At 43.6% G+C, this 60,948-nt stretch overlaps 1 protein-coding gene across 1 annotated transcript; it reads right to left on the bottom strand.

Moving 5' to 3' along the window:
- Positions 1 to 1,065: 1,065 nt before the first annotated feature.
- Positions 1,066 to 46,067, bottom strand: ELAPOR2 (endosome-lysosome associated apoptosis and autophagy regulator family member 2). Its single transcript, XM_084205499.1, has 21 exons — positions 45,977 to 46,067; positions 31,714 to 31,909; positions 30,901 to 31,048; positions 28,246 to 28,332; positions 25,843 to 25,948; positions 25,061 to 25,213; positions 23,706 to 23,794; positions 20,325 to 20,505; positions 19,450 to 19,578; positions 18,424 to 18,514; positions 17,401 to 17,503; positions 16,501 to 16,638; positions 15,551 to 15,814; positions 14,200 to 14,373; positions 12,565 to 12,754; positions 9,051 to 9,147; positions 7,825 to 7,926; positions 5,527 to 5,653; positions 4,585 to 4,763; positions 3,760 to 3,925; positions 1,066 to 1,171 (listed from the first exon to the last, which is right to left on the bottom strand). Exons 2-21 carry the CDS (start codon positions 31,875 to 31,877, stop codon positions 1,112 to 1,114), a joined length of 2,748 nt encoding a protein of 915 aa, XP_084061625.1. The 5' UTR covers positions 31,878 to 31,909; positions 45,977 to 46,067; the 3' UTR covers positions 1,066 to 1,111.
- Positions 46,068 to 60,948: the final 14,881 nt, after the last annotated feature.

The raw sequence follows: 60,948 nt of genomic DNA, 5'->3' as shown, positions 1-60,948 counted from the left end.
CATGCATCCATCCCTCCATTCCTCCATCCATCCATGCATGCATGCATCCACCCATCCATCCATCCATCCATCCATCCATCCATCCATCCATCCATCCATCCATCCATCCATCCATCCATCCATCCATCCCCCTTCCTCACATGGGCCCAGGACTAAAGGAGGCTGGGTATTTCTAACAAGCCTCCCAGCTGACAGAGCTGATCCCTAATTCCCAAAAGTAAAGATTTTTGCTGCACCTCCAGAATTCAGGTTTTGCTGGTTCCCAGCCCTGGGAAAAGTGACATTTACACAGCCCAAGGGAGAACACTGAATCTGCCAAAGATCTCTCTTGAAAGGAAAGCTTCCACAGAGAGGGACAAGTGCAACTTGCACTGTAGGTACCACTTTACACCTCTATAAAGAGTTTGAAGCTGCTACTGCATGGGCCCAGACTTACAATTCACACAACAGCTGTTACCAAGTTTAAATTTAATTTAATTTTAATTTTACTCCAACCCTGATGGCCATGACTTAGGCACCAGAATGGGTTCAATTTGCAGGTGCAACACAATTCCTCTTGCATTAAAGGTCAACACAGACAATCCAGACCTTCAAAGCATGAAAATCAAAAGTATTTTCCGAAGTTCAAAACTCACCCAAGGCTCATTCCGAGTACCATTCACAATTTTGATTTCAAGAAAGACTCACAGTTGTGCCAGTAAACAACAACACACAACCTTTGCAGGAGGTTGCAGGCCTCTCTGAAAAGAATTTCTTAGGAATATGCACAGGAATGAGAAGGAAATGAAAGGTACCTATAAATCATATGGCATGCCTGAGTGTTGCCCAGGTGAATGCAAAAAATTCATGTTATTTGCAGTATGTATATCTCTTCCTGAGTTGAATTTCATTCCCAGTATGGAATCCAAGAATCTGCTTTCTTTTTTTGGCAAGGTACTCAATCACATGGTAAGGCAATCCAATTTTCTGGTTTGCTTCCTGTCTTCTTTCCTCCTAAAGGCCAAGCATTTGTCACCAAGGTCACCACTATAATGTGTGCCAGAATATGCTTAAAATATAGTCCTGTAAAAATAGAAATTAGGTTTGTTCCTTTGAAGGCAGCATTAATTCTTCATATATTCTGGGATCTTGAAGATTTCAGCTGAACAGATTCAAAATTATCTTCCTTTTCCTGCAATGGAAAGACAGGTTCCCATCAACTGGATTTCCTCAAAATCGCCAGCAGTCAGCACAATCCCTTCTTCTCTCAATATCCTTCACCAAAAACTTCACTTTATTTTTACAACAGTAATTAAGTTCACAGTTTGACCCTTTAATATTTAATAGCATTACTAATTCTGTAAAAATTTGCAAAACCAATAAAATTATGCTATAGCTATTGTTCATGGTACTTATTTTAGAGGGTACAGGGAAAGTCTTCATTTCATATTCACAGAATAGGACAGGTAGTCTGAGCTGGGGAATTGCAAGGTAATCATCTCTATGGTTATTATCACTTATTAATGTGCTTCCTACAATACATAAAATGCTTGAAGCACAGCATGTGAGTGTGAACAACACTGCCTTGCTCCTGGATTCCAATCTCAATGACTCCTCTAGGAGACACACAAGATAAAACATCTTAAAAATCAGGGCTAGAGAGTTGAGTTTTCTCTCTGTTTTCATTTGCTGGGCAACAGCCTTGGCCATTTGGCCAGCAGGCATCAGGGTGAGAGAGAAATGTGGACAGAACACCCAAACAGTATGCAAACTGTCTTGAAATACCTTCATATTCTGATTTTTAAAGCCTTCTCACACAGATCAGGACAGTCTGGGGCAGACTTGAGAAGAAGGGGAGAAATTGTCCAATGCTAGTCTAGTGGAAAATATCTGTTCTGGTATTGTTGTGCTGGAGAGCACAGACACAACTAGAACAGCCCCCAGTCTGAAACAGCTTTGTAATTATTTGGCTTATATCTTCTCATTAAAAATAAGTCATCCCTTTCTATACTAGAGGCCTAGCCCCAATCCCTTGGTACTCAAACACACTGATATCTCTGGGACATGCTGGCAGAAATGCCACAGCCTGAAGCTTGAACATTCAGCTAGGACACTGCAGATTCTCCTTCTCTCTCATTTTACATTTCTCCTTTTTCTCCCCTGTTTTCCTCCATATATTTTTTCTGTATTTTACATGCATATGTAGCAGGACATGAATTTCTTAATCTTTTGCATAAATGAAAAGCAATGCCTATAACATTTGTTTTTGAGAAATATATATTAAATTTGAGTTATCTGCAGGCGTACAGGACACAGAGTTGAGAAAGCGAATGAGGAACTGAAGCTGAATTTGCCAGCTATTGTTATCTAGCAGTAAAAAAGGGAACAAGCTTAGGAATATCTGACAAGCTTGTTGAAAAAGAAGAGAACACTCAGGAGGCCTGCTACAGTGGATATAGGAATATTAAAAGCTCCAAGTAGGCATTCAAGCTGTCTGAATACTGAAGTACTAAAGCTTAATTCTATTTTTGCAACATCACCAGAAAATTTTATGTGATTTGATTTTATTTACATCTTCAATTTTCTCAATATTGAATTAAGAATTAATATTGAATTTCTGCCCCTTTCCACAAGGAAAAATATTGATTTTGCAGGACAAATAGTCAGGCTGGGGTCAAGGGAAAGTTCTGCACATTATCTGTGCAATGGTAACTTCTCCGAGGAGGGATATCTGAGGAGCAGGTAGTGTAGCAAGAGGACACCAGTCAAACAAAAAAAAGTAAAAGAATGAAGAGAAGAGAATAATAAGGAAAAAGAAAGGCAGCACATAAGTTTTAATTATATTACATTCAATCACAGAAAGAAACAAAAAGGGATATGAGGAAAAAAATTTCAAAATTCAATATTCTGAGATATTATTTCAACACTAAACAGGAGTAAAATGTTTTAAAATTAATTTTTATTATGATCTTTTAAGATACTTTCTAAGAAATTCAAACTTCAACAAAACTGTTTGAAAGGGAAAATATCATTTGCCTTTATCCTGATCATAATAGATGCCCCCACTGGAAGCCCTTAAAGTCAACACTACCCTTTCCATAGCACGGATTTCAAGGCATTTGGAGCAAAGACCAAAGAGCTTTTGGGATCAACCATGATGAGCCCTCTGTGGCTCCTCTCAGAAATGTTCAAGGGACACCAAAGACTTTGGTGCTGTCAATGCAGACATGCAACAATCCACATCACATCTACTGCAGAAAAAATTGCTTTTTTGGTGTTGCTTTCCATTGAAATGGAGGTGGCTGCTGTGCTGGGCATGGGAGGAAGATGATTTCTCTTCACCTGAATCCTACCCAAAATTATGGTTCTCCAGTCAGCCATGAAGGCAGCCCAGGTGAGCTGCAAGCAGCTGGCTGGTGGCAGGGCTGCCAGTGTTAATTTTTTGTATCTCTAATAGCTGTGTTTGCCTCAGCAATGGATGTGCCTGGGAGGATTCCAGGCAAAAAGGTTCTCTCTGCCATTACCTGTTTTTTTCTGGTGTCACCCATGCAATGAAAAATGCTACTGAAATTTCTCTGTGCAGGAAGGAGCATTTACCCAAAAACCCTACAACAATTTCTTAATTTTCTCCAGACTGTGGATTTCAGCAGATCACTATGGACTGGATGAGGTGTGCGTGGGAGGCTGCACTGTGTGAAATTAGCATCAAAGACTCATCACGTCCAGTAATAAAAAACTGTAATAATTATTTTTGTATTAATATTGGTAATTACTACTCACCTTTGTTGCCAAGGATTTGAGCTTCCCCAGCAGTGACTGCTTATTTGAATACACAATTTCTTCTTCATTATCTTCTCCTTCCATTATAGCACAGCTGTCAGCAGCTGGCAGTTCACACTCTTTTGAGTTCGTTGTCATCACTAATTTGGAATATTTATACTCCAGCCTGAAGATATAAAGCCACACAGGAATAGATTTTTTTTCTCAAATATCCCATACTCATTTAGATTGTCTGCAGTCCTCCCACATAGTTACTTCTGAGGTAAATTAGATACTTTTCAATCATTAAAAATATGTACCCAAAATAGTATTAACAATGCACTGAGCTCTTGCTTTCCAATTAGTCCTCTATCCTTATAAAAGAACCACATTTTCCCACAAGACCAAGGGGAGGTCAAGAGGGCTTTCTGCATGAAGAAGTGCTGGTTGGGGCAACAACCAAAACAGAACTGAGCAATATCGTCAAAAAACCATTTTTTTACCAAGCTGAAAGGGACTAATTAGACTAAAGATACTCTTTTGGCCTTCAGATCATGAGAAAGCCATCTTTCTTCAGAAACTAAAGTCAACTTCAAACTCTCAAGGGTTAAAAAGACAGTTCCCTTTTGGGAATTATGCCATTGCAAATTACTGTGGATGTTCTATACTTTCCTCACTGAAATTTTTTATAGCCACCATTGACAGAAGAAATATCAACTTGGTGTGTGAATGGATTGATCCCACAAGGTAATTCTCATCAAGAGTGTCATAAAGTCAGATGCAGGAAAAGTCACTCCATCAAGCTTTTAGCTAACTTTTATATAGAACAAAATCTGCAGTTCTTACTTCTGGTTCTTCTTCCAAAAGTAGCAAGTCAAGGCTATGAGCAGAACAGCTGTGAAAGCACCAACACCAGCTCCAACTTTAAGCCAAAAATCCACTGTTTCACAAGTGCTGGTCCTTTTTTCTGGCAAGGGAACTCCTTTGATGCAATGCTTTGGCTCATTCCATACATACAAGGTTTCCTTTGAAACAGAAAACACCAAAAAGTGAGCTGCTTGTAGGAAAAGAGAGAACTGCTTAGACTTACAGAAAACAAGCTGTTCTGAGGTAGAAAGGTCAGATAACTTTTTCGTGAAAGCAAACCAAAACACATCCTTCAGGCTTTCAGACTTCAGGTTTCAGTTATATTGTCTAATCAGTCCTCTCCTTGCTTGTGCCTGCAGGTTCAGGATGGCAAAAGGAATTCCTCCTCTGTGTAGGTCTCCATGTGACACAATATGGGCTGGACAGCTATTGGGAATAAGTTGTGCCTGCACAGGAGCTGTTGATCAACAGGAGAGTTTGAACCTGTGGAAGGACTTCCTAATATTTGACTGGAGAAGGCAGCAGCAAAAACACTGCAAGCAAGTAGGATGAATTTATGAACTGACATTTGGAAACCTTTCCTAGCCTGCCCCTGATGTTTATGGCTATGAAACCACTGAAGCCTTTTGGGCACTCCATCCCAATAAACTGAAATAACTGTCCTGAAGGTCTGAATGCATTGAGAGCTCACCCCTTATTCACACAGCTGGTCAGCACACACCAGCTCTCTTGCAGGAACCACGCTGCCATTGACACAAACATTCCTGGGTCTCAACACAGCTCCTCCCTCAGCTTGCAACCCAGCCAGCTCAGAGCCTGGGCTGAGATCTTCCAACCCACTCACACATCAATTTGCACACCAAATCCCAACAGAGTCCAAGTTATACCCAAATGAGCCCATTTGAGACATGGGTCCTGTACCTGAAATCCTTTTTTGCAGGCTCCCTCAATCTCATGGTAGTCTTGCTCTGTGCAGAGAGGACAAGCTTCTGCACTTTCCCATAGGAAGTAGAAAGTGCATCCATCACAGGTGCCTGCAGGGCAGGAGCTACGAGGAGAGCAGAGCTCAGTTATCAGGAAAGAAACACTCTGGGGTTTGCATCCTCATCCACCTTCTGCTGCTGAAGATTGGGAATGGGAAGTGTGAGAAATGGGTAAACATCCATCAAGTTAGCAGATGGAAGAATCTGGGGGGAGAATTCTTCCTGGTTTGTAAAGTGCCCTCTCAAGTGAAAACAGGTGTTGAGCTTTCAGAGATCTAAAAGGAGTGGGGAGGGGAGAGGAGAGGTGTTACTACAGCAGCATACACCTCCACCACTGTTCTCCTGTGCAGGGTGGCTGTTCCACCTGACTGCTGCTTTCTGGTTCCTGCCATTGTTCTAATGATGTCTGGGTGATTTAGTCCATATGGAATGGACTTGCCCTGTCATGGTTAATTACTAGAAGGATGTTCATCGGTTAATGAAGAGATAACAGCTTCTCTTGCTCCAAGAAAAACTAATGGCCTATTTTATATTCAGCCTGCAGAAGGAAGTTGTACTGGCAGTGGCAGGACAGTCACAGAGATTTTTTTACTGACAATCACTTCAGGTCTAACAGCAGCAATGGCCAAAAGCCATGCAAGAAGCTTGGTCATGTAAATATGAAATATATTAATGCAGAAAAAAATAGACTTATAGTTGTGTTGTTCTATATCATCTGGAAACCTGATATCCTGATCCAAAGCAATGAAAAATGCCCAGCCCTAAAAGCCCATTCTGGCTTATCCAGATTTGAATACCTGACAACAGGTACATTCCTCTGTGAATTATGGAGCATTTTTCCAACCTACATGGCAAGAGCACTGACAGACCTTTCTCCTCAACTGCTTCCATCTTACACTGTAGATTCATGTGATACTAAACACCATGCCTGGAGGATCAAGGAGTTCCATTATTTGACATATTTCTGATACCTCACAGCGTGAAAGCAGCTGACTGCTGAGCTAATCAAAGGAGGGTAGGAAAGGAGAAGTCTACATGAACTGAGATAAGGTACATGTGTCAGCTGTGTGCCATTTCTGCCCTGCTCACACTTTCAAAAGCAAGGTAGGCTGTTCCTCCCTCACTACTGGTGCTTTATCACAGTTCACATCATGTTTATCCTGTGGCACTGGAAGAACAACTGAAGAATTTTCATGCAGAAGCTGATAGTGGCTTCCTGCCCAGCATAATTTGTAGTAGGACAGGTCCCTCAGAAACTGGGGTAAGCATCTCCAAAGGTGTTCAAAGACCCATCATTCATCCATCACCTGTGAAGTAGACTCTACTCTGCCTTCTTTCAGGCAAGCACAGTTTGTGTGTCCCAAGAGAGACAGGGATCAAAGGATCCCACACTTGTCACACTGCTCACTTTTGGGAAGGGGACTCAGCTTTTGGGAAGGAGGATGAGTGAGAGCCACCAGCAGATTTGTAGTAACACCCAGACAGACTAAAAAGCCCCTTGATAACCAAAGAGGAGAGTTATCAGAGCTGAAGGAAGCTTCTGAAAAATCACAGTGTGCTGCTAAAGGGTAATAGAATTGAGTATTTTACTGGGTTTTTTTTTCCTCTGCAGTTTTTCAATCATGCTTATGCCTTAAGTTATGTTTATGCAGGCATAAACAGGATTTTGGAAGAAAGAAGCTTTTTAAAGTCCCTCAAATCAGACTGAAGGGAAAAAACGTCAGGCAAATTAAACACAACTGGTACAAGGCAGCCAGGATACAGAGATGAAACACATAAATAAATATATCCCAAACATAAAACAGACAGTCAGAGCTCACACAGCATTGCAATAGCAGATTTCAAAGTTCCTAGGATAGTTAGCCTTTTCCAAAAAAATAATTTTCACTAGCCACTGAAGTAGATCAAGGAAGAAAAACTACCTCTCAAAGCCTCAACTAGGCAGTTTAATCAGGAGGCTGAAGATCAAAATAAGGAACTGAAATAAAGGAGAAGTGAAAACAAGCAAACATCACTGCATTTTCTTTTGCATTTAAGCTCAGAACAACCTGCCACACAGCCTAAACACAGATCAGCTGGTCTGCTGGAAGCTGAGGACATCTAGGAAAAACAAGTGACTGATGAGGGAGAGAGCTCTCCTCATTGCTATTTAATATAAAATTACTAATGAGTTTTGTAAGGATTAGCTGATGAGCAAAGGCTTTTTGGTACTAGCAGGACACAAAGACTGAAATACCTGGGCACAGAAAGCTCTCCTTGGTCTGGTTTCCTGGGGTTGCATCTCATGGTCACAACAGTTGCACGGCCATTTTCACAGGAGGTTGTCACTGTTGAAGACCTAATGTCAAACAAGAGGAGAAAAGCAACATATTTCCACTCCATTGAATGGATATTACTGTTTCATAGGTCTGTAAACACTCGTGCAGCTGCAGTACTAACAAAATACCCTTTACCACGATGCTTTTGACTTTGCCAGGTGAAAAAAACAAACAAACAAACAAAAAAAAAGAGCAACAGAATCAGGGTAAGCCTCACCAATTCATTTAAATCTCAAAGTGCTCTGATATGCTACTCAGGCAACTGCCCTGGTTTTCTAAATCTGCTGCATCAAGGAGTGAACTTTGCCACGAGACAGAACAGAATGACTGAAAAGGAGAATCACAGGAGCTGTGGTTGGTGTTACTCTGCTGGAGAGGCTCTGATGGCTCACTCCCAGCCAAGCAGCCTGAGAACCAAACTGTCCTGGATTAGCACAGGGCAAAGGGCATTGAAAAGATCTTATTCCAGCATGACAGACCTGGTAAGCCAAGTTCATAATATGCTCAAAGTAGGGTCTCTGGTGTGGGGCTCAGTTTGCAGAAGCAGACACATAATTTAAGTATTCACACAGGCCTAAAGTGCTGATATCCAAAATCCTATATTCAGTTAAGTCCCAGCTTAGAAACACAGCTGACACGAAGACCAGCATGTAGACATCTGAACTGAGCTGATCTTTGAGCTACTTCCTACCCAAACTGAGGCATTCTTTCTATGGAGAAGAGCGAAGAATGGGAAAAGCATGCTAGTAACTGTGCATGCTAAAACAATTCTTTTTAATCTCGATTAGCCCTTTTTTTGTGGCATCAAAGTAAACACAAATGAAAGTGAAAGAAAATGTGCAAGCAGAAGTGGACATTTCGAAGTCCTATATGAGAAAATATGGAAAGTAACAGGACATTGAAAGTGGCATCTGGATGAATAAAAGCCCTGGGATCACTTCCTATGGATCAAGACTAATTTAGATTTGAGTAAAGAGTGTTTGCTGATTTCATAAGATGATCTTCAACATGTCAATCAATATCAGGCAGATAAGGATTAAAGTGACAAAGATTAAAGGTGGGTTATAGATGCCCCTCACAGTTTTACTTTCCTCTAAACAAATGAAGACATCTGACAATGCAATAAGCAGCATTTTTTACCTACTTGTAAAAGAAATGCACATCTGGTACTTTGCTTGGAGAGGGAGGAAACATATCTGCCTTGATGCTGATATTTTCCAGCACTGTTTCAACAGTAGCTCCTAAAATTTAAGAAATAAAAAAAAACTATTAATGGATTTTTGAGGGGTCCATGTGTTATATTTTCTCAGTCTGAAAGCTGTGGATCTCACTTCATAGCATATAATGGAATTACTGTACATTACACACACTTTTTTCTAACTAAACTTTGCAGATATATATGTTCCTCATATAATCTGATTTCCTCATGTAGACATAGCAAAATAAAAAAAGTAATAAAACACCTGTGTAAATAGTTATTACTCTTTTATTTTAATTTAAAGCAATCACTGGATATTAAAGAAACATTAAATATTTTAGGCTGGCAAAGAACTGCTGAAGATACCTGATGCAAACCCTCAGAGCATATGCCTTGAGTGTACAACCCTCACACATCAAAATCATGTAATGACCTGAGCAATGTGCAGTGCTTTGAGAGATGAAATAACAAGATTCAGAAGGATTATGAAATCATAGGCAAGCCTGGATAGCACAGTTTGGAACAAATGACAGGCTGGTGTATGAACTACATGGATTTTGGGCAAAAGCTGAAAAGGACGAAAAGAAAATGCAAGTGACCAAAGTTCTTAGAGATCCTTCCAACCTCATAAAACAAAGAAGACTGAAAATATTGGTGCTCCACTGCGACATTTCAGAAGAGGGATTTGTACAAAATTGACTGCATCCTTCCCAGGAGTTAATAATTGACAGAACAAGAAGTGGTAGTGGTCAGAAAGTGGTGAAAAGACTGAAGAAAAGAAGATTTCCACTTGCTCTTGAAACAGTTGATAGAATCACAGACTCATAGAATGGTTTAGATTGGCAGTGTCCTTAAAGATCCTCTTGTTCCAAACCCCTGCCCTGGGCAGGGACACCTTTCACAGACCAGGTTGCTCAAAACCCTGTCCAACCTTTTCTTGAATGCTTCCAGGGATGGGGCAGCCCCAGCTTCTCTGAGACACCTGTGCCATTGTCTCACCACCCTCACAGGGAAGATTTCTTCCCAATATCTAATCTGAACCTACTCTCTTTAAGTTGGAAGCCACTCCCCCTTGTTCTGTCACTGCATGCTCTTGTATAAAATCCCTCTCCAGCTTTCTTGCAGCCCCTTTAAGTACTCTAAGATGCTCTAAAATCTCCTTGAAGCCCTCTCTTCTCCAGGCTGAACTATTCCAGTTCTCTCAGCCTGCACCCAGGAGGGGTGATCAGCCCTCTGACCATGCTTTGGCCTCCTCTGGACTCACTTCAGCAGGTCCACATCCTTGCTGTGCTAGGAAAGGCAAACTTCAACAATTTAAAATTTTGCAACTGAGATAAAAAAAGGTGCCAGAAGAGCTTGACATAATTTCTTTTTATTAGGAAAAAGTCAGGACTATCTGCCTGTTTTTCAAGACAATAACTGCCCTCATTCCTCTGGTGTCCAGAGACAATATTGGCATTTACTGGCATGAATGTTTGTGAACTAGAAACCCATACCTGAGTGACCTTTAACAGAGCTTTTGATGACAGTGAATTGTCAAAAGGCTCATGGAGAGGGGATGTGGTGACCTGAATTACAATGTGTCTCTCACAATGAGACACAATAATGGCAATGGAAAATGGGTTTCAGTTCATGGACAGATGCACAATGAGAGAAAGTCAACAAGAATTTATGGAGAATCTCTTGTTGAACAAATCTGATCTCATTCCTTGACTGCTGATGAACCTGGCTGCTAAAGAAAGTTCTGTAAATGTATCAAGTATTTCACTAATTACCACATGAGGTTATAATTAAAAAGTTAGCAGCGTACTATCAATTAAGAGCACACTCTGCATTAAAAAAAATTAGCTAAGTCATTATAAAATGATCTGGCCATGGGAAATTGTCATCAAATGTGGGATGACTCCAGGCTTCTCTAGGCACCAATACTGAAGTGTGAAAATGCAAGATTAACATCAGGGATCTGCAAGTAACTGTATAATCCATGCTGGTAAAGCATGTAGGTGAGACAAAGATTAAGATGATTAAAAATAAAATACAGAGCAACTTGGTTGCTTGGTTCACTTAGTAAGATGGTCCCAAACAAACTCAATATAAGATTGATAGATATAGATATAGATATCGATGATATAGATAGATATTGATATAGACAGATATTAATATAGATACAGGTATATAATACAAGTGCAGCAAGAATTGAAGGCCAGTCTTAATAAAGAGAGAGTTTCCTTTGGAAACTGTTACTTTGAAAAAACATCCAGAGTGGACATGAGATCCAAGAAGCCATCATGACATTACTTAAGTTTAGAGAAAGAAGGATGCAGACATTCCAAATACAAAAGTGATTTTTATTGCCATTATAGCAAATCAAACACTGGAATACTATTCCATTCTTTGCTTTGAAAAAAATACAAAAAGTTACAGAAGGTGTAGAAAGAGCCTTAAAAGTTATTTAGGTGCCCAAAATAAATACATGATAGCAAGACAATTAGAAGAACTTGGTCTACTTAATTTATCAGAAGGGTATGATGATTCCACGACACAAAATATTTCTTCAAGAAGGAAAACATTGGTGTGATCTGGAGAAAGACTAACAAAAAGAAAGAGCTGAAAACTGAAGTCAGAGATATTCAAATAGGATACAAGCCTGCTTTAAAAACAGAGAAATAATGTTTGACCAGTGGAAAAAAATACCAGTGACTGTGGCAAAGTTGTTATTTCTGGCAGTCTTAAAAGCCCAGGTTGAATGTTCTTCCAAAGATGTGCTTTTGTCACACATAAGTTTCTGGGCTCAGTGCCAGGGAGAAAGCACAAACACTCAGTGCCTGTAATGGATAGGTGAGCAGACCAAATGACTTCATTGTCTCATCTGGCCTCAGATTCTGGGAACTTGTGATCTGGACCAGTGTAAAACTTAATGATGTGCACAGCCACGTGCTGCCCTAAGCCTCCTGATTCCTTGTCTAATTATGTTCCCACATCAGTTTCTTCTTCCAAAATTGCCCGAGTGGGATCTTGGCACAGGCAGAAACACCTGGACTAATGTGACTTTCACACTCGTTGGTCTTGCCCTGAGTGAGGTGGGTAGAGAACATAAAAGAAAACCAGTGCTGTTTAATTACACTCTACAGATTTTTGTGCTGAAATGCTGTGCACCGTGAGACCCACCTGACCAAGCACAAGGAAGAGTGAAAACCACAGAAACTGAAAACTAAAAATGTGCACAGCCTTTACTTTTCTCCACCAGCCATCAGTTGAACTGAAACATCAGCAAAACACAAAGGCATCCGTGCAGAGCTGCTTCACAGCTCAGGAACCCTCTCAGACTGATCCTGGGCTGCCCCTTCACCCTTCCCTCAAAGCAATGCAGCTGCTGAGCCAGGAAGGATTTACTCTGCAGCCCTAAATACATGAGAGTACATTCACAACAACAACAACAAGGAGTAGAAAAATTGTGTACCTAAGAACCTGTCAGCAAGGCTGTTGGACTGCAGAGCCAGGGCTGTTCGGAAGCCCTTGCTGTCTGATGGGATGATGGTGGACTGACAGACAAAAGCTCCCACAAAATTGGAAAAATCTTCTGATTCTGCAACCATGTCCTTCAGAGTAACATCTGTGATATTGTCAGTGCAAATTGCCATCTTCTTCCCCTGTGGACAATCAGGAAAAAAGGGAGAAGCTGTTGGTTGTTGATAAGATGTGGAAAAGTTTGGGAAGAGAGAGATTGCAAACTTGCTGATTGCAAACTGGATGAGATTCATTACTTTACCTTACAACAAGTTGATGTCTCTATGTGTCTGTCATAAGAGGGACAAACCACAACAAACTGTGCCATTGTCAAAGCTCCCATTAAAGCCTTGTACAGACTCAGAAACACAATGTCACCTCTGGCAGGTGCCTTATCAGAAATCTGTACTGTGGAGCACTCTTCTTTGTTTATCTTGACAGCACAGTGTTTACTTGCAGAGCATAGTAAAATGGCTGGCAAAGGAAAACCCTATTTCCCTTGCCTTGAAATAATATACTGTAGAATACCTCTTTATTTGGGATTTAATCCAGATAAAACATTTTCAAAGCACAAATACATGAAATCCCCAAACAGATATACAGCCTTCAAGACTGCCTTAATGTTGTATGTCAAGATCAGTGCTAGAATCAGAGCAACAACAATGAAAGACAAATTACCAGACTCAGTTTTCCTAACAAAATGTCAGGCAGTCACCACATAAGCATATGTTGTACTGTAGTACCATTGTAGTAGTTTGGGAAAGTGAAGACCAGATCCACAGAGGAGAAAAAATATCTACATTTGTGGATCTAGCTGTCAGCAGCTCTAATCCAGGTGCAATTAAGCATACATAGAAGCCTAAAAGTATGCATAATGCTGTAAAGAAATGTCACCACTCATTTGTCTTAACTCATGCAAATCCTTTGATACATGGCAAAAAGACTAGAACTTTACAGGGCTGAGCATTATTGTTAGCTACACATGTTGGCTTTCATGGGACAATGCACAACACTGGTACTGCTCTGAAAGTCAATTTATGTGTGTGACAACATGCTCTGCTTCAGTCCAAGCTCCAGACAGAGCCTGTTTAGCTCACAAACTAAAACCACATTTTTCTGCCACTGTCCAAGGCTGCAAAGTCAGCACTGGTCATCTTGGCCTCTGGCAGGGTGACCAGGGGCTCTGCATACAACACCTCCAGTGAAGCAATGAGGGACACATATGGAAAGCAGATGCCAGCTGAAAGACTCAAACTCTTCATTTGAGCTCCTTGGGGGCAGCACACAAAGGTCAGGGTCGTGATGCAAGTGACTTAAAGGCACAGCAAAGAAAAAGCAGGGATGTGACAGGAATTTTCTTCTGAGCTTTATTTATGGCCTATAACATAGCATCTCTGCTCTGGAAAATCACTTGGCTGCTCAAAAGTCCTCTTGCACTGTAAAGCAAGGTCCGAAGGGAAGCGTTTGCACAGTATTGGCAACAACTCAGTTGAGAGGGAGTCTTTGTCCTGTCTCAGTGGCACCCCAGAGCATTAGCACAAGCAACAAATTGGTTCATCCTCCCAACCTCAAGCCCAGCTGAGCTCACCTCATTCCCACACAGGCTGATGTTAAAGAAGTGGAAGAACTTGGTCCCTCGGGAAGTGAAGCTAGGTCCACTCATCAACGAGCCCACCTGGCTGAGGTTGCTAAAATTGTAATTCAGGCTCTGGTTATCCTTGACATAGGACACCAGGCAATCACTGAAACAGGCAGAGTGGTCCTGCAAGGCAGAGGCATCATTAAAGAGCAGTTATGGAACAGCAGCAAAACATTCACCTCAGAGTTAAAGCATGGGTGCAGACTGGACTGCTTTCCTTGGGAAGGATGAAGGGGAACTCTGTCCTAGTTCTGTAACTGAGCTTTCCCTAGGGATAATTCCCATTTCCATTTCAGTCCCTTGCAATCACATATCAGGACTAAAATGTTCCCTAAGCCTGGTTTTTCTGTTGTCTGCTGCATTAGCCAAGAGAATGCAATTTCTTGCTTTCTTTTGTTCTGGGTGCTTTTAGGATCCCAATGTTCCAGCTTAAATCCCTGTAAGCAGACCAAAACACATCCTTGGTTACACTTGCATTTTGCAGAGGAAACACAAGAAACAGCTCAAGAAACAGGGCAGGATATGAACACAGCAGAAGACAGGCAGAATGCAAACAAACTGGAGCTGTTCTTCCAGTACCTGTGCAGCTCCTTGAACATGATAAATGTTTACTTATGCTTACAGTTTCATATAAGAGGAACTTGGTACGGGTTTGTAAAGGCCCAGAAACATCATGCAGCTGAGGAAGTCGCTGAATTTAAAAGAGCAGGCATTGGGATAACTTTGGTGGAAGTAACATAGATACTTGACCTGCTAGTACATTGTCCACAGTACAGCTTCTTGAAATTAACCTTTTTTTGAGCTGAAGTTTTCACTTTTATCTGATTCTTTACAAACAGAAATTAGACTAGTGACTGTCGTGACTCACTCTAGTGACTGTTTTAGTTTTTCTAAGCCTTCTGATGTTTACATACTTGTAACAAACTTTCTCACACACTCCATATAAGTAACTTATTGTTTTGCATTCTTTTATGGAGGAGGAGAAATTTGATGGACTGTTGGTTTGTCCAGCGTCATTGGAGAGGTGGCAATTTCACCCTCCAATCCACTGTCACTTTTGGAAATCTATAAATGCTGGAGTCAGAAATTAAAAGTTCTCTTTTTACCATCAGAGAGCTGCGTCGTGCTATTTCATGTCCTATAGCCACAAGTGACATCTTTGGTGGCAATATTGGTCATAGCCATGCTCCAGTGCTCACCAGGCACATGCCTGTAGGAAAGCACTGGAAGCAGCCACCTGAGAGCTTCCAGCCCAACAAACCCTGTGTGCCCATCTCCCAGAAACGCTTGGGCTGGGTACCTTGGTGCTCCTGCTGCCGGGCCCGCATGGGATGCAGGCTTCCACGCCGTACACCTGGTGGATGGACAGGAAGGTGTTGGCAGGACACTCCATGCACTGGCTGGTCTCCTTCTCGATGAAGTGTCCCGGAGGGCAGGGCACGCAGGACGAGGCCGACTGCGCGGAGCCCAGGGCACAGGCTCGGCAGGCAGAGGCCACTCCATCCACCGCGTTGGTCACGGTGATGGAGTAGATCTTGGCCATGTCGTTGATGAACTGCCTGCTCTGGAACGAGAGCCAAGGAAACCACCCCGGGCGTCGCCACGTTTCTCCTCATAGAGAAAAGCAAGGCACAATTCTTCCCGAGAATATTTCTGGGTTTCACATTCTCTGAACGTCAGAGAAGGAAAGACAATTCTTATCATTTGCTGTGCCTGTGTTTGTGCAAAAGTAGAATGCAATATGGAGATTGTTTACCCAGAGTGATGGTGTTTTGTTTCCTTGGCCTGTCAGGGCCAAGTGTGTGTGTGTCGGGACTGTCAGCTGGAAGTCACGAGATTCTGTGCAGTTCTGTGCAGAGTTAAGTGCTTAGCAGATTAAATGTAATGTAATATAGTGTAATATAGTACAGAATAATATAGTATAATAAATTCATTAATTAGCCTTCTGATAAGATGGAGTCCTCCTCATCATTCCTCCCTGCCAAGGGGATCCCTGCAAATACCACACCTGGTGCCATCACACTGGGGACACCACCCACACCTCTGTGCACCAATTCAGGGATCAGCTTATCCGTGGCTCTGTCCTTCCTCATGGATTGTTTATGCACAGCTGCCTGCCAGGGGCTGCTTTGTGGTGAGAGCCATTTGTCCCTTATTGAAACCCGTGAGCTTCAACAGAGGGCTAGAGCTCTGGCAGAGAGTCTCCAAAGAATGGTGCTTGGTAAAGCCCCACACATAAACAGTACTTACATCTTGGCCTTCATTTATTCTCTGAAAGGCCCAGGTGAATGTGAAGGAAGCATTTTTGGAGATGATGTGAGTGTAGGATTGTCTTTCTTTACTTTTTTCCCATGATTCCACCACATTGGTATTTTTTCGATTAACATCCTACAAAATAGGCATAATTAAAAAAAAAAAAAAGGAACAACAAAAAAGTGCGGTCATACTACACTAAGCACCAGTGTTTTATGATCTAGAGATTAGCATATAAAAAGGACTCCACAACTGCATTTAATATTTAATAAAGCAAACATACATATTTTGTTTTGCACAACTGACAAATTTTCAGACTGTCCTAAACTTCCACCTAATTTCTGCTCAATTCTCTTTAAATTAAGAGCAGGTTCCTTTAAAGAGCTACTAAATACCAAAAAGAACCAGCTTCCCCTTTCAGTGGAAGGGGCAACGGAGACTGCAGATCCATTTGCCTTCCTCAGCTAATGAACATTCAAACAAACATCTGTCTGCTGCTCTACTGATCCTCCAGGTCACTGACAGGATCAAGTCTAACTGTCCTCTTCCCATTCCTCTGTCCCAGATCTTGACTTGTCACTCTGTTACTAGATGCTAACTCAACAGCACAAGAGACACTGACAATTTCATCAGTCAATTTAATAGGGGCTCTTTAGTGTCCAGTGATTACCTTTAGAATAAGCAGATAGCCAGGAATGGTTCACAACTCACATGCTGGATGAGTTTCACTAGGTCATTCATTAAATCCTTCCTGCAAGGGCACGGCAGATACTAAACTAATGCCATGCTTAATCCTAATAAACCAAGTGCAACTAATCACACCTATGCAGGGGCATTAAAGTGACTTGTGGAATACCAGGCTCAGTCCCCAGTCATGGAGAAAGAGGTCTCACTTACTGCCATGAAGTACAGCACACAATCTGCTGAACAGATGGTCTCAAAAACAAAAGTAATCCGCCCGAGTTCTGACCCAGTTGCTCCCGTCACTGATGTTGGAGGTCTGTTTAACAGAGAAGGAGCAAAATATTTATACAGTGCTCTCCAGACAGGCAGCAGTCAATCCTTCAAATTCCTTTTTGTTCAGTGAAGCCATCAAAGTCCTGTCACAGAAAACTTGTCCTTGCAGAATGGTGGGAGCCTCTGCACTGAGTACCGGGTGCAGCAGGGTCATTTTTTAAGTGTCTAAGATCTTAATTGTACACTTCCCTCCTTATGATGAACACCCAAATTTGACCATACTGGTAGAGAGCCTTATTATTAAAACACATTACATACTTCAAGTGATTTACACCGATGTAATTGCATCTACCTCAGCTGGAAAACAGCAGAGGGAGGGTGAGGTTCATCTTCCACACCTTACTGGTCTCAACACTCAGCACCTGGTCTGAGCTAGGAGTCTACGCTCACCCTTCTGACAGTGACACAAGCACCTCAAGCAGGTATTTCAGCCTGTCTGAGTGTGCAGGAGTGGTGGCATTCCCATTCTCCTGCAGTGCCTGCATCTCCCCACTGGCTCCAAGGGAAGCACAGACTGTGGAAGCTGCCTGGAGCCACAGGGTTTCACTTTGGGTTTCACTAAAATACTTTTAGGCCAGGCTCCAGTATCTACCCCATGGCAGGTTTAGCTGGTTACTATGGAATAATTTAGAAACAGAGGGATAGCAATATCTTTTCTCAGCTTCCAGACAGCCAGCTGGCTGCCTCTTGGACTGAAGCAAATACTGCTAAAAACCAAGATCCCACAGGCTTGCCTGTCTCAATGGACAAACTGGGAATAAAATTCAAGATTCCTCTTGTCTCTTATTCATTGCATTATTCCACTTCAGAAAGGAAGACTCAGATCATCCCTGGGATAGTGTGAAAGACGTATAAGAGACAGAAATAACTGAGAAATAGATGAAAAAATATCCTATTCCTTACTTAAATCCTGGGATGTGCAGGCTCAATATAAGATAGTCATTGTCAGAGCCTCCTGCCCCACTCTGGATGTGATCACCAGCCACCTCCCAACCTTCACAAGACAGAAAAAGAAAAAAATTCAATAAGTGGGTGGCAAAAGAAAGCTATGTTAGCATAATTTTTAAACAATTCAGCATGTCAGTGTATTTTAAAGATGCCTGATATAAACTACAGAACAATATCATGATGATTTGAACGAAGAATTTTAGCAACTGTATGAACCACTGATTTCACAGGCAATTTTCACCTTTCAAATCAGCAGAGCAATTGATATTCCCTGATCTGCGCTGCGCAGCTCAAGGGGGATAATCCATCTGATATCTTTCAGCTTTAAAACAGATGAATCAGTGAATCTGTGTGTTAAATGTTAAGCACATACTTCAGTTCCCCTCTGCTCAACACGCAGAATTCAAAGCTTGAGTTGCATCAGTCTGACAGGGTGGATCAGGCTGAGGAAAATCTGTCAGAGAAGGCTGGAGAAGTCCCAAACAGGATCATTTCCACCAGTGAGGTGTGACTGCTCTCTGCTGCAATTTTAGCACATGTGCAGAGAGAAAGCTCTGAGCACTAAAGGAATAAAATTACAGCCTGTAATTAAGTTTTCCAAAAGAATTATGCGTGACCTCGATGGGCACAAAGCAGAAAATGAGATAAACTAGGGAGAAGACAAAACAATGCTTTTTTCAATGGGGATATGAATGCTTCTGTAGATGCATTAAACCCAGTGTGGGATAGGTCTTTGCTGAGGGAATTTCACATAGGCTGCAACTCCTGCCCTCCTCTGGTATACAAGAGATTTTTCTATTCCTTTGTGATACTGTGACATTGCTTCCCACAGGAAATTTCAAGCCTGGTGCAACTAAAGGAAAGGGGGGAAACTGCTGTGAGTCACGCAGCCAAGAGCACACTCATTTTGATGGGTGTTCCATTACAGCAGGGATCCATGCAGGAGGCATGGGATCACACAACACAGGGAGTTTGGCTCACCATTCATCCCATCACACTTCGAGTTGCCAACATTAAAGCAAGATGTCTTCATGTTTCCTGGCAGGATGTTCCACCACTTGTACTCAAAGCCAAGAGCTGGTTCAGTCCCAGCAGGGCAGGCTTTGCACTCTGAGGGTGAGAGGGCAGAAAGGGATATCACACAGCCAAGGCACACGTCAAACAATGTTTTGAAGAACATAGAGAATGCTTTTTTACCCCTCTGGTGCAAGTAATAAGCAAAGAAAATAATTTATTTCTTTGTAGTTAAACAGCTAAAGACTTATCAGGACCAGGAGACTGGAAGTGAGACAAGCATTTTGTAAATTGTAGATCATAACATCGTGTTAAGTAATCTGCAACTGGTCCCCCAAGTCACACTTACTTTTTAATACATTCAGCTGAAAGTTTGATAAACAAGAGTTCCCCCCAAAATGCTGTAGAGGACCATTGGGCCAATGCATCTCAGAATCAACAAGCCAGAGTTTAGGCTAGACAGTGCTGGCAGGGTATTCATCTGATGGGCTTAAATTGAGGTTTTCACAGGAAAGAATTTGGCATGGATAGGAGAATGGTTGAGGAGGAATTGCTGACTGGAAAAGTTCTGATTCTCCTCTCAGAATCCCTTAAAATAACTCTCAGTAAGTTTATATCAGCCAAGAAATGCATCCAGAACACAGCAGGTGAACTTGGAGCAGCGATCCCTGATAAGAAAGGATTCAGGAGAGAAAACAGATATCCACATCTTGCTCTCCAATGTTATTTAACAAGTCTTTAAAACAAAATGAACACTGGCTTATGATCATGTGTCACTAAACTAAGTCACAAGCAGATGACCGCTTTTGGAGACACACAAATTTTTTTTTGCAGACTCTTACCCTGTGTCCCATCCGAAAATGTGCCTGGTGGGCAGGGAGCACAGGAAGATGAAGCGTTGTTGTAAAAGCCAGGATTGCAGGGTGGACAGTCCTGCCTCTCTCCAGAAGGAGGTAGGGTCAAAGCATCAGGGAGATCCTCTCTGCAGATCTTGGGTTCAATCCACTTGTACATGATCTGGGTCTGGAAGGAGGAGACACTGAGCTCACACGATGTACCATGAAGTTTTAGGACTAGATGCACCAGTGAAGGTTTCCCCTTGTAAACTAAATTAGGGTTTAGTTTGAGGCCAAAACCAGACCTTGCACACACAGGACAACAAAGGGAAGTGCAGGTAAGGGCAACAGACTGGGTTCACAGGAGATTCCAAGACATGAGGCTTTAAGGACAAAATAAAAATGTAAAGCTTAGACCAATTACTATTTAATTAGTAAATTTCCTATTTAATTAGTAAATTTAATTCCTTTTAATTCCCCATTCAAGGGATTCTGAGGAACATCAGATAAATAATTCTAACTGGATATGCAGTCTCTGCATTTTAACCACAGTAACACAAAATATAACTTCTGCCATATAAAAGCCCTTTATTTGGATTAGCAGAGAGAACCATAAGTTCTGCATTTTTAATTCATACTGGCGGCCTGTTTTTTGAAAAGTCCCAACTTTCTCTCCTGCCATTTTTCACCTATTGAGAAAATGTCAAAACCATGCAGGAGCTCTCCCCAGGCCCCTCCAATATCTTGTCATCACATAAGGAGCAGTTTATGGACACCAGCTTGAGTCAGTCCATGGTGTTACCATGGTGTGACCTCTTCATCATCACCCTCCTTTGAGGACACAAGTTTCTGTCTTCAGGAGAAGCACCGGGTGAGATGCATCACCCACAAAGCTGTGCTTCAAATTTCATCAGACCTTGTGTCTCTCTCTGAAAGGGTTTACATAGCAAGGTGAAACTTAGCTGGGTTCCACAGCTGAGAAACCCAACTGGCAAGAGTTTAACCTGTCCACACTTCCCACTCTGGGCACTTCCACCCTTTGGTCCCAGCAATCAGGGACCTTTGAGCCTGGAGGCTCAGGTAAGGGGGATTTCACCTTATGAGTGTGATCCAGACCCCCTGTCACCCTGGGTGTTGAGCTGCTTGCACTCAGGGTTAGCTCTGAGAGCACCTGAAGTATGGATCCCTCTTGAAACTGTTCCACAAAATAAGCTGGAAGAAGCCCCAGTTCAGGCTCGGGCCCTGGCTCCTGGGAGCTCCAGTGATGCTGAGGCTCTCACTCTCCATCCCTGCCTGTGCTTTGCTGCCAGATCATGTTCCCTGACTGACCCATGGACACAGTGTCCCAGCTGGACTCTGGTTGTGTCTTTTCTCCATGGACCTGTCTGGCCACCTTGGCTGAATCTGGTCCCTGGCACAGGGTGTGCTTTGCCTGCTCTGCTCAAGCACTGAGGGACTGCTCCTGCTGCCAGAGTGGCACCTCTTCCTATGGATCAGCCTGTCCTTGCTGATCCTGAACACTTGGAGGATTTTCTGGAGCATCACCCCAGAAATGTTTCAGCAGCATTGGGGTGCACAGTGCTTAAAACAAAAAGGCTCAGGAGATGGCAAAGCACCTGTGTGGCTGCCCAGAGCCCAGACACACTGCCTGCCAAGGGAATCCTCCTGCATCTGAGCAGGGATAGGAGGGTCAGAGGGTGCCTGTGGCCATGTGCTGAGGGGTTGCTCAGACTGGGGGCTGAAGTATTCAACTTGAGATTTTTAAATCAGCAGGTAGATGAAAAGTCAAGAGTGAAGTGTGTAAATCTCCAGAGGCTCCTTCTACACATGGAATGGGACAGCAGAAGGGAGACAACAATCTATTGTTCAATGAAAACCTGGCTAATTTTAGCAAGCAGGGATCAATAGGCTGGTCCTTCACAGCCACTGTTCTCCTGTAGATGGCCTGCAGAGTCAGGCCCTCTCACTGAGCTGCATCACATGGAGAGATGTGGAGTACAGCAAAGCTGAACCAATTTCCAGACATGCAGAGCAGTGAAACCAAACCTGAAAACTCAGCCAGTATCTGTGTGCCTGTGACACCTGATGCTGTCATTGCAACTGGACAGGGAAGCCTGCAGAAAAACCCACTTTGCATTCCAATGATATCCATCAGTAAAGGGAAAGGCCAGTGGAAAAGGGTCAAATAATGGGAACTTGTTCAGTGTCAGGGAGACTTGGACCACACAGAGGAGCGACAGAACAATCCACAGGAGGCTGCAATTAAAGCTGCAGCTGGGGGTGTAGCCATGAACACTGCTGCTGTTTTCTTGAGTCATTAGAGACAGTTAACAGAGCAGAAATCAGTGAGCCAAGACCAGGTTGCAGAGCTTGACAGCTCTGGGACTAAACTCACTGAGGCTTCATTATCAAAACATACGAGCTCTCAGCTGCATTTTAGAACTCACTGATCAGGAGACTCCAAAATAGTCAATCCTGCCAGCAAATATTAGGCCAGCAACATACAGGTGTTAGGGAATTTGACTATTTGCAATTGCATCTGAGAGATGGGACCCAAGAGAGATGGGAAAGGAAAGGCATGAAACAGGCCTGACCATGTGTCCACACCTCCGTGGGCTTCCTATAGCAGTAAACAGCAGTTTCTTCTCCAAATTCCTCCAAAAATTCCACTTGACTGCTAGGACAAAGCCAGGCTGCTCCTCCAGGAGGCCCCTCTATGAGAGACCAAGCGACTCTAAGGCCTCTGGGTAAAACAATTTCCTGAGAGTCCAGGTGATTTGAGGCATTCCATGGGACAAGCACATTACCAGCAGCTGAGCTGATGCACATGAACACTCCAGACTATCTATATACCATTATTTTACCTATCCTTTGATGCTAAAACCAAGGGACATGACACACTTCATACCTATGCAGCCAAACACTCCACCTGAAACAGAGATGGTCATATCCAATGCTCCTGGGCCATGGTACCATCTGAATTATGCCTGGGTGCTGCAGGGACAGTCATCACAAGCTTAAAGTATGCTAGAAAGATTATTTACAACTAAAGAGATGGGTTTCTGCTGGGACAGCACTTCACTCTGTGTTCCAGCAGAGTATGGAAGCATTCAGTGACCCCATCAGACCCCTCTCAAGTGCAAGGAGCTTATCATCTCACCAAAACACATCCCTTAGGCACACCCAGACCTGTCAGATCCTTACAGAGGGATAAAGGCTGCAGAGAGGGCAGGCAAAGGACAAACCCAAAGCCACAGATTCGATACTGAAAGCAAAATTGGGAAAGTAATTGGGAGATGGATTCCTAAAAAGAACTACCTTGCTTTCAAATGCAGAGATAGCAATAAGGTCAGTGAGATTTAAAATAGTATCTTGCCTTCTACTTACCTTTCCCTCCTTATCACATGGGGTATGGATCTGGAAAAAGTCTTTGCTTGTGCATGGAGGTCGCTCTATGCATGCACTGGATCCCTCCTCTAAAAGAAAAGGTGAGAAAAAGGATATTAAACTATCAAATGGTCCCTGGAAACGAACGTAACAAGCTTGAAATCTGGAGGTTAAAATGAATCAGCAGAAAATTATAAAACAAAAATGAAAAATCAAGCTTTTAATGGTGTCTGCATGAACCTTCCCCTGAAATTAAGCAGGGGAACAGGGGAAATACCAGCTGTGCTTATACTGTCACACTGAAATTCACGGATTCAGTGTATGCAGGGACAGTTATTAGGAAGTAGTTCTTTACTCTGAGGATGGTGAGACACTGGAGCAGGTCACCCAGAAAAGTTGTGAATATCCCATCTCTGGAAACAGTTAAGGCCTGGTTGGATAGGGCTTTGAGCATACTGGTCTATTGGAAAATTCCCTGCCCATGGCACAGGGGTTGGAATGAGATTATTTCTAAGGTTCTTTCCAACCCAAACCACTCTACGATTCCATCAAACCCTCCCCACCTCAACACAAAAATTTATACAGCTTACCAAGCATGGAAATATTTTCTCACTTGATAAGGAACAAAACCACTCTAATCCTGTAGGAACTTCCTTACAACACTGGCCCAATTTTTTCTCTTGCCAGATAATTTTGCAATATTTCCATTCCCACTGTGAGCAGAGGCACAGGTCCCCAGACAATTGCAACCATTGGTGATAGCAGGTGCTATGGTCAGTAACTGATTCTTCAAGAACTTTCTAAAACTACTACAAGGAAGAAATATGAGGACCTTTTGACTATGAAGAATAGATTAGGACCATGTCATTTGAAGATCACCACCTAAGCACAGCTGGAAACGCAGAGGACTTTGGGACTAGGTTTTGCAACTAGATCACCCCATTTTTCAACCCAAAGGAGGCAGGGGCAAGGCAGGAGAGGGTGCTTGGAAAGGACACTCCTCAAAACATGTTAAGGCTGAAGGCAGTGATGAAGCAAATTCCTGTCATTACCAATTCATAACACAAATTACCACGAGAGGGCACAGCACGACTGCTCCATCCTTCAGAAGAAATATCCCCTTCCTGCTCATAAAGGTCTGCAGCCCTTCATGTTAACACTGATGACACTAACAACGTTTGGCTGTGGCCCATATGTATCTATGTGCCCTCTGCATATTTTGGGAAGTCAATCATTTCCCCTTAATCAGCTGGAGACTGTCACTGCTGGATACAACCATGCTCTCATCTGAAAGAGCCCACGACTGCACGTACTCAGGCCCTCCTGGTTTTGCTTGTCCCACTTGGTTTATGTACCTGCATAATACATTTCTTCTTTACACTTGGTGCACTCTTTAGCCCCTTTCTCAGAGTAAGTGTCCCGTGGGCACACCTGGCAGCCAGATGCACCTGGTTTGTCACTGAAGGTACCAGGCTTGCACGCGAAGCATTCAGATGTGTATGCAACTCCTGCAACAAAAATTCTGGGTAAAGCACTGAAAGAGACCCATCTGTAACTGCTGCCTACCTGGGCTTATGGCTGAGAGCAAACCAGCTGTATAAAACAGCATAAAAATCACACTCAGTTTCACCACTCACTTAATACACTTTGGCTTTGCTGACCCATAATTTAGGTCTTTAATTTTGATACCTCAATTAAAGTCTGACCCATCTAAGAACCTTATATGACACTCCCAGTTTTGTTACACTTAGCCCAGGACCAAAAGAGCAATTCCAGTAAAAACAGATCATTTGAATATTAATTCAACTTTCACTGTTATGATATATATCCAGTTATCACTGCTGAGAGACTTACCAATAACCACAGTCTTTCTATCCTACTATAAAGAAAACCTGGTTATTCCTTTTTCTCTCTATTTGCTAATCCAGTCTTCTCCAGTAGATGGCAACGTTTTCCAGATAAACTAATTTTTCAGCCTTTCCTCACTGTGAAGTTTTCCTGTTTTGTTTCTATTCTTCAGAGGAGAGAGGGGGCAAGGGGCTAAAAAAACCACTTCAGTGCTGTAGGCACAGCAGTAGAAATAGCACTTGGCAAACATTGTGACAAAAGAGTGAGATAAAACTCAAATTCTACTTACCTTCAATGGTGATGTTCTTCACTAAAACTGGTTTTACAACTTTGGAGCCCATGAGAATCCCTGTTGTTCTCCAGTACAATATATTGCTACCTGATTTCAGAGTTACCTGCAACAACACATGTGAGTTAGTAAACATCCCCTTGCCAAGACATTGTTTTATTTCCTACTTCCATTCAAATTTCTTGCATCCTAGCAGCTTTTCCTGTGCTGTTCAGTGGGTCAAGAGGTAATGGTAAAACAATAGACAGATGCTGTGCAGACATATCTGAGGAGTGCCAAAATGTGCTTTATGAAAATGTTTCCCAACACCCCAGTTGGAAAAACACCAAGAGCTGTTTCTGACCTTGTTGTAAGAAGAATTTGGAAAAAGCTGTTCCTGTCTTTATCCAATTACCTCTGGCACTCAAGAGCTTTTATCTCCAGCCTTATGTTCAGATATAGCCAATCAGTTTGTTTTTAAAGCCTTGAGATACACTTTCATAAAGAAACTTGACATGACCCAGAGTTCAAAAATCCAGTTCACAAGAGAGTTTTGTTCATAGGTTTTAAAAATCAAGTTCTGTCTGCCTGTAACAGTATTATGACCAGCAAGCCAGGCACAAACCATGGCTATCTCCAGCAGCAGTCTCATCCCTCCTGCTCACTTCTGACTGCAAACAGCAAATGAGATGCAGAAAACAACCTGGTTTCTGACTTTTCTGACTGCCCTGACCCACTTGTGTTCACAGCATGGTGCAGCAAGTGACTGCACAACCCCTCTGGAAGGGTGGTGGGTTGGTGGCATCGTGGCTGAGGTAAGGGGCAGTAGGAAGGCAGGAAAACTCCTTCAGCAGCAGTTTTGGTGCCTTCTGCCTTCAACTGACTTGTGTAACTACAGTATCACTCTCATCAGCAAAAGCAGCAGGTTCACCAAGCTCCTGCCTGGCCTGGTATTCCATATCTACTAGCCCAGTACAAGATGGTGAGTGCCAATAGCAGGACAATGGCCTGGAAGTGCTATATTTTCACACAAGAAGAGGCATAAACTCTACCAGCATAAGGGTCCAGGATAATGTGATTTACAGGAGGCCTGGCAGGACCACAGTTTTTGGTTGAAAAAGAGTTGAAAAATTTAGCAAAGTAGAAGTACAGCATATTGTATCTCCCACACCCAGACATCTGCTACCCACAGGGGCAGAGGAGAGCTGAGCTATCCCATGCAACAGGGGAACTGGGACCATCCTGAAAGAAGAATCAGGTTGTGTGAGCTGAGGTACCCAACACCAGCCCCAGTGCAGCAGGACCCACCTGCTGAGAGCAGAGACTGCAGCAACTGGAAAATTGTGCTCACAGAAGATACCTTGAGAGGATTTACAGGAAAAGCCCTTCAGGACAGACAGAATCATCATCTCACCTAGCTCATATGTCTACATTTCAGCCAGCCATCCCAACAACTTTCACAGACAGTGAGAACACTCGCACACCCCAGATGAGGCGCTCAGATGGCACCATCTCCCACGCAGGCTGCCTACATCCCTCAGCTCACCCAGGTCAGTGCCCTGGCCTTGGCTCTTCCTCTCAGCTCATCCCTCCTCAGCCAGCTTTCCAGCCTCCCACTGTAACCTGCACTGGTCTTGCACCTGACCTAACAGGCACTCCAGCCAGAGCTGGCTCAGGAATACAGTTTCTCCTCCAGGAGGAAAAGCACACCGTGGAAAGCAGAGATGGCCACAAAAGCTTTTTTCTTCTAGCACAATGTCCCCTGTGCTGGGCCTTTGCTGGGATGGCTCTGGGGACAAGGATGTGATGGTGCAGTGGAAGCCAGGCCCCAGCTGATGAGCTGGTCTGCACATGATCCTGTGAAGGTGATGCTCAGCCAGCTGGGTCACAGCCCAGCCAAAGGGCTCCTCCCTCAGCGTGGACAGGCTCATGTCCCTGCTGCAGGAGCCAGCTGGTTTTTCCCACAAGCCCCCATGGAGCAGAAGTTGGGTGCAGTCCAACTCTTCTGCACACACTTGGGGATGGAATGCCCATCCTGCTCGTCTCCACATACACGCCCCACTCCCAGTGCTCTGCCAAGGCACAGAGAATAATCTTGTGTTCTCATGAGCAAACAACTGTTGTACAAGATTTCAATTACAATCATGCAGAGTGATTGTGGCATGCAGATTTGCATAAATCTATTCAACCTCATCAAACACTTAATTCAAAGCCCAGGGAAATCAATACAAAGTCTTGCATCTATATAATTTCCTTTGGGATCAGCTCCTTAGGGATCTCCATGACTTTTCCCCTCAGTGCTAGGAAAGCTCTGCTTCTCCAAATGCATTCACAGGAGCTGGCCCATGTTTGGTGTCTGGACAGAGGAAATTACAGATTTATAAATGGAAAAAAACTTCATGAAGGAATTTTTCACACACTTACAGAATGAGAGCCCCATTCCCCGTTGTCTGTGAGCTTCACCCACTTGTCTGCTGTGGACTCCATTTCTTTGCACTGGTCATTTTGTATCTGTTAATAAAAACACAAGATCAGTGACTACAATCAGGTGCATCTCTCTGGCAGCATAATGACTTCTGGGAATGATAAGATTCAGCTCTGTTCCTCTTGTCTACATATTTAGACAGCTGCCTTACTTGTGGCAAGATAAACCCCGAACTTTCAACATCTGCAACAGCTTAACAGTGCCTCCACCAGCCCACTCTGACACAGATGGTAAAAAAAGAGCAGGACCAGACGATTTCAGACTTGTCCTCACACTATGTGATCAGACAAGGATGCTGAGCATCTTGTCTTTCTGCTTCCTTCTTCTCCTGAGCCTACCAAGACTTAATTCTCTAAAATCCAGAGGTTTCCAAGTCATAGGGGAAGCAGGAGAGGATGGGCCAAAGCTGGAAGACAAAGTGTTTTCTCTACAGCCAATATGTGCTTTCCCTTTGGCTGGCTGCCACCTGACCTAGGGATGAGATTTGTAAAGCTATCAAGGCAGAGGCAACACGCCATGCAGAGTCTGTCCTGGCACAAGTGGGAGGCTGGCTGTTCCCTGCCTGGGTCCAGGGCAGCTCAGAAGCCTTTCCTTACAGCAGGGTTTGGTGCACTTCTTTCTTCTTACACCTGTCTTCTCAGATGAAAAAGTATCAAGTCTCTTTGAGGCACGAGATCACATACTCAGCTTTTCTTGCAGCAGGGAGAAAGGCCACTTCAACACTTCCAGACACTTGACCTGGAGCCAAGGATCCTCCTTAAAGTTGCTCCAAATCAAATCTGAAAGAAGCTGTGCAACTCCACATCCTCCAAAGCATCTCTACACTCAGTTCCCACCTGGACCAACTGCACTGAGGAAATGAGGTGTGAAGAAGCACCTGTGTAGAAGGGAGATTTCCCCCCCCACCACCACCACCTAATCATCTTGTGCAACCTGAGCTACAGCACCCTTTTTTCTTGATTCCCACTTGCAAAGAGGAGCTAAGAATATACAGCCTCTTCTCATCAGGTGTGAAGGGCTTCAATATGTAAATAGAACCAAGGAAGGGCAGCTAAAACACCTCACCCTTTCCCAGTAACCTGCCACTGCCACTGAAATTCCACTGTCCAGAGCTACAGTGCCATTGTTAAATATATTTAAGTGCAAAGGCATGCTGGAGGAAAAAAAATGACTTTTACAGAATTAAATATGGTTTCCCTGAAATACTGAGGCTGACTAGGAATTTACGGGCATTTCTATAAAGGGCTGCAGCACTCATTGCTTCTTGAAGAGGGGATGATAAGTTCAGAGAAGGCGAATGAGTGGGACATGGATAAAAACAATAATCAAGAAGCCATTTTCAAAGCCAGTGCTCACAGAAACAATATATTTGCAGATCTGCCAATCAGTCAAGCAACTGGAGCTGGGATTCATAATCCTGGCACACTCACCTGACAGCAGAAAGCATAGTTGCTGCTTTCTTCCCATGAAGAAGGCAGGGTAGTCTAATACAAAACAGAAATGGCTAAATAACATTGCCTGCACGGTTTGTTATCCAAGTGCAATAGCAATCTATCACACTGATGTGGCAGCATGAAGGTGTCTCCAACAGGTAATTTTTGTCTTCCTTTCCCAGCCTGCCAAGGATTAGATACTTTGCACTTTTTCCCAAACTTCAGTAAATATTAGCCGACACCAGCTAAGAGTTCTCACTCCTGTGAGGTGCCATGAGCTGTGTCTTTCTGATGAAAAACAGCTGGTCAGACAGATAGAAGGACAGTAACAGAGGAGACTGAAAATTTCCAGTCATCTGCCTCTCTGAGTCACCCTCCCATCACATTTTTTTCTGTCCCAAATGGCAGGTACAACATGCCAAGGACAGTGGAACCTTCCAAAGCACCTCAGTAATGTGAGGCATTTACACCCCACTGCAAATCCTGGTGCTGGGAACCCTCCAGCTCACTGGACAGCAGCCAGTCCATCCAGTTGGGCAGAGAAGGGTTGCCTTCCCCATCCTGGTCACTGCTGACCAGACAGTTTCAGCAATTTGAGCACACCATGGTGCAAGCCCAGCCAGGCTGTTCCCATGTCAGAGCTAATGACCCCCAGCCCTTCCATTTCACAGCATGGACACATCCTCAGAAACTAATTCCTACTGAAAGTCACCTGAATTTCTCCTGCTCTTCTTTTCATCTTAATTACTAAATTACTAGGACACAAACTGACCTAAAATGAAAGGTTTCCACATAGTTCTACTTTGGAAGAAGTCTTTTAAATGTCAAGTCCCTTCAAAGATATCTCCAGTCAGACACCCCAAAATAGGAGCATCTATAACCAACACCTGTCCTGCAAAAGGCTGGACTAAATGGGGCCGTCGTGACCCCTAATGGCAAAATCCCAGCCCATGGCAGACAGGATCAGTTCAGAGTGAGTTTTGAAGATTAAATAAATGCCACAAGACAGTACAAGTGACAGAAAGAGAAGCAGAATTTTTTTTATACTGCTCAGCAATAACAAGTTATGGGCATGCAGGGAACTTAAAAGGGGGAAAGCTGCTAATGATCTGGGGTGAATTCTTACAAATAAGGTTGGATTCACCATTTAAAAGGCCTTACAAAAAATTCAAAGAAGATGTTGTTATCAATATACTGGTACTCAAAGAAGACAGAGCCGGATTTCTTCAGGTGCACAGCGTAGATGAGAGAAACTGTACAGTCATCCCTGTTTGACTCAATGTAATTCCCTCGAGGTGTCCATGAAGAGCTGGTGAGCATAAACAAAAGAAGCCTCAATTGAGATCACAGATACTGAGGAGACTTTTTGTACACTACTACACAACAACATGTTACATAATAAAGACCCCAGAATCCCACAACAGCTAACTGCAGTGAATTTTTAAATTTATTACAGGATCTCCATTTATTTTTCAGATATAGTAAATATAATAATTTTATTTTATATCTATTTTTATATGTTACATGAATAATATAAAACATAATACTGTTCACTGAAACTGTGATTGGGAAAAGATATGGTATGAAAAATTTAGGACTCAGCCTATATAAGAAAGGTTTATTATCCACAGGTTCAATATACCTTCAATTACACTCAGAAACAGCCTTCTGCAAGCACCACAGGTCTCTAAATAGGCTATAAAATGACCTTTTAGCCATATTCATTACACCATGACTCAAATAAGAGCAGCTCCAGGCTGATCTTAAACTCACTGGCTGCTGATGAGCCCAAGGAGACCATGCTGAGCAAAGAGACGGGGCTACACATTTCACCTCCCAGCCTCTCTTGTCTGCCATTAGCAGGGCTGGCTACCCTCTGCAGCGCTTAGATGAGTCATTAGGCAGCTTTTTGCTGCTGAGCTGTCTCAGGTTTACCCCCAGCTGCCCAAGCCAGGTGCAAGCAGAACTTCTCACTTGTTGCAGCTGTCAGCTTTGCTCTCGGAGGAGCCGAGCGCCGTGTCCATGAAAGTCGCCACGTTGGAGAATCCTGCTGGCAGCTCATCCCACTCATCAAACTTGATCCCACTGCCCAGTGAGTAGGTCCCCTCTGCACACTTGCTGCACACCTGGTTCTTCATCTCCAGGTACTCACCAGAGGCACAGGAGAAAGCTGGGGAGACAATAATTTACAACATAGGAATGGATTTGTCAATCCCTAATAATTTCCTTGGTTTGTTTTTTTTTTTTGGCCACTTAATTAATTAAGATTGAACTGCCACTAAAGGGAACCAAACAGAATGTCCCAGTCCCAAGAGCATAACAGCAGAACTACCAATATCAGTTGAAAAACTGAGATGTTCACCTGGGTTTTCACTGGCGTGGCAGCCCTGAAACCAAACCCCAGTGACAGCTCCTGATTTGCAGCTCGCCTCCATCAGCAAAAGAAGATTTTTAGAAACAAAATCTCCATCAATAGATTGTGCCCAAAAGTAATTTGTGAAAATGAGGATTTATAATAGAGTTCTAATCCTTGCTCACCCAACTGTTACACTTTGAACTCAATTAAAACCACCAGTATTTGAGAGCCAGAACAGACTTTTCTCACTCACCTAAGCTAAGAAGGGCACACAGCAGCAGGCTGACAGTCACATAACACTAAAGACCTTGGCTGAGAGTACCAGACCTAATCCAAAGGCCTCTCTGTGTTTCTCCTCACATGAACTACCTACAAACCTCAAACATCTTGCCTGATAGACCATGTGGTCTTCGAAAAGGTCACCCACAGGTTAGTGACTAGAAGATGAGGATCTTTGATTAGGGTGACATTAACATGCTGAGAAAATAACCACTGGTTGTCAGCACAGCAAAGACATTATTCAAAATCTGCATAATTAAGGGAAGTACAATTAGGAGGTATATTCACAAAGGGCTTTTTTTTCCTGATGCCTCTAAAATTATTTCCTCCAAACAGCTGTATGCTGCTTTCCCCCCTGATCATATCTCTGCCTGCTAAGGGAAGATTATTCCTACTATGGAACGGATACCTGGACAGTAGCTGAAGTCCTCTATGCCCACAGAGCCCCATGCCTATGTCAGGAATCATAATTCCTGCCTGGACACTCATTTCAATGGCAGACCATCCCACTTTCCCTCAGTACCATGCTGCAGCCTGTCCTCCTTGAGACTGAACATCCTGAATGGAAAACAGATGAGCACTTTCTGCAGCCCATAGTACTTCCTACGATGTTTGCAGATTTTTTAATTATGCCAGTCAAGCCAAAGCAGGATCCAGAGCAAGGCACACAACTCACATCCCAAGAAATTATGGGATTTCTTCTGTTTCACACATGCCACGTTGCACAGTGACAGATCTTTCGTACCCTCTCTTTGACAGACATAAACTCATTAGCCTGGGAAACTGCAGGATGAGACCAGACTGGCAGCCAAAGTGGTGAAACTGGCCCAAAACAATGACGTCGGCTGAAGTCCCAGAAAATGTGGTTCCACAGATGTGCCAGTGTTTATCTAAACTGCAGAAAAACTTGCTTCATTGTAAGCACTTTGACTAACTCATGGCTGCATAACATGAATCTCCATCTGAATCCAACTAACAATTCTGGCTCCCATTTCTGTCCCAGTACCAGCAGGATTTCTTTCTGTAATTGTCCTTGATGCGCGCCACTGGGAAGCAGATTAAAGTCTATTTTGATGGAATGATCTGCCAAAGGGTCATTTTTCCTTCTTGGTCCTATCAGCATACTCTGAATTTGAACCAGTGGCCTTCAAACCAAACAGATTCCTAACCCTGTTGCTCACTGGTGATGGACCAAGAAGGAAAGTGGGCAGGATCCAGGCAGAGATGGGTGTGGGGTGGGAATAAACAAGGAAATCCTGCCATGATGGATTTCTGTGAAAGACTGACAGACAGACAAAAAATCCACCCTCAGTGAGGGCAAGGGGTTCACTCTAAGCAGAGGGTAGAGCTAACACCCCACCTGACTGACTGTGTGACCTCAGCTCAAGCCATAGGATCTCCCTGCACCTGGGGCGGGGAACAGCTTTCTTCAGAGATTTGGGCAAAAGCAGTGAACACATCCCTGTGTGTCTGAGCTGTGACTACACTTCCTACAGCTTTTCACCTTTAATATATAAAAATGTCCTGACTCACTGCGTTAGCGTTATTAATAAATCTTGCTTTATTTTTTCTTTCTCAAGAGTGCAGAGAGAAGCCATCAGCAAGGGAAGTAGAAAAGTAAGCACTCTCATGACATCTTTGAATTCTTTAACAGTTTCAACTTTTTTTTTTTTTTAAAGAAAGCTAAATAGCAAGAAATTGAGAGTGCTGCTTAACCATTCCAGAATCATGAAATTCAACTAAGAAGTCAAGAACCGTGAGCAAATCACTGCCATAATGAAGATGCTGAGGGCAGCAGAGCCTCCTCTTCCATCACAGTGAGGATGAGCAGAGGTTTTTACTTTGGCTATTTTTTACTTTAGCTATATTTTAACCCCTTGCAAACTGATCATTTGAGAGAAATAAAAGAGTTCAAGAGATCAGGCCAGCTGCCGTGCAGGACACATCATCCATCTCTCACCCTTCAGGAAATAGGTGAGCCTTCCTCTTATTTAGGTGGGGAATTACCTTCTTTCCTTACAAGAATTGTATCTAAAAGGCAGCAGCATTTCCCATCAAAACACATGCCCCTGCAAGCAAACTGGCTCTCAGCATGCCAGCTGCTTGCCAGGTTCAATTTGGGGCTGAATGTGGCTAATGGCAACATGAGCCACTTTCAGCACTGGAACAGATGCAACATTTGGTCTCCTTCCAGCTGGAGAAGGGTGGGGAGGAAATGCAGTGTGTGGTGAGCATGAAGATGGTCTCCTCTCCTAGAGTCCCACAATTTGGTCTTCCCTCAAGGGGGAGATCAAAATCCAGGGCAAGCTTTCTTTAGTCTAAATTGCATCAGTACAAGAGCTCATCCCAGCTGGAGACAGGGAGATCAGTCACTTGAGGAGGGACAGAGCACAGACAGATGATCCATCCCAGGGCATCCCAGGAGCTTCTCCTTCCTTGTGGCTGCTCCATATCACTAAGACATAGCTGAGCACAGATGAAACACTTCCCAGCAGCCACAGAAACAGCTGGAATTACTGCAGCATTGCCGTGCTTGTGAGGGTGACACAAAAAAGATGCTGCCAACAAGAAGGGCTGCATCACAACTTAGGAAGTTAAGGAGTGATGCAAAGTTTTGGGAACATAAATTCTGTATTTTAGGTGTATGCTCTAATTTGTCCTCCACTAAACCCTCCCTTTCCAAAATCCAGAGGAAAAATTGTTCTTCCACATTAGAGGAAGATTCTGTGAACACCCTTGACCCCAGAGTCCATTTGTTTAGACATTTGATACTTAATTTTCAGAGCAACAATCTCTACTGAATAACTGGACATCACTATTTTCTGTCCCTCTCTAACTGCAAACTTTACTATTACACCTCTCAAATATCAGTTTGGGTGTTACACACCAACTTACACAGAGCAATGCACATTGTGAAGACTGAATGTGATTTTCTTTCTGTGAAGAAAACTGTGAAATGAATGGAAAAATTTCATTACTTTCCCCACCACGGGCATGTTTAAAATTGGGAGATCATTTCCAGAGGCAGTTAGGAACAGCATGACACACTGTGGTGCTAAATATCAGCTGCCTCTGGTGTTGATACAATTATTGATTATTTGAAGCTGTAGCTTTTCTAGACAACAGAAGGGGGAAAAAAAAAGATATTGTGGTTTGTACAGGTAACTAGTCTTTCTCACAAAAAGATGTAAAGTACACTTTAACTAGACATTGCCACAGGCAGCCACACACATTCCTACACACATGCAATAAAGCTGACAGCATATGCACAAAAATTGACATGAGATCCAGTACTAACAGCCACCATAGTATAAGTCTTGTCAAACAAACCTCATTTCATTCTTTAAAAGGATTACAAGCCACTTGATGAAGGTGATGGAGTGGATGTGGCATTCACATTTTTTGCAAAAACCCTCTTGCCCAGGATTTTTCTCCTAGGAAGCTGAGAAGCCTCAGAGAAAAAGGAAAACAATAATTATCTCATTTGCTTCTCCTGTGTTGTGCTCATGTGGAATGTGTTTGGAGATTGTTCACCCACAGGTGATTGTTTCAGTGGATTCTGCTGTGAGTTGTTTGACTCAATGGCCAATTGGGGCCAAGCTGTGTTGAGACTCTGGAAAGAGTAAGGAGTTTTCATTATTATCTTTTTAACACTCAGCAAGTATCCTTTTTGTTTTCTTTAGTACAGTATAGTATAGTATTCTTTAATATAATATAGTATCATAAAATAATAAATTTGCCTTCTGAGAACATGGAGCAGAGTCATCATTCCTTCCTGCCACGAGGGTCCCCACAAATACAATAGAGTGGATGTCATAGACTTAGGGCCCCTAACACAGTTAGCTTATTTTGTATGTCACTCTGATGAAGAAAGGTAGTGGTGCACAACACCAGTGGGGAACACCTTAAAGGTGTTGAGAAATGCCTGGGTAACAACTACAAACCATCCTTGAGCAGGGAGGAAGGGGGCAGTTCTGCCTGCCTAGGACTGAGTCTGATGGCTGCCCACATTTTTCTCAATGATCTGCAGACAAAAAGAAAAGGAATGGAATCAAGATTGGCAGGGGAGAGACTGTTACCAAGCCTAGCCCACTCAGTGTGCTTTAGCAGGGTCAGAGGTAAAGACAAGCTGCTGAGGGCAAGGAGTGCCAGCCCTGCCTGCAGAGGGCTGAAATGTATCCCAGAGAGCAGCAAGCTGAGGAGGACTGCAGACCCCCCATTCATCAAGAGCTTCCACTGTCAAGGCATCCAAAAAAGTCCCTGGTGAGATCTGGATGAATTTAGAGGTGCAGGTAGAGATATATAGGATGAAACATGTATTACAGGGAAGAAGATCATTATAATGCTGCATATAGATGTGATTTGGCATTTTTATGAGGCCAGTACAAAACAAAAGGACTTCAAATGGTGTTAAAATCAGAGAGATCTGAAGTGCTTAATCTAGTTAGTTTATCACAAGAAGATTGAGAGTCAACTTGATTAATATATAAGCATCTCCAGGGGGAGAAAACACAAGATCCTGCTGCACTTTTTAATCAAGCAGACAAATGCAGAAGAGCTACCTTCTGGTAGCTGAACCCAAACAAACTCAAATTGGAAATAAGGCACAGATTTTTAATAGGAGGAATGACTGACGGCTGGAACAATCTGTCATGGCATGTGATGGACCCTTTGTCTCTCAAGTGTTTCATGCCATAACTGGATACCATATGGAAGAAAAGCTCATGCCAAATACCCATTACCAGCCCCTCCATCAGCCTGGCTGGGGGTATTTTAATGGTCTGTGAGGTCAGACCAGCAAATCGAATTAAACCCCTGACTCTTAAACTCTGTGAGTCAAGATCAGTGGTACCCACCCTCCCTCCCTCCCAGGACACACCCTGAGGACTGGGGCATCCTGCAGCAGGAGTCCTGCCCGTGGTGTAACCCCTTCCAAGGAGTGCTTGCAGTCCATCACTTGGCAGATCTGATTGCGCTTTACAATCACTTTGCAGACATGGAAACAGCTCCCCAGAGGGCAAAACAGACCATAAACAAGCTTGTCTCATTTGCCCTTTGACTGCAAGTCTCCAGGGTCACACTCTGTCTTTTAGTACAGCAGTGGCCCTCCTGGTGATTTTGGTGGACTAGAATCAATATGAGTTGGCACATTTCTCTTCTACTGACCATAACATTCTCACATTGCTTAACTCTCTGAAGCTGGGGATCAGGACAGGACTATCATGAACAAAGACTGACAAACAGAGTAGATCCTCACATGTTTTTGGCTACTCAGCTTCTCCTGAGCTCTGAAACTTTCCTCTGCAGTGTTTTCTCATGTCAAGTATCTTTCAGATACTACCACACTGTGAGAGGAATCAGAATATTTGAGATTCCACCAGAAGATTAGCCAAAGCTGTCTCAATACCCTGCATCCTCCAACACCAAAGTATAATGTATTCAATTGCTTTCCTCCCTCCTGGCCACCAAATCTTCCCTCTTTTCTCACCCAGCTTCCCATCCCACATCACTTGGGCCCACCACTTCTACTTCCACCACTCTTCTCAGCAGACGTTTTCCTCCAGACATTTCTTACTTAAAACTAAAATATCTCAGGTTCTCTCTTTATTCTGTTTCCACTGAACACGTGCATAGTCACGTGTATTGTTCTGTGTCTCTCTGGCTCCCAATAATTGGGATTTAAAAAAAAAAAAGACACAAGACTGAATTTTACCAGGTTGTACAACATCAGAAGGGGGTAGCAATTGAGCAGTTCTACACAAATCAGTGAAAATACAAAGCAAAGATAATCTCAAACACTGGTTTTCCATCTCTTCCCTCTCCATTCCTGTGTTGTTAACCCAAAGCCCCATGATCTGGGATTCAGGTGATGTGCTGCCATCTCCTGCAGGCAGAGTCAGGGCTGAATTCTCTCAGCCTCCCATGGGCAGAGGTGGAAATATGAGGTTGGCAGCATCAGGCAGCTGTGTCCCAGAACAGCTGCTGTTTTCAGCAGACACATGGCACAAGCCTGGAGGGGAAGACGTGGCCAAGGGCAGGCACATGGAGGCTTTTCAGTGACACCCTGGGGCATCAGGGTCCACACAACATGGAACCAAGGACAACCAAAATACAGAATGAGGAGGGGAAAAGAGGAAGACAAAGGATGAGAGGAAATCATTGCTCTATCATTAATGTTTCCTATAATCTTCCCAGCTTCAGAATGTCTTCTGTGAATAATTTATACAAGGCTTCTCCAATAGACTGTGAATAATTGATGTTCGTTTTCTTCAGTCATTATTTCCCAATGTGTTACCAGGAACTAGACTGAATCTTAATTAAAAAAAAAAAAAAATCTGTCTAGGCTGTTTAGTCTTGAAATGTGATCATACTGAAACATGAAAAAATTAAAAAACTTGGGGAAGAGTACCTTCTGTGGAAAACCTTTGCATTTCATAGGAATACAAACTTTTTCCTTTTATCCAAAAAATAATTAAAGAGAACAAAGCTTTTTCCAGTTCACCTCTTTTCCCCAGCTGGCTTGGGGAAATAGGACACTTATTATCCCTTTATTGCATCATTTGGACACTGAAAGGTGTGGGTTTGGAATGGAAATAATCAATTCACAGCAGTGTGGTGTAGAGAGCAGGAATGCAGTGCACAGGTGTGGATTTGGAATGGAAATAATTGATTCACAGCAGTGTGGTGTAGAGAGCAGGAATGCAGTGCACCAAGAGGTTAGGAAGCACACTTGCTACCAGGGTTTCAACAGTTATCCCAGTGGAGACGGCAGGAAACAGATCTGGAGGTGAGTGAGCAGCTCTCCAGCCCCTACTGACTCCACCAGGCATATTTTAATTGCTCATCCACCAAAGTGGTTCTAGTGCCATTTGATGGTCTCTGCAGACACACACACACAGCCGTTGCCTCTCATCCCTCTACCAAGCCATAACAAATCTCAAGGTCTTGCCAGCTGCTTCCTTCTTGACAGAGAAATTAACAACTCAGAGGAATTTCTTTTTAACTTTTTTAATTACATTGTGTACACAACCAAGGTGAAGAATTCATCAGAAGACACTAAGGCCAACCTCTCCCCTCATAAGCTCAGTACACACCTCAACATGCAGCTCCCAGTAACTCTTCCCCAGAGAAGAGAATTAAATTCTGAGGGTTCAGTGCAAACTCTTCAGCTTTTTAACTATTTACCTATTTTATTTTGAATCTCTGCTTCAAAAAGCCAACAATGTGACTCATTCTGCAAAGACAGAGTCTTGCTCATGCACAGACTAAAAATTCTGGAAAAAAAGGCTGGGGTATCTCACATGGAAATGCCATGAGGTCTAGCATCAAGCTTCAGCCCAGGTGAGAAACCAAATAGCAACAGTAAGACTCACATACCTGACTGGAGTCAGGAACACGAATTAGCAGGGATGCTCTGAGAGGAACAGGAATAAACATCTGCTCAAGGGCTTTGCTAAATCCCAGCCTTTCAATAGCAGCTCTCAAACTGTGCTGTGCACACCCCTGCTAGCTGAACAGCTTTGATCCATGGCAGCCCTGCATTAATATGTGTGCACAGAAAATTGCAGATGCCCACTGACTTCAGGGGAGTTAGGAGCAGGCCCAGCTCTTACCTGCTTGGGATGTCCAACTTTACCAAAGTCTGAGAGGACATCAAACTCAAAACCTTCATTTCTGTTATGAAAGAAAAATGCTAAAATTCCTGCTGATCACTTAAATTGCCCTAAAGTGTTATAAAGTGTACAGCCTTAAAAAGGTCATTTTGCCTAATTGAGTCTGCAATTAGCAGGAAGATCTGTATCTCCTCCTGTGGTATCCTGGGAGCAGATTACACAAGTTGGAATACACTCAGCAAACACAGCTCAGTAGCAATAAATCAGGTCAAATTCTGCTCTCAGACTCCAGTAAAGCCCATTGTAACTGAGGACAGTCTATTTTCTGAACTCAGTGGAGCTTTTCATATTTCTCATTTGGTAGGGGATCACTGAACTCACTTCAAAACTGAAGCACATTCCTGATTTCAAAGAAGTTGCTCCCACCTTAGTGGCACCAGGTGAAGGTGCACTTTGCTAAGCAGAGCCACAGAATCACAGAATCATTAAGGTTGGAAAAGATCTAAAAGCATCTAGAAAAAAAGATGTAAAAGCATCAATTCCAACCATTAACCCAACACTGCCAACTCCACCAATAAACCATGTCCTCAGGTGCCACATCTGCATGGCTTTTCCACACTTGCAAGGATGGTAATTCCACCACCCCCTGGGCATCCTGTTCCCATAATATGATCAAGTTCTTCTATATTATCAACTTTTTTTTTGTCTCTTTTCTTAAGAAATCTTCTTGATTACAACTGCCATTTTAATAATGGCACTTTTTCCTCTTGAACACAGCAAATCCAACTCCTTTTAAAATGCTCTATTATTTTCACTATAATTTCTTTATTATGCTCACAGCACTAGAAAATGAGCAGACATTTATGAGATAAGGTACAACCTATTCTTGCCTAGGATGGCAAAGAATAACTAATATTCTGTGGAATAAGAGATAATGTATTAAGATGGTATGAGGTCAAAATGTGAATCCTTTAAGCTCTTTCTGAGCAAAAATTCTGCTGAGATGAGAATATCAGTGCACCTGGGCACACCTTGACCCAGGTAATTGGGCTGTACGAGGGAGGGAGGGAGGGAGGGAGGGAGGGAGGGAGGGAGGGAGGGAGGGAGGGAGGAAGGAAGGAAGGAAGGAAGGAAGGAAGGAAGGAAGGAAGGAAGGAAGGAAGGAAGGAAGGAAGGAAGGAAGGAAGGAAGGAAGGAAGGAAGGAAGGAAGGAAGGAAGGAAGGAAGGAAGGAAGGAAGGAAGGAAGGAAGGAAGGAAGGAAGGAAGGCTCCAAATTCAGAGTCTGGAGTGTAAAACATGCAGCATATGGTCGGGCTGGCAGAAGAGCCTGATGGTGGCCACAAAAACAGACTGCAGTGCAGTGTCAGCAGGAACACCATGCCAAATGCTGCTCCCACTGCCAAATCCCAAAAAGTCCCCATTAAACACTGCCTACAGCCCCAGACCAAAACAAAGGGCTCCCAGAGATCCCAGCCATAAGGGGGTGCAGGAAAGGGCTTAGCCCTAAAGCAAGATGCTCCCTTGGACTGCCATCAATATTTTCCATTTAAAAAGCCAAGCAACTGCCCTGATGGCTGTGATCCTTATCAGCTAAATTCCCTTCCTGCTATCAGACTCATGAAGGGATCAGAGGGAGATCTGTGGTAATTAAAAATGAAGGAGATCAAATTAGTAAAGCACATTCCCAACTGTCAGGAGTGATTCAGAGGTCTGGATTCTGCTGAAGGAGGCTCTCTGTCTGCCACTCCCACCTCCATGTATGCACCAGACCTCCAGAACAGTTTTGGGAAGATGCCCAGAGGGGATACCTTAAATGGGAAGCAGAGAAGAGCCAGAATAGCTCTAGCAGTAATAAATATTACCTTTTCTCTGGCCAAAATCTTTATGGACTTTTAATGCATCTCTTCACAGGAACCCTTGCAGCCATGATGTGGCAGCATCAAAAATGTGACTCAGCTGTGAACAAACAGAAAACTGAGAGAGGTGCCCAAGCAGCCTGGTGTGGCCATGACACAGGTGTACCACACCACACTGAATGGAAAACACAGCGGTGTTTTCAGTGGAAACTGAGAGTGGTGGTGACTGCAGCCCCACAGAGCAAAAACAGAAAAAAATAGAGGGGAGTGAAATACAGAACAGGGCACGCTGCAACTGCAGAGCTGCTCCTGCAGCTTCCCTCACATATCTGGGTCACTGCCTAGCAGGACTTCCTACAGCACCACAAAAATCTCTCGTGTGAGCCTCCTCCTTCCTTCCCACCTACATGGGAGAGACGTGGAGGGCAGGAGGGTTGCAGGAGGGGAAGGTGGATCATTGTGCTGCTCTGTGCTCATGGAAAGAAAAAAGCATAAAAATCCTTCTCCTAGTAACCAGGTCATAAAGCAGGCAAAACATGACAGCCCTGTCTACTGTGCACCCCATGACTATTTCTCAGAGGACGCTGCCTTCTCTGAAGGTAAGCTGTGCTGGTGAAGCTTCTGAAGACTCAAAAGCAGGGTGGAATCCTGGCAGGTTTTGGAGCCTACAGCAGTTTTAGGGAACGTTGTGGCTGTGCTCAGCAGGACACAGTCAGCTGTGATTTGCAGGTCACCGTGTGCTTCAAAATGCAGCAGAGCACAGAGACATCCAAGCTAATTTTAAATGGTTTCATTCAAATGAGAAGCAGTAAAAGACAACGTCCTGAACACGAGCACATCTCAGGACACCGACTGAGCTCTGATGCCACAGTCCAATTGCTCCAGATATGGGAAGCACCTGAGCTAACCCATTTTTAGCAATCTCAAGTGTCTTTCCACTCCACTGGAGGCCACAGTCTAGACGTGTTTACAAAGCAGGAGACATTTAACATATTGTTATGCCATCTTTCAAATTTCTAGTTCAGGCACAATTTAAAGAGAGCGACTGCTGAGCATTTGGGAGAAGGAGAGGTTGGCACAGTATTCTCAGGATTCAAAATTAATGACAGCCTGCACATCACTTCTGTTTGCAGGGAGCAGTAAAGATCAGTGGCAGATATTCTCAAGCAGCAGCATTTCTGAGTAGATGCAAACAACTGCAAACATTCTGAAGTCAGCAGTGATGGCAGATGTGTTCCAAAAAATCTCACTTTCTCATACAGATTCCCTCATCCCATTGTGTCCACTGAGGGCTCTACCAGCCTCAAGGAAACAATTAAAAAAAAGCCCTAAGAACTCATGCTGCTTCACAACTGCAACTGCTACGCAAGTGCAACCCTCTCTTAAAGGCAGAGACATAGGTGACCACAGGGTATCTCAGGACTAATAGACATTGAACAAAACTTCTGAAGATAGCAGACCTCTGGAAGGAGGAAAGTGGAAGCTGGAAATTGTCCTATGCAGAGTGATTTTACTGCAGGCCCTGATTCTGCAGGTTGAGGGACCAGAGAAAAACTCAAGGGGACTACAGGATTCTACCAAATGTCAGAACGAGCCCCAGTTCCTATGTACTGGCATAGGGTAGGGCCTGAAAGACGCAGGAGAACCAGAAAAATTTGTAGAATGTCCAGAAAGACTCAGCTCAGAGGAATGTGGCATAGTTCTGGCATTCCTTGGTAGACCTTGGGATAAAATAACACCAGACCAAGAGAGAAGGAGGGCATCTCAAGGAGCCATTAATGTGAGTTGTGTGCAAACCCTGGCTGAGCCTGCAGCACAAATCTCACTCTGCACAAAATCCACAAAGAACACAACTTGTAGAAGCCTCAGATACAAAACCTTTTGTTTTCCTCAGGCTGCAGAAATTCATGTTTTCAGTGTAAAATGTCCTTGGTACAGCTGCTGTATTGTCAGCTGAGACAGAAGCCGCCAGCTTAGAGAATACGACAAGGAGATATCTGTCTGCATCTTCAACACAACCCATCATCAACCACAGACCCCCAAACTCCAGAGATTTGTGGGGCAGTCACTTCTCAAAAGCTGCCTCTCCCAGTTTATCCCACCCACTGGAGAATGGAGTGTTGGCCAAACTCCCTGCTGGTTAAAATGTTTTACAGCCGAACCCGCTACGTTAACCAAGCTGAATGTGAAAGGTGTTCCCCGCACATTCCGACAGTGACCGACTGCTGTTGACAGATTCACGTTTTCAGGCTGCAAGATTGGTTGTTCTTTAAGCAAAAGGTGAAAGACTAAGAGATGAGAAAACCTAGAATTACTTTTGCCATCAGAACATAGGCAGACAGCCCCTGCTGCCAGGTAATTTACTACAGACAGAAAAAAAAAGATAGAGCTCCAAGAGCCCAGGGAGATGGGATCTGAGGGGTTCAGTAAAAAAGTCAAATATCTGATTGCTTCTCAAACCAGCTGAATTGCCATGGGATTTAACAGCAACACTACAGAAAGGAGATGAGTTTTCCAGTATATTTAACAGAATCCTGTATTTTGGTGTATAATATCAGCACCCATCTCCTGGGAAATGTTTTCACCTTGTCTAGCAGGGCCAGATATTGAAAAGCCAGATTCATCTATTGCTATAAACCAGCTGAATTCTCATTGGAATTGATTTAAGACCAGAAACAGGCACAAACAATAGAAGATGAAGAGGAAAGTGAACCATTTGTCAAAATCTGTAGCAGAAAGTTGAGGATAGTGTAATGTTGCTGGACTTAAACCATTTATCACAAGATTTAAGAAGAAATAATGTATGTCACAAAAAAATAGTTATACCTATGTCCTCCAGGGTACACCAAAAGTGGTTGTGCAGCAGAAGAAATAAATCTGATCCTTTATAGTGCAGGCAGCAAAAAGTGATAGGCTTGAAGTATAACAAGGGAGATTCAACAGCAGAAAAAATCTTTAACAGGAGGGAAAATGAAAAGAACTAAATATATGAGCAAATATCTGGAGAGCTTCTGGGCTCTCCATCACAAGAGGTGCCTGGAAACAGCCCAGCCAAACATGTGCCATGAATGACAGTCATTTCTACTACAGCTGTTTGGGCTGGAGAGTGAATTATGGGATCACCTGAAGTGCTTCTCAGGTCTATATTTCTGTAATTGAAAAAGTACATCCTAAGGATATACAGAGACTCCACATTTAAAACCCTGGAAACTAAATCCAAATACCATGAATGACACATTCTCAAATGATGCTTGCAAGCAGTAAGAAACCTTGCAGTGATCAACACTGCTACAGAAAACATTTATGTACCTCACACTGGAACACAGAGAAATGAAAATAAACCTTCAGAGGAGCAGAGATAGAAGTGAGTAAATCTGACATCTGCTGCAATAGAACTGAAAAGACATAGCCATTCTTCATCCTGTTTGTCAGATACAATAATTTATACCCCCTGGTATAAATTACTGCTAGGATCCTCTGTGGAGAGAATTGCTAGAGCAAGGAAGTGTGATGGGAAAGAGCATTCAGACTGGGGAGCTATGAAACAGTGAGGGATGTGTTTGCAGGGCAGCAGCTTGTTTATCTCCCCCAGATGCAGAGAAGTGTTTCAACATAAAAAAAATGGAGAACCAAGTGATATGAAAACACTCCAAATTGTTAAAAAATAAATGCATAAATAAATAAAATGCAGGAGCTTCATAATAAAAATAACTCAGGCAAAAAAGACATTTACCATTCCTTGTGCATTCAGCTTATGAATTAGCTAAAGAATGGACATCATGAGAATGTGGACTATGCAAATACAGTTTGACCACTGGTGGTCACCATTTTGGCCAGCACAGCTGTAAATGACTGGAGAGCTGCAGAACTGGAGATCAGGGCAGCTCAAGACAGGCAACCACAGCTCTTCAGGGGATGCTGTCAGAGATGTGCCTTGTCTGTGAGCCAGCATAAAAGGGCACCTGCAGCAGACAGCGACTCTCATGGATACACTGCAAAGACAATCCCGACAGAAAGTTGGGTTGGAGGGGAAGGACAGCTCAGGGAAACTCGGGACATCAGTGACAGCCCCACAAATGTAAATAGCACAAAAAGGCAGCAATAGTCTGTAAAATGAGAAGTCAGAACATACTGCATTCCTTCCCTCTCACGGGGTCAGGTAGTCCAGAGCACTCCACGGACGGGTTGGGGACAGCCACCCTCCATCTGGAGCCGCTGCTGTCGCACTCCGTGTACTCGAAGTGGTAATCTGTCTGCAAGCAATCACAAAGAGTTTCAGTTTCATCATAACATTTGCATATTAAGCTCATTAATCAAGACTGGGATTAGCAAGCTCAGTTGTAATTAAACCAGAGAGGAAGTGGCTGGCATGGAACACACTGTGCAGCTTTGATGACTGCCGTGTCTCATCACAGAGCAAGCGCGGCTCCCGTGGCACAAAGGCTGGGGCAGAAGGTGGGATTTGCAAAAGCACTCGATAGACAGGAGGCAGATTCCACTAGAATTTTTTTTCCCCAGTCTCTTAGAGCAGGACTGATGGAAAATTTCTGTCCATCACAGTGTCTGATCTACAGCAGCCAAGGAGGTTTCCTCTTTGATCAATGGAGCAAACCACACTTGAGCCTTTCCCTCTTTGTCGGTTTCAGAGGAATTCCAGGCAAATTAGGGCAGATGAACCCAATATTGGGAGTCCTGAAAATGTCATCCAGAGTCAGCTCTGAGGAGCACCTCAAGGCAGAATTGAGGTGTGAAGGGAGATCAGTCCCATGGTTTCTGTGGCTAAGATAAGCCCTGGGCAGACTCAGTGAACAAGAGTAAGAAACTTCCTAGCATTAGCTAGGAAAGAATATTAGCTATTTGTCTTATTAATAGAATTGATTCAGATCCCACATAAAATCTAGACTCACATTTAATTACATTTTTAGTTTTGTGTTTGTAGCTCTGTTTTCAAATTCATAGCCCAGAAGTTTGTGATTAAAATAAACCTCAGCAGCATCTCATTTTTCAACCAGTTTGGGTGAAGCTGGCACTAATGGTGAATAACCTCCTTCAGAGGGAACAGACCCATGCTCAAACAACACACCCTGGCAAGCCCCACAAAATGGTTCCATAAGGGCAAAGCCACCTCCAGCTCCCTCTGCAGCTAACCAAGGTAAAATATTGGTCCTGGTTCAGGGCAAATTTGGAAGATGTACCAAATTTGGGTTCATATGCCTATTTTAGACACCTGTTGCAGAGGGGACAAGGAGATAACACATCCTAGAAACATTTCTTTCTCCCCACTGGCTACAGAGGGGAGGAAAACTAGCCACTTAATTTGGATGGAGTCTTCTCCATTTCCTCAGGGGCCCCCACCTCCAACACTGCACATCCCTTCCTGGCCCATGAAAGCACCACCTGAAAGCATGGTAATGAGGAAAATTTAACCACAGGCTCGATGTTTAAGAAGCTTTGGGGCAGCCTGGAGTGGTGATCCATAAAGTCTGGTGGGCTCCTTTCAGTTTATCTGTCTTCTGCAGGCAGGACTGGCCGTGAACCAAGGAGGGGAGGCAGTGGCTGTGTCTGCAGCCCAAGGCACAAGAGCTCTTCAGCTGCTGCAGCTCACTCTGACCACAGTAATGCAAGGGGCAGCAGCAATCTGCCTTCCTGCCACGACTGCAGACATCAGGCCCTTATTCTGCTGCCCTAGGAGGATATGCTGCACACAGGGATATTTTGGGGGCAATCTTCTCCTGTTCCTTTCCTTGCAACTGGCATTGTACATGATGGAGCAGAAGAAGGTGGAGCAGGTGGATAAGAGTTGATCCATGCTGGCTCTGATATAGATTGGTTAATTCCTGCAAATATTCAGCTGACTCACATGGAGAAGACTTGTAATTCTCCTCATTTACTTGCAGAAAAACAAACAATACTGAGTTTAATACTTCTCCTACTGTTACCATAGCTCTCCAGAGATATTCAGATGTTAATAAAGTTCTACCTAAACATCATTAAAGCCTTTGCTATTTTGCATCCAGGTGCAAATAATAATCTGATTTCTCTGGAATTAATATTTTCATGGCAGAATAATTATCTTTGTAGCTCAATCAATGGTTTAGAATCCTAACTCGCAGCACAGAGGAAAGGAAAACTATTTGTCTCAAAAAAAAAAACCAAACCCAGATCAACACATGAAATATGATATAACACACTGCCAACTTTACAAATATACTCAATTATAATATGTATTTTCCCCCTTCATCTCATTATGCAATCTTTCAGGAATACTTTAAAAAAATATTCCTGAATCATCTCAGTATGAAATCTGCCATAAGGCAAGCAGAATACACAAATGTAATAGATTCATCTCCTAGTTCATATGACATAAGAAAAAATGTATCTATTAAATTAAATATTCAAGACTGGAGTGAAGCAAAGAAAAAGATATTGAAGTGCTCTGACTTACTTTCAGATCCATTTTCTATTTAATATCAGATTTTTAAAAAATTACAGCGAGAAGTTTGGTGTCAACAATCCAGGTTGCTCTCATAGCCACCCTCTCAAAGCATATTTCAGTGACATTGAGCTAGCAAAGCAATCCCTCTGCAGCCAAAGCAGGTCCCAAAAGTGGGGCAGCTCTGAGGGACACACCATGCAGTGCAGAAACATCCCCTCTAATGGCTGGATAGCTGTCAACTAGCAACAGGGATTCAGGACACTAACAAAAATTATAAAGAATAAAAGGCTTCTGCTCTCCTTCTGCTCTCCATGTTCAGAGATAAGTCAAGTTTTCATCCCTCCATGGAAAACTCTCCAGCTCTAACCAGGCAGGGGAGGTTCCTGGAGAGATGGACCCAACACATTCCCTCTGATCATCCCTTCCCTGTGTGTAGCTCTGTCCACAGAGGAGCCACAAGACTAAAGAGGTTTGTACAGCAGAACAAGAGTTCTGTGCAGTCTCTTTCCATCACTTTTCCCTGTACTATGCTCAGTTCCCTTGTGGAAGAGTGGTTGGGGTGGGGTTTTTTGTTTGTTTGTTTTCTATCCGATTTTCAACTCAGCTTTGTGTCTGAAAACACCTCTCTGAACATGGCATCTATCTGATAAGTGACTGTATTGAGGACTCTTCAAATTAACTTTTGCCTTCGGCTGCACACACATACACAGCTCCAAAAATCTCTGCCAGCTACCAGTGCTACTCTCTCAGAATCAGAGAACCACAAAATCCCAGAATGGTCTAGGCTGGAACAATAAAGATCATCTAGTTCTAACCTTCCTGCAAAGAATCTGCAAAAAGTTTGCCCAGGGAAGCTGTAGATACCTCATCCATGGAAGTGTCTGAGTGTCGCTGTAGGACACGAAAGAACACACACACACACCACTCTCAGGGTGAAGAAGAAAAGAGGCAGTTTATTTTCTGACTCCAACATTTATAGTTTTACAAAGGTGACAGTGGATTGGAGGGTGTCAGTGACACCTCTCCACAGACACTGGTTTAACCAACAGTCCATCAACTCTCTCCTCCTCCATAAAGGAATGCAAAAACAATGAGTTGTTTACAGAAAAGTGTGTGAGAAAGTTCCCCACAAGAATGTCAACATCAGAAGGCTTTAGAGAATCTCAAAAAACCAGGGTGACATTTGAGGCCAGGTTGGATGGGGCTTTGAGCAGCCTGGGATAGTGGAAGATGTCCCTGCCCAAGGCACAGGGTTTGGCATGAGATCTTTAAGGTCCCTTCCCAACACAAACCATTCTGTGGTTCAATGATTCTGTGAAACAAACACTGAGGCCCAGTTGTGTCTGTCTTTTATAACCAGAATGTATTTGTGCTGCCTCACAGGCACGGCAGCAGCTCACAACCTTAAATTCACCAGCCTGGCTCCTCATGGTGGGTGAAGGGCACTGCAGGAGCCCCTGGTTCAGCCACACCACCCAGCACCTCCAGCTGCTCCAGCAGCCCTGGTGATGTCCTCAGCCCCAGCACAGCTCAGGTCCATCCCTGGCAGCTGGAAGCACAGCCTGGCTGCAGCACCCACAGCCTCCATCACACACAGGGTTTGCAGGAATGTTCACTGGGAATTGCCCATTAATGCTGCTTACAGAGCTTCTAACCAATTCCTCAGGAATTGGAACTCCCAAATATAGAAGGCTGACCATGGAGCCACCACAGCACCATGGGACACTGACAACACCTTTGTTCCTCATGGAAAAATGCCATTATGTTGGGATTTCCTCACAGACTCATAGAATGGCTTATATTGAAAGGAACATTAAAGATTGTCTACTTCCAACTCCATGACAGAAAAATTTCTTCACCCACCAGTCCTGTGAAGTGAATTTCATGGCAAATCCATTGCCAGATGTTATCTGTTGCCAGTTACTACTCTGGCTTTGCCTTCAATATTTTTTCCCACTATCATCCACTCACACAGTATCTTTACATTTGGCCACAGGCCTGTTTTAATTTTTACTGTAATTCTGACTCTGTTTTATTACTTTTCTGCACTTGGCCTTCATCTTCTAAATATGTCACTCCTCCAATTCAACTATAATTCCCTATATAGCATTTCCTATTTTATTGATCATAATTCCTAGGGTTTGGCAAAACTGGTTTGAATTTCAGACCCAAAGAGAAAGTTTCTTTTGGAAAGTGTCTCTCAGGAAAAAATTAACAACATCCCACACAGGGTTAAACCTGGAAAAAATGCAGTTTTCTAAATGGAAAATTGATGCTGTTCCAACAAACTGCTCAGGATCAATGTGTAGTCTTCAGCATTAAATTTCAAATGAAAGGTTAATAGTAACCTGAAAAATGCTACCAAAAATAGGCATCTGCATTTACTTTACCCTGTGCTGATTTTGCTTTATTGTTCTTGGAGAATTAGTGAAATCACCTCAGCAGTACCATGCAAAGCTGTAATGAGAAACTCTCTGACCTACACGTGCTCCCTTTGAAGGACACCCTGCACGAAAAAGAAGCCCTTGTGCCTGCACATGACGTCAAAGAGGTGGGGTGCTGGTCACAGCTCTGCCAGGGGGAGGAAAACAGGACAGCGTTTTTCCAGCATCCTCTGCTCAAAGCCCATCAATATCCCATCGATGGTGTGGGCTGGCAGCCTGTGCAGGCATCCTGTGCAAAGCTCCAGCAGAGATCTCCCTGGGGCACCCACACCTCCTGCCCTGCAGCCCCTGCCCAGCCCCAGCCCACCAGGAGCTGCTGAGCAGCACTTCAGCAAGGTGTGTGCCACCCTGTGTCCCCTGCAGCCCTGCTGTCCCCATCTCACACAATTCTGATCTTCACTTCAAGTGGTACCAAGTGTCCCTCTGTGCCCAGCCCCCCAGGCCCAGTACATGCAATGTTAGATGTTTCCAGACCTCTACATCTGAGCTAGACATCTCACAGTCCTCCACAAGACTTGACTGGCACAGGCATTTCCAGGGCACAGATCCTCTGTCTTAAAAGAAAAGCCTATTTCAGGGCATTTCTGGAACTCTACAAGTATTGTTTTCTTCTCCACTGACTGGAGAGCTTCCTTCCAGAGAACCCCCATAGCAATGAGCTTTCTCCATGACAAAGAGCCACACTTCTTCAGTGCCCTTCCTATTTTTCTGCATTCCTGCCTTTCACATAGATGGGAGATGCCTTGCACTCCTTCCACCTAACTGGAAGCAAAGAGCAGAGAGGGCACAAGCCCTTACATCCAGTTCCCAATGCACTGAACCCTCAGCCTGGGCAGAGAATACTGGATGAAGCCCAGGGGCAAAGAGCATTTACCATATCTGTTATCAAACACGATAGCAAAAGGCTCCTGCAATTTAACAGCTTGCTCTGCTCCTGTTGTTTTCCAACCACAGACATCACTGAGTCAAATAAAAAACAAAACAAAACAAAAACAAAACCAAAAAAAACAGAAAAAAAAACCAAAAAGGGGAGGGGAAGGGAAAGGAAAGGGAAAGGAAAAGGAAAAGGGAAAAGAGAAAAAGGAAAAGGGAAAAGGGAAAAGAGAAAAAGGAGAAAGGAGAAAGGAGAAAGGAGAAAGGAGAAAGGAGAAAGGAGAAAGGAGAAAGGAGAAAGGAGAAAGGAGAAAGGAGAAAGGAGAAAGGAGAAAGGAGAAAGGAGAAAGGAAAAGGAAAAGGAAAAGGAAAAAGGAAAAAGGAAAAAGGAAAAAGGAAAAAGGAAAAAGGAAAAAGGAAAAGGAAAAAGGAAAAAGGAAAAAGGAAAAAGGAAAAAGGAAAAAGGAAAAAGGAAAAAGGAAAAAGGAAAAAGGAAAAGAAAAAGAAAAAGGAAAAGGAAAAGGAAAAGGAAAAGGAAAAAGGAAAAGGAAAAGGAAAAGGAAAAAGAAAAGGAAAGGGAAAAGGGAAAAAGGAAAAAGGAAAAAGGAAAAAGGAAAAAGGAAAAAGGAAAAAGGAAAAGGAAAAAGGAAAAAGGAAAAAGGAAAAAGGAAAAAGGAAAAAGGAGTACAAAACTCTTCTATGCTACTTGGCCAATATCACTAACCAAAAACTCTAAAGAGGTTGTTACTCCTTCCCTGAACTTGGACTTCTTGTTCCACTGATACTTTTGCTTAACCCGATTAACTGCACACTTAAGTGCTATTAAAAGATACTGCTTGCCAAAAGGGGCATCCATAATCTTTACAGACCTCTGTGCTGTCTATATTTACATGCACAATAGGGATTAGTTGTGTATTTATTAAAAGAACCTAAACCCTCCTCAAATAAAAGCTTCTTTTAAGGAAAGAATGGCTACAGGCAGAGATAAGAAGGGGACCCAACCCCACTGAGCACTGCTGTGATTCCCCCCAGACTAATCTCAATGAAAATGAATCAACATTTTCACTTCCCTGCTACACCAAGAAATGCCACCCCAAAAGACAGCAGATGCAGAGAGATGGCATTCTCCCTCCATGGCTGTTTCCCAGGTCTGGCATCCATGGCATTAGCACACTCAGGGGCTACACTTTCAACACTCTGAGACAACTCCAGAGCTTTCAAGAGCTGCTTATCAGTCACTTCTAATTCAGGCCTTGAAAAGGAGAAGCAAGTTCCCATTTCTTGTTAGTTTTGAGCTTCTAGCCCTTCCTCCTCTTTTACCACACTCCTTATTTGTAATTCCATCCCAAATATCCCTGCTGCCCCTCTGTGCTCCTATCACCCCAGCCCACGAGGAAGCAACAGACCCTTGTTGGGCTGTCACATCACCCCTCCAGACCTAATGCCCAGCTCTACACTTCTCCCAAACATGAGCACATTCCTCTTTAATCTCCTTTGAAATTACTTATATCAGTGATTTTCAGCTGAAAATTTGAGCCAGGTTTTCAATTATTTCTAAATCCCCAAATTCCTAAAGACATTTATGTGTAATCCACCACATTTCTCTTTTCTGGACCCCCAATTCATTTGAGGCTGTTGTGGCAGCAAGAATCCCAGCCCCAATTGCATTACTTAGAACTTCACAAGGCAGCTGCATATATTCAGACTTTCTCAAAATCAGGCTATTTGCATCTTGAATCTAATTCATGGACCAGGTTTCAATCACCAGAAGCTGAGGTTGGAACACTTCCAAAGCCATCTGCAAATTAAAGATGAACTGAAGAGGTTTACTGAATGAAAGCCAGAATTCAGCAAAAATATATCATCAATATTTGCAAGGAATCAGAATAAATGCCATTTTACTAGGTTTTTATATAACCTATTTAAATGTAAACCAGAATTCTAAGCCAAACTTGTTAAAATAAATGTCCAGGTGTCCTAGGCCAGTGAGCAGAGTGACCTGCTGTGGACAGATGTCTGCAGAATGATGGGTGAAGTTCAGAGAGCCGCGAGCAGCTCTGTCAGCAGGAGGAAGACAGGGACAGCCCTCAGCAATGTTTACAAACAATGGATAAGAAAGTGTTTGGATGAATAGAGTGTCCCACTGGAAATGGAACAGGCACTGAGCTCTCACACTAACCAGGCCAAAGGACTTCCTTGGCTCTTGGTGAACCTGCTGCAGCATGGGATGAAGATCACCAGAGAGATAACCAGGAGGTGGTTCCAGCATATCCCAGATGTTCAGAGTAGGACACAGGAACTGCATCCATCTCTCCCTCCACAGTGCAGAGTTTGTACAGACTCCTTTCCACACAGGTTCCTGAGGTTAGGTGGGACAAATCCTTGCTGTTCCTTCCTGCTGCATCCAGCTGGCACCTGCTGGGCTGCCATGGACATTCTGAATGTGTTGGTGCAGCCTCTGAGCACATCCACCCCTCAGCTGAGCCTCCCAGGGACGCTTCTCATAGGAATCATGTGCTATTACTACAGCAGGGTTTTAAATTAAGAGATTGCAGAGTTAGAAGGGCATTTCAGAAACCATTTAGTCCATGTTCTTGCCCCCTACACCCAAACCATTCCTGACAGAAGTTGGCCTAACCTTTTGGAAACCTCCCAGCGATGGGTATCGCACAGCTCTGCAGGGGGAAGCTCACGGTTATTGGCTCAATAAAACGATGCTAATGCACTCAGACCATTCATCAGGCAGCTAATGAAGCAGATATCATCAGCCAGGGAGCTGAGCAGAAGAGCAGGGAGAAATATCTAGGGGTGAAGGGTTTATTTGTTGAAAAGTGCAGCCCAAAAGATAGCATTTCAGCATATAAAGAGATTCAGAGAGCATGGCTGGCCCCAAAGGCTGGCTGCATCCCTCCAAGAAATCACATTTGCTATGCTATATATTTATATATATTTAGCACATGCTTTGTTGAAGATAGTTTCTTAAGGGCAGTGCATTCCCACGTAACACAACATCAACTGCAAGAAACTGCAGGGCTGTGCTCTGAACACTTCTCTTGGCTGTCAGGGACCCTCCCTCTGGCTGGAATCAGTGGAGATTTCTCCAGCCTCACAGGGCAGCAGCCAGGTCAGAGACTGTCATCTTCCAGCAGAGATGGTGCTTTCTCACTCTGACACTTCTTCAGCCTTTGCCAAATCCCTTTCACCAGCAGTCTAGTAATGGCTAGGAGAGATTTTATTATCATTACCTTATTTTTCTTTTCAGGGACCATTTTCAGTCTGAAAAGGTCAGGTCAGCCAGCAGCCCTTTGACTATGAGAAATTTATTTTTCTTTTAAATAAAACTTCCCCAAAAAGATATGTGCAGCCCAACCCCAGCCATCTTTGAAAGTGTCTGGAATTATTTATTTTTGCAACCTGCAGAAACAAGTAGCCTCTAGTAAAACACTGTCTCTTTCATCCAGGGCCTTATCTGTTGCCCAGTTAAGTCAAGAAAAGATATTTATTCACTTCAAAGGACAACAGGATGAGCCACAGTTAACTAGCTCATGTACTCATCACCCTGATGTTGTTTAAATAACAGGTGATAGACATTGTCATCCTTGCAAGTGAAGCTCTAGAGAAGACAAAAACCTTCCTCCCTTTTAAAAATAATCCCACTGAATTTCATGGAAGAAGATACCAAACAGAGAATTCTACAGGAAGGCAGAAAATGGCCCTCAAAAAGATTATTTTCAGCCAGACAAACTGCATTTGCAGAGGCAAATCCAGTGATGGCTTAATAAGCTAATAAGAAGTGTTGAGCAGTTTGCCTGCCCCAAACCCCATTTTTCTTTTCCCTTGTGTCAGCACTACATCTAAAAAGAACCTGATCCATCATAAAGTCATTTTTCCTCCTAGTTTTCAGCAGAACAGCTCCCTGCAGGCTGTGTCAGCACTGCTGTGGACGCAGGGAGGAGTAGCAATGGATGGCCAAGGCAGAAAGATGGACAGAGGAAGAAAAGCATTTTCAGTTAGGAGCAGGACTGACCTATTGGTCACACAGACTTAGACTGGATTAAATTGGTGATGAAACTACTCCTTGATCCTGATGTCTTCTTTCCCAGCTTCCACAGCTTTATTATTCAAGGGTTTGGGTCTCTCAGGCACCACAGAACATTTTAATGAATATGGAAATTAACACAGTCTCTAGGGATACACATCTCCAAAGCCACTCACTAGAATTTCCAAATGCATATTCTGGTTCTTAGCAACAAAGCCTTACAAATCTTCATCAAAGAGAGACTTTTTAATGCCAGTTAGACCATAGAAAATTGAGAGTTAAGAGAATAAGCTTTGTGCTTTAACTGCATCTTTGGTGAAATGCTGATTCCTGTTTCAAAACCTCCTGTCCCCACTTTACAGAAAGCAACTTGCAGGAAAGCCATCAAGAAGAAATTCAGACATGATGATACACATTTGCATTGTATCTTAAGACCTAAAATATTCTTTTCCTAAAGGAGAAAGGAGGAGTTAAACCTCCCACCCTGCTCCATCGTCCCCCCATAGCTTGACTTGGGTGATTTGGAGATGGGGGAGTGAGGCTGTAACACATCTCAGATAAAGCATGAGATGGATGTAGCAAATGGCACCTTGTAAAAATGGCAGGAGACATCAAATCCTCTGGGCTGGGTCTCCTTTATAATGCACAGGCAGGTTTTCATGGGCCAGAGGTGTAAGTCCTACTTTTTCATTAATGCTGGCTTGCTTGAGGAGTCTCACAGAAGTGTTCCCTCACCTGCCTTTCAAGTATAATCTCATTTGACACACCTGGAGATGACACATTTCTCCACAAATTATTCTGGGAACCCAGACCACTTTGTATTGTCATATGCCAAATACTGAGACAGGTCAGGAGTGGAATGCAGAAGCTGAGTCCTTGAACAGATAATACTGCCTTATGCACAGGCAAAGGGCAAAATCACAAAACAGGTTTGAATTTACTAATGCAATTCCACAGTATTTTGTCCACTGTCTGCATGGCTTCTGGGAAATGGAAAGCTTGGAGCACTTATTTTCTTTACATTTAAGACTCTGTAATAGGCCAACCACAAGTGCAACAAAGAGGATACTTCTGCCAGGAGAGAGCTTGTAAAAACAGCAGGTTAATAGCATGTTCTCTACCTCTGGCAGGTCATTCCACATATAAGAGCTACCAAAAGCACCCACCAGGAAGAGGGAATAAAATGTGAAATAATATGGGACAGAAAGCAGCAGAAGTTCCCCACTCCAGTTTCCTACCATCACATCCCTGTCATCATCTGTCATCAGAAGTCCCATCCCTAGGCTGAAGGGATTCTCCTGCAAGCATTGGCTTTTGGCTCCACTGCTCAGGACTGTGGAAAACAGGCTGGTTAATGCTTTGGAGTATGTTTGGTTTAGAATAGGATACCAGTCAAATAAGAGCAGTTCAAGCATCAGGAAAAACACTTCAGCTCAGGTGGGACCTGCTGCCGGGACTGGATTGAGGAGTTCCACCTCATCAAAAAACTTTTTATAATATCCATACCTGTATCTCCTAAAATACCACCAAACTTTTTAGCTGAAAGTTAAAAAGTTAAGTGTCTCAAGGGCAACACAACTTTCTCAGGTCACAAATAAATTTAAATGATGGTATAAAACTGTCTGGCTTGTTTCCAACAGAGAGGATAGAAGAGAAATGAGAGAGACATGTCCAATATCCAGCGATTCCGCTGGGAGGAAAATCTGCTAGACGTGATCAATTAATTCATTGTAATGAAGAGCACTGTAACCTGCTATCAATCATTTTTGTCCTGTGCTTTGTATCACATGGATTTCTACTATATGCACATGCCAGGGGACCTGGAGGAATGTTACTCAGCGTGTCTTTCAGCTGGCTTTTTTAGCTGTAAATCACGCGATTATTTGTTAACAAGCCGGGGATGTGTTAACAATCTGATGACATTTCATTTATGACTCTTGTCTAGGTAAAGCCTCCAAGGTGCACTAAATACAAGCAAATAAAAAAAACAGTCACCTTTAATGAGTGTGTGGGCACGTACACACCTGCTTGTGCATTTCTGTATGCACACAGAGCAACTCACACAAGGATAATTCTGCCATCATTTAACCCACAAGCTCCATCTCCCCTTGGCTGATAAAATTGGGTACAGCTCTGCTGCCTGCAGAGCCACACTGATTTACACCCACGGAGACTCCAGCTTCTTGTTTATCTTTTAACAGAATGACAAAAGGTTGTTAAAGTAACACACAGGTCTTGGGTGAAGTTTGGGGTACCTGGCCATTGCTCCATGAGACCCCCTGATGGTGCAGCCAGAACCAAAACATCTTGACTCTGCTCTCAAGCCCTTCCAGCAATGACAGCTAATTAGGTACTGCAAAATTAACTTTCATCTTCCACCTGCCTGCTGGTGGTGACTAATTGCATTCACAGAACGAATCAGTTCACCACTGCAAGTACACCAGTAAACCCCAGCATGGACAAGCATGAGAAGATGCTACAAGGATGGGATTGGCATCACCAGGACATGGATGGCAAGGATGACAGAGCAAGGGCTGGATGTGTTTCCCCACGTTTGAACCAAAAACTGCTCTGAGAAAGGGCTCCTTTCATGACACAGCTGCAGGTGGAGCACTGGGCACAAACGCTGCTCCCTTCCAAGGTCCCACCACAGCTCCTCAGGGTCTGGGGCATGGGCATGTCAAGGCAATGCCCACAGTGCTACTGAAGGAAGACAGCAGCTAACTTCTGCCTTCTCTGCTTGCTAACACCCACTGAAATCTTGTGGCTAAATCCATGGCTGCATTTCCTCAGGGGAATCAAAAAACCTATTTATTTTATCTCCTCCCTCCCCAGATGCTTTTAAGTTGTGTTACATATCACTGAAGTGCTGGTGCTCTGGGAGGAATATTAACATCAAATATAAATATAGGCATTACAACCAAAGCCATCTGTTCCTTTCTGTTGATTACAAATCTATTCTCCTCATCCAGAGCTGCTCCAGCCTCATGATCTCTCCTGCAGCCTCTGTCTCTGCAGCACCACAACAAACGTGCAAATACACAAGCTCCACTGCAATTTACCTCTACACAGGTTCAGACCAGCCACAAAGGATTGTCAGGAGCAAGGAAACAAGCATCTAGAGCTGCATAGAAAATATCCCCATGGACACTGAGAGGGAAACACATCACAGGGGCAATGCAGTCGCCCCTTTGTAGCGTCATGAGTGCTTCAGTGCGTCACCTCAGCTGCTGGAGACAAACCTGTGGCTCTGGTAAGATAAAAATCACAGTTCAGGAAAAGCACAGTGGCCAGCAGACCGCCCTAACCTGGCCTGAGACAAGAGCAGGTCTTTGCAGAGCGGACACAGATGCCCCAGGAATACAGGAGGAACCACAAATAACTTGGGACAAAGCATGAAGGCTTCAGACCCACATGACAAACCAGGAACAACCAAAGGCTCTTCCCTTTCCTTTAAGGACAATGACTTAAAGCCCCAGCTAAAACAGCTGCAGTAATACTTCCCCACAAGCTCCACAAAATCACTTTCTCCCCTTTCATTATTTCTGTTTCCTATTTCCCATGGGAAAAGGTCACAAAAGATTTGGATGGAAATACCCTTCAGCAAGAGGAGCAGGAAACAAAATTTACAACCATTTTCCTGGGGCAATGACAACCACCTTCCCTCTCTCGTGACATCAGAGATTCCAATGAGAAGTTTCCTTGCATCCTTGCCAAGCTAGCTCAGCCTGATCCTTCCAGCAAGGAGCAGATGCCAGACTCCCCTGTTGTCCCAGTTCCCTTGGCCAGCCCCCAGGATGGCTGCGTGAGGCAGCGAGGCTGTTTGGAGCTGCCCCAGGCAGTAACAATAGCTCAGGAAAGCTGTTTGCTCCCTCAGTTCCTTTTCAGGTAGCGTGGAGAAATGGAGCCAAAAGCCAGCATACAGAAGTTCAATCAATTTGGGCTCAAAATAGAAACAAGACCGTGCTGACTGCCACGACAGAGCACAGCAAGGGCTGCCTGGGCTCGAGTGCACACAGAGCTGAACGAGGTGTCATATTTGCTCCTGGGGCTGCAGGATTTGCATGTGACTCCCTCTGAGTTTATCAGCAGTTTCATTGCATAAGGAAGCAAATAATCAGGGATTTACAGAACAGAAGGCTCAGGCTTGCTGCACTGCTCCTAGACAGATCCACAGTTGGGCTCCACATCCCTGCCATGCAGTGGGGAGGGAGTTGCACACCCTAACATCAAAATCTACAAGAGCCAACCAAAAGCACCAAAGACAAAATTCAAAGCAAATTTGAAATTTTAAGAATAGAACAGATTTTTTTCTCTCCCAAAAGCTGGAGCATCACCTGAGGGAAGACTATTCCCTACTCAAGTCAGTCTCCATTAAGGAAAAATTTTCCCAGCATGCTGCAAGTTCAGCACATGAGCTCTGAACCAGGTTCACTAAGCTTGCTGCAAATTCATGTCCAAAGCAGGATCTGTCTGCAGGGGTTCATATTATCCTAACTGGAAAATCTGAAATTCTGAGGTAGTGGTGACACCCAGTGAAATGGGTGATGATGATGTCCACACCTGCTCTGTAGTGCTCTTCTCAGCTCTAGATCTAAGATCTGAAACCAGAGCCTATAAAATGTCTGATAATTCAGTGTTTAACTGACAACTGCTTCCTTATGACACAGAACATTGAAGCACAGCTTGGGTGCTCTGGCAATTTTATCCTCAGAGCATCTTTCCAACACAGAACCACAAAATTGTTTGGATTGGAAATGACCTTAAAAATCATCTACTCCCAACCTCCCCGCCATGGGCAGGGGTGCCACGCACTAGACCAGGTTGCTCAAAGCCCCATCCCATCTGGCCTTGAACACTTTCAGTGAAAACAAGTGTTTTTATCCCAAATGTAATTCTGCCCAGGAGCTAAAAGCCAGGACATTTAGGTCCTTATCTGGTAAAGGTACAAGAGCTTTGCTCCTATCCAGGCACTTGTTACAACAGCAGCTGGGCTCTTCACCAGCTTGGAGTCATCTCCCAAGTGCTGTGGCAAGCGGTACACAAGAAGGAAGTCAAATATCTGTGTATCAAATGTAGGTCTCCTGAGGGTCAAGAGACTGGATCAAACCTTTTGTTAAGAGCTTTCTAAACCTGCACTGCTGATCCTGCCTGAGGGACTGCTGGAAGCAAGTTGCCTTCGCCGTGGGAGGAAATCTTGCGGCAGCCCTTGCCATGGCAATTCCAAACAGCACTTCTGCAGAGCTCCAAAAAGCAACAAAATAGGAACATTTAGTCCCACTTTTATAATTCTGCAAAGCTTTCTTGATAAT

The sequence above is a fragment of the Fringilla coelebs genome, assembly GCF_963513975.1.
Source record: "Fringilla coelebs genome assembly, chromosome: 5".
Lineage (NCBI taxonomy): Eukaryota > Metazoa > Chordata > Aves > Passeriformes > Fringillidae > Fringilla > Fringilla coelebs.
The sequence above is the reverse complement of the archived record's forward strand: the minus strand, read 5'-3'. Positions and strand labels throughout refer to the sequence as shown.

Coding starts and splice junctions, on each gene's coding strand:
- ELAPOR2 (XM_084205499.1), bottom strand. CDS start 31,877: ATGAAGAACCAGGTGTGCAGCAAGTGTGCAGAGGGGACCTACTCACTG. Junction 19,579..20,324: donor ATTTTCGGATGGGACACAGG/GTAAGAGTCTGC, acceptor TCTCACCCTCAG/AGTGCAAAGCCTGCCCTGCT. Junction 18,515..19,449: donor GAAGTGTGATGGGATGAATG/GTGAGCCAAACT, acceptor TGTCTTGTGAAG/GTTGGGAGGTGGCTGGTGAT.